Source organism: Myotis daubentonii, chromosome 4 (assembly GCF_963259705.1).
Source record: "Myotis daubentonii chromosome 4, mMyoDau2.1, whole genome shotgun sequence".
Classification (NCBI taxonomy): Eukaryota; Metazoa; Chordata; class Mammalia; order Chiroptera; family Vespertilionidae; genus Myotis; species Myotis daubentonii.
Window position 1 is genome coordinate 109,098,322 of NC_081843.1, and position 72,089 is coordinate 109,170,410.

General features: G+C 42.1%; 2 protein-coding genes across 11 annotated transcripts in view; both read left to right on the forward strand.

Annotated features, from left to right (window-relative positions):
- The first annotated feature begins 8,145 nt into the window (after positions 1-8,145).
- Positions 8,146-57,203, forward strand: DAB2 (DAB adaptor protein 2). Of its 10 annotated transcripts, none has more exons than XM_059694887.1 (16): positions 8,146-8,378; positions 31,496-31,592; positions 34,954-35,146; positions 36,097-36,236; positions 36,893-36,991; positions 37,528-37,659; positions 38,726-38,806; positions 39,259-39,285; positions 39,511-39,564; positions 40,173-40,235; positions 45,280-45,933; positions 46,918-47,080; positions 51,117-51,746; positions 52,280-52,389; positions 55,165-55,200; positions 57,102-57,203. In XM_059694887.1, the coding sequence occupies exons 3-16, from the start codon at positions 35,056-35,058 to the stop codon at positions 57,171-57,173; spliced, it is 2,352 nt and encodes a 783-aa protein (XP_059550870.1). In that variant the 5' UTR covers positions 8,146-8,378; positions 31,496-31,592; positions 34,954-35,055; the 3' UTR covers positions 57,174-57,203. The 10 variants fall into 10 exon arrangements, 9 of the variants coding, with proteins under 9 accessions (XP_059550870.1, XP_059550869.1, XP_059550866.1 ...); XM_059694883.1 differs by lacking the exons at positions 8,146-8,378; positions 31,496-31,592; positions 57,102-57,203 and adding exons at positions 11,194-11,316; positions 52,971-53,041; positions 56,036-56,889; XM_059694886.1 differs by lacking the exon at positions 31,496-31,592 and having other exon boundaries at positions 8,147-8,378.
- Positions 57,204-65,582: 8,379 nt separating this feature from the next.
- C9 (complement C9) overlaps positions 65,583-72,089 on the forward strand; it is a 34,860-nt gene continuing 28,353 nt past the window's right edge. The window contains 1 exon segment of the mRNA XM_059694890.1: positions 65,583-65,732. Coding sequence (XP_059550873.1) covers positions 65,650-65,732 — 83 coding nt within the window. The 5' untranslated portion in view covers positions 65,583-65,649.

Consider the following 72,089-nt stretch of genomic DNA (forward strand, 5'->3'; position numbering starts at 1 on the left):
CACAATTGCTTTGTCTGCTCTCTGTTAACGGCCACGTGCCTTGCTTCTACTCTCTGCTATTCTAAGCATTCTCGGGCATATTTCTTGGCAGATGAGTCTGTTCTATATGCTATTTTAGAAGTGAAGCTTTTGGGGTTTAGGGTACATGTATTTTCAAATTTACTTTTAAAATGATTATTTTAAGATAGACAAATTCATATTATCACCAGCACTCTACTATGTGCTGAGGACTACTGCAAGTCCTTTAGACAGGTTAGCGGGTGAGCTCAGAACAGCACTATGAAGGAAGTTCTATTACTTCTCTCACTTTATAGAGGAGAAGTTCAGCAATTTTCCTCAGATTACACGACTGGTAAGCAATGGAGCTGGGATTTACACCTAGACACACTGGTTCCAGAGTGATGCTAAATAAAAAAAGAGAATATAATAAAAAGCTGAGATATTCTGACCAAAAAGTATCAGAAGGCACTTAAAAAGTTTTCACTGGATGTGGGACTTCATATAATCCAGTGTGACCTTACCCTAACTGATTACCCCTACATGGACCTTATTTCCAAATATGGCCCATTCTTAAGTTCCAGGCAGACGTGGATCTTGGGGAGACACTGTTCAACCAGGTAGAGGACCCCCTCTTACCATCTTTGGCCAGACAAGTGTCTAATCTTTTTTTTTGGAACTTGATTTTTAAACTGTTTATTTTTAAATAATTTTAAAGAAAAGATATACAAGTAGCACACTAATTCACATATACCTTTCACTCAGCGTCCCCTAATGTTAACAGTTTTAGAACCAAAGTTCAGTGATCAAAACTAGGTCATAACATTAAGACAAAACTATTAATTAAACTACAGACCTTATTCAAATTTGACCAGTTTCTCCTCTAACGTCCTTTGCCCATTCCAGGATTCAATTCAGAATCCCACATGGCATTTCATCTTTGATTTCCTGGGTTTTCTATCTGTGACCATCCTTCAGTCTTTTATGACTTCTGAAGAGCACTCTCAGGCCTGATGTGGGATGTCGATTAATTTGGATTTCTCTAATGTTTTCTCATGACTGGGTTGAGGTTATGCAATTTTTGGCCCAAATACTACAGACACGATGGCATGCCCTTCTCAGTGTATCCTGCCAGAGGGTACGTGACGCTGGTGTGGCATTTGCTGGGGGGGAGGAGTCTAATCTACCTTCCAAAGGACAAGCTTTCAGATATTTGGGAAGCTCCCCACTGTCCATGGATCTCCCCTCCCTAACCAACCTCACATACCCAAAGGTGTCTCTGGCCCAGGCTACACCTGTCCAAGTCAGGCAGGCCCCACAGGCAGAGCCCCCAGTAGTTCTCAGTCCCCAGGAAATTCCCCTCACTGCCCCAGTGGCCCTGCTCTGGACACCCTTCCATTTGTCAGTGTCTTTCCCATGAAGGGGTCTCCACAACAGATGTGCTTTTCCAGTTGTGGAAAGGCCACTACAGGATACAGGGAACCCTAAAAGTTGTCACTAACTGCTTTAGTTATGGCTGGGCCACGACTGCCTGAGTCATGGGTTCTAAGTCATCCCAGGAGAGAGGAGTAATAGCTCTTGCTCTGTCCTTATCTCTGTAAACAAAAGTAAACCAAGATTTCTGCCTTTATATTTCTTAACCTTTAGAAAAAGGACTGCTTGCCCTAATCTGCTTGATAACAATGTTGTGAGGACAAATATCAGATTGGAACAGAAGACTCAGATAAAATCTTCAGATAAACACTGATAAGAGCCTGGCTGGTGTAGCTCAGTGGTTGAGCACCAACCTACGAACCAAAAGGTCATGGTTTGATTCCTGGTTGGGCATACTAGTACACCCAGGTTGCAGGCTCGATCCTCAGTGTGGGGTATGCAGGAGGTAGGCAATCAATGATTCTCTCATCATTGATGTTTCCACCTCTCTCTCCCTTTCTCTCTGAAATAAATAAAAAAATATATATTTAAAAAAAAACTGATACGGGAGTATTGACCTATGTACCAGGAGGTCAAGGTTCGATTCCTGGTTAGGGTACATGCCTGGGTTGCGGCTTGATCCCCCATGTGGGACATGCAGTAGGCAGCCAATCAATGATTCTCTCTCACCATTGATGTTTCTACCTCTCTCTCCCTCTCCCTTCTTCTTCAAAATCAATAAAAATATGTTTAAAAAGAATACCCTGGAGGGGAGAACCAAAAAAAAACAACAAAAAACAAAACCCTGATACGAACAATTTAGTTATACACACATATTGCAGTAGAATTTAACCTTGTTTAATGCCATGAGGTCCTTTGAAAATCCAATGAAATCTATGGTGCAACTTCTCAGAAAATGGATATGAGCATGAGTTTCAAAATAGTTAGGAAGTTAAGTTACCCTGGACTCCAGACATGGTTTGTCACCATTCTCTGATTAAGAAACAATTTTGAACCTGAGCATTAATTGAATTCAGCGTATAGTATCCCTTCTTCATTCACAAGTGGCCGTTCCAGTTTAGAACTGAGCCTATTAAGCCAGCCCATGAACCCCAGCACAGCACATGGCCATAGTTAGAGGAGAGTGGAATTTTGGGGGGGGTTGAATTTAGTGTCTATGGGTAGTGAGGCACCTTTCTCAGAAATAGCAACAGATTTTCAAAGTAAAAGACATTGGTCTTCAGTGCCCATTTTTCTCATTTTCTGCCTACCCACTTCCCACTCTTTAATCCCTACATTTCAACAGAAATTCATTGATGTGTCTTTGGTGGATGAAATTGATCAATTAAAGTAATCCTCACTAATATGGGGGTGGGGAGGGTTGGTGCTATCCCAGGTAAGGGGTCAGACTTCAGGCAGTTCACTATAACCAAAGCACCATAGTTATCTTGACAAATAAATTACTAGTGAGGGAGTTTCTGATATTGGTGGTGGAAATAATTTGGGACAAGAACACCTTTCTAATAATAATGGGGTTTTTGCATAATTTTTACATAATTTATGGTAGTTATATAGTCTCAAACTTTCTGAAGTCCTCTCAGAAATATGATTTTGTTTGCTTCCCACCAGAAGCCAAAATGGGAAGGGAGCACCAGGAATGCCCATTTTATAGATAAGGAGATGGAGTCATTGAGCAATTATGTGACTTACCCTCAGTCTTGCAGTTAGTAAGAGATGGAGCCAGGACTTTCACCTGGATCTGATCCTAAATCCCACTTTTCTTTGCTGTATCACAGAGGCAATCATGTGCATAATGTACAGTTTCAATTTTCCAATGGTCCCTTTGAGACCAAGATGCAGTGTGACTTCAGGGATGGTACAGGGTCACCCCAGGAGTTGCGAGTCCTATAATCTTCTCTGTTTCTGGGTAACCTTAAGTTGGGTATAGGTTGGGGTTGACAATTGCCTCCGTTTGCTCAAAAATATGGGAAAAAAACGTCTGATATTGCTCTTACCTGCTCTTACCGGTGCCACCACCAGAGCCAGGACCCTGAGGCTGTGGAGCCAAAGGGAGAGGGAAAGGCCAGTGTCTAAGGCCGATGGCACCTGCCTCCTCCCTCTAACCTTGTGGTTCTCCCTGCCTCACAGTTCTCATTGCTGCTCAGAGAACAACATGAGTATCCTCTGGACTGTAGGGGAAATGCACTGTCTCTCAGAGCGTGGGCCCCAAGACTTTAGCAACTGACTCCGCCGGAAGTGTTAGTGAGAAGCACTGATTCCAGGGCACTTCAACCCCCGCCCTCCCCACCACCACCACCCACCACCACCACCCACCCACCTTCACACCTTCCAGTCCAGGTTTCTGGCGCTGGGCCCAGGAATTTGCCCTTGTAGCAAGTTCCCAGGAAGTCTATTGTGGACATTAAAGTTTAAGGACTATTGCTCTAGAGACCAAGGTAGAACTTGGGAACACTGATGAATACCTACTTGCGAAAGACCTTGCGGGAAGCATGTCCATGACAGCTGTTTTATGGGATTTCTTTGACACTCTTTCTTTATCTTAAGATCCTTTGGTGCATTTAAAAAACTGCGAACCTGTGCATATGTCATTCCACTTAGATGTATAAATGCGATCTACATATGCAACCAGGCTATTTTAATTTCTTTTCCCTTTTTGCACAGTGCTCGCCCCCTTTCTCTCCCCTGTCTGCTCTGATCTTCCTGGGGCCCCAGTAATCTGTATTGCAGCCCAGTCTCCTTATAGTCATACATACACACACACAAACACAAGTACTCAAACCTACATGGAGAGGCGTTGCTTTCCGTATCACTAAAATGGAGTTTACATTTTTTCTGTATCTTGCCTTTCTCACTCAACAATATCTAATAAAAAGCCTTCCACATTACAAGGTTGAACTCCAACTTATTCTTTTAAAGGATTGCATATCATTTCACAGTACCGGCGAATCGTAACTTATCCAATCATCCTGCTATTGGCAAACATCATTGCTTCCCAGGTCTCTGAGGCTCATCACAGTGCAACAATCTTGGTATTTTATGTGTATGTTTACTTCTAGGGGATAGATTTTTATACTTAAGATAGAGAACTACATGTGTTTGCTAGAATAATAATATTTTTCAGATTACAGTATATGTATTTTTATTTTGAAAAAAGTGTTCAACTTGCTTTCCAAATAAGATAATACTTTAATCAGTAATTCATCTGAGTATTCTTTTTTTAACTTTCGACTTCTCGTTATTGAAAGGTATGTTGGTAACCAAAAAAAAAAAGTATTGGGTTATATAAATGTAGCAGATCGAATTTTTCAATATTCTTCACTTTGCAACATTCCAATTCTTTGAATACCATTTGAGTTTTACTGATATTTCATAGCACAGGCAAATAGCAAGTATTGAGTTCTGAGCGCAGTACAGGTGTAACCACAACAAACAAAAGCAGCCTACCAAACAAAGCAGGCTGCCTTCAAGGAGGCTGCCCTCCAAATATTTGTTTAGATTTTAGAAAGAGAGATAGACAGATGGAGAGATAGGTGGGGGAAAGCCTCCATACTTGCCCTGCCTTGCCAACGGCCCAATCTGGTAGGGCCAGTTTCTCTGCAGCTATAAATATGCAGGACCGTCAAGGTCAAAGCACATTTTCTGAGAACAATGGTTATTCTCTTCATTTTCTTATGACACTGAGAAGAGGTGGGGGAGGTGACCTTGCTAGAGCCACAGGCTCCAACCGGTCCCTGTTTGATGTGAGCATCTGAACGTGCCCAGCGAGGCAACGAGGTGCACACGTGTCCTGTGGCCAAGTCCAAAGTGCCATTTAGCCCAGGGAAAATGCCAGGATTGAAAAGGGGGTGTTAAAGGGAGACAGGAGCAGGAGGAAAGGGGGCAGAAGGCGGTCTGGAGAAGGGGGAGAGAAAGCATTAGGTCTGGGAGCCTCAGGGGAGAGAACTGGCTTCATTATGGAAGAAAAGACACACACATAGGATAGCTCACACAGGCAGAGTTGCTGTGGAAGCACATTCCAGGAAAATCTTAAGAGATTACTTTAATAATAAACCATGCATTCTTCAGCAAGCCATCACGGGATTAACTACCCCTTTCCTGCTGGGAATGCAGTCATCAGTTTTATTTTTTTTCCTTCTCCCTCACAGGCAGGTTTTGTGCACGGGGGAGCCATGCAAGAACCAGGGTTTTAAACATCGCATTGAATTTTCCTCCCCTTGATTTCCTACACATTCACTTCAGGGCGCTAAGAAAAGACGACGGTGCAGGCAGGGTTAACGCCTGGGTGGGCTTGGCTGTGAGTCTCCAGCTGCAAGGATGTTCATTTGAGACTAACAGAAAGGCAAGGATGGATGGAACAGAAAACTGTGTTCCTCCCACCAGGAATAAGAAGGGTTAAATTGATTTTTTTTCTCCCCCCCCCCCATATGAGCAGGACACTTAAGTACTGCCAGAAGCAATATCAGCGCCTTAGAGAATAAAAATACACTTCACATAGAGCTCTCCACTGTCAACTCTTCAGGTTTCTGCGTGAAATGACAGAGCTGTCCGTTTGGAAGCTGTATGTGTGAGCCCGCTGCTCAAAATTGAGCTGTTGCCATCCAAGTCTTTCCTTCAAACTACAGCTCCTTGCAGATGAAATCATTTTCTGCCGCTGGCTTCTCAGACAAATCCTTTCCACTCGGTGGGGTAGAGCAAACATAAGTTAATATTTCTCGGTAAGAGTTTTATGATTCAAAAAAAATAGGTTGGGGTGGTCACTTCAGAGCTGAGAAAGCAGGACAGATTGAGGGTTCAGAGAGACCTGGCTTTGTTTTTTGTTTTTAATGGTCAAAGCCTTGATTTGCCTGAAATCGGCTGTCATTTCTTCAACTCCTCAGCCTAAGAAGTGAAGGCATCCCTCTGGAAACTGAAGTGCTATGTCCTAGGACAGCGGTTCTCAACCTGTGGGTCGTGACCCCTTTGGGGGGTCAAACAACCCATTCACAGGGGTCGCCTAAGACCATTGGAAAACACATATATAATTACATATTGTTTTTGTGATTCATCACTATGCTTTAATTATGTTCAATTTGTAACAATGAAAATACATCCTGCATATCAGATATTTACATTATGATTCATAACAGTAGCAAAATTACAGTTATGAAGTAGCAACGAAAATAATTGTATGGTTGGGTCACAACAAGAGGAACTGTACTAAAGGGTGGCGGCATTAGGAAGGTTGAGAACCACTCTCCTAGGAAGTCCTAGGATCGAAGTTCTCCGCATCCATGTTACAAATACCAGCCCAAGACTAAAGTGTGTATACTCTTGCCATTCACACAGACTGTGTGTTTTTGTTGTTGTTGTTGTTTTTGTTTTTTGGGGTTTTTTTTAATAACAGCAAATTACCTCAGAGGAATGTTGAGAACTGTCAGTGAAAGCCTCCTCCGTCCAGCGCCCTAGGTGTGAGGGGGCCAGACAGGTGGCAGACATAGCAGAATCCAGGAGGGGCTGCGCTATGCCCCGGGGAACCCTGGCTGTTCGGAGTCTGACCTACTTGAGCGCAGGGGCTGCCACTCACAGCGCGCTGCCCCCAAATTACACAGCGGCTTCGCAGCCGGGGCCAGGCTTGGACCACAAAATACATCCTTGGTGTCCCAGGAGCCCGATTTGAACCCCCAGTTTCCAGAGGCAAAATGCAAATGCACTGGTCATTTCTTACTCCGTCACATCAATAACCCCTTCCCATCCAGCTCACAGTGTGGCCTTTGCACATTATTTAGTACACGCTCTCTCTAGCCTTAAACGTGGGGGGGAGGGACAGAGACCCGGTTTTCACGAGGATAATTTCACAATTCTGAAAAAGCACCAGAGCTTCCGGGGGAGGTTTTGCAAGTGTCATGCTTTTCACGGGTGGGGAAGTGAATTCCCAGCTGGCCCAGGCTCGCCGAGGTAAGCCGTGAGTACCTTCTCCTGCTCGGCACCTCAATGGTTTCTAAGGTTTTATTTCTCCTGTCTCCCATTTTTCATAGAGGTGTGGGAAACGTTATGGAAATGAGTACAGATAAAGGCGTGTCATACGTCCACCCATGGATGTGCACGCATATAATCAGTTTATATCAGATATATAGCTTGTTTAGACAGGCTATATAGACAGGAACACTTCTGTTTATATCGATTTCATCAAGGAGGGCTGTTTTTATATCTGTGTATACAGGGTTCTATTCCATGCACAAATGCAGTGCGGTTTACATATACACACACACGCATTTCCCACCACGTCAGCGCACCCCCATCTGCCGTGGCAAAGACCCCGATTCCCTTAAAGGAGGCAAGCGCAGGTCCAGCCAGAGAAGCAGCAGGTCTGAGCGGGGAACTGCCTCTGGCCAGGGCAGTCAGGCGTCCAGGCAGCCCTTTGTCCACAGAGACCCGCCGGGTTCCAGGACTCGGGTGCCACCTCACTCCCCGCTCCCAGCCGCGATCCGGGGAGGAATCGGTGGGATGGAGGTCGGGTCCCACCCCTTCCCTGCGGACTTGCCCTTCACTGTCCTCATTTGCACCCTCCCGGGTCGCCGGCCCACCCCAGCCGGCCCAGCCCTCGCTCCCCCCGCCCCGCCCCGCGAGTGGCGGCTGGAACTGCGCTCGGATCCCCGCGATCGCCCCCCGCTGGCGGGCCCGGGCCCAGCGCCGCCGCCGACTCGTCGGCGCGGCTGCCACTCGAGTTAATAAACAGTTAAGTTTGGAAGACTCAGCAGACACGTTGAGGGGGAGTTACCGAGCCCGGGCAGCAAAAACATCCCGGCGCATTCCTGGGGCGCCCGGGCTGCCAGCATCTGATTACAACCATCTCGCCGGGAGCGGCGGCTCCGCGGCTATTTAAGCGCGGCCGCCGGTGCGCGGCGCGGCTGCCGGGAGGGAGGCTCGCGGGCCGGTCATGCTCGCTCCGCAGACGCGCTAGCCAGCCTGTGAGTAGCTCTCCCCCTCCTTCCCCGGGGCTCCATGTTTGCGACCTCCTTCCCTCCTGGGCTTTCCGCTTTGGGGTGCAGACGTGGGGCGGCGGGGCGCCTCGGGACCGAGCCGGGGACGGGGAAGCGGCTGCGCGGCCTGACATCCCAGGAATGCTCCCCGGAATGCGCGCACCTTCGGGCCGGGTGACATTTCCCCCGCGCCTGCCTTTTGTGTGTCTGTGCTGGTGGGCGGCTCTGCGGGAGCCCCGCGGGCACTCTGGGGTGGCTGCCCACCACCTCGGTGGCTCCTGCGAGGCGGTTTAGTTTTGCCCTGTGACAAAGGCTGGGGACGGGTCTGTGCCCGGGGCAGCTTCTACCTGGTGACTGACAACCGGTGGCGTTAAAACGTGAACTTTGTCTTCCACCCGCACGAAGCAAGTATGTGCCCGAGAAACTGAACAGGCTTGTTTTAAACCCACGAAGCCCAGAGCGGGGAAAGGGTGTTTGCCCGCTTGCCATATGCCGGCTGGAAAGATGAAGTAAGAATTCTAGAAAGGGGGGGGGGGGGGAGCGGAGGGGGGGGGATGAATGGGTTAAAGTCTTGGAGCCCGAGTCAGCATAGCGGTTTCCTAGCATAGAGCTGACTCTGTTATTTGTTTCTGCTATCCTTTCTTCTTGACTTAATTCTGAGCCTGGAATTCAGGTCCCCGGTCGGTGTCAGCAGGGAGCTGTTGGAGTCAAAGGGAAATTTAACTGGATTAAAAACACTTAAAGAATCTCGATGTTATCCCCACCCCAGCCACCCCCCCCCCACCCCCCACCTTTTCCTCTTTCTCTGTAGTTTGTGTTTGGAAGGAAGAGAGGCACTCTGTAAAATGAGCGGGGCAGAAATCAGCTTCCAGACACATGGAAAGACTTAAAAATTATGGAGGGGCGACTTCATGAATAGTAAATGTTGTTATTGCGCTATAAAGTGACTTAATGAAAAAATTTCTGGCCCTAATCAGGCCAGGCAGGGGAGTGGGGGAGAAGAAGACAGAAGTAAGGCAAACAGAAGGAGTGGCCGAGGAAAGAAAGTTACACAAATGCCTTCAAGACATCTGATAAGGCTCTGGGAATGGCTTTGATGGGATTTATAACCGACCTCCCTTACGGGCTAGAACTTGGCTCCCCACTCAGGAGCATCAACTCCCTTTCTGGGAGGGAGGATCTAGCTGGGATGGGAGAGCCTCGCAGCCACCAAATGGCTTGTCTCCGTGCTCTGTGACAGCTCCATGCGTGGTCTCCTACACCAGCGGCCAGACCTGGGTTAGGTGCTCTTCTCCCGGCCTGGTGCCCACCCACCCCAGGTTCTATCTCTCCCTCCCTGAAGGCAGATAAGCCTCAACGGCACTGTAGGAAAGTTTATTGTCTTGAGAATTCAGGAGTATTCGGCATTGAGGTCTCCTTAATCTTTGGGGAAGGACCTTTTGGGTGAAATGCTGGGTACATGGCAGTAAACAATCCTCACAACACAACACAGTGTGCACTGTGGACGGTCTAGAAAGCACAGAGGAGACCGAGTGGTGTTTCCCAATGTGTGGTTGTGGGACAGATGTCTTCTTCTAAATTCTTAATCCATTTTCTCCTAAAGCAGACTGGGTTATTTTTCTGTTGTAGTTGAATATCTTAACTTCTCCCTCTCCTTCCCTCTGCCATCTCTATCCCTTCTTAGATGACTGCCCCCAGAAACCAGTTCTTCTTGAGCTAGGCGAGGCCCTCCCACATTTCAATGAATGACCAGGACAAGCAGATGGCAGAGAACGTCTTCCAACTTTGAGCCGTGACACAACCGTAGCTGCCGTTCTCGTGAGCTTAGACGCAGTTGATCTTCACCTGAGGCCAGAAGGAGAGCAGGCAGCGCAGCACTGGCTAAAAGCCTTGCCTACTTAGCTGAGGACAATCCAGAGTCTGCATTTCCACTCCAGACTTTTTATAGTTTTAGATTCAACTCAAAGTCCAAATTCTTATGCATTAAGCTCATCCGTTGCCTTGCTCGAAAGGTTTAATGGATTTCAGTCACTTCATTTGGGTTGAAGGGAATTGCTTTTCAAGACACTTGTTGGACTGAAGATGGGACAGGGGCCTCTGGAAGCTGCTGGTCAGCTGGTTGGTGGTGAGATGTGTTGGCCTGCTTGGCCGGGCCTCAGTTACCTGGAGATTAGGAGAGCAGGATAGCAAATGGCTTGCTGAGGGGCTCCCGGCCAGCAGGAGGCTTTGTGGAGACATGGGCTCTTGGGGGCCCAGCAAGTGTGGTACAGCTGCTCATTTCTAATTCTACCCTCATGTGCCTGTAAGCCTAAGCCCGCTACCACCAATATTTTTCATCTGGAACTGTTTTGAAGGCTTCTTGAGTTTCTCTTCCTCAGTGTCTCCTGACTTGAGGATTTAATTAATGCTCTTGCTCTACCTGGTTTGGCTCAGTGGATAGAGTCCCAGGTTCGATTCTGGTTAAGGGCACATGCCTGGGTAGTGGGCTCAGTCCCAAGTAGGGGCCAGGCAGGAGGCAGTCAATCAATGATTCTCATCGTTGATGTTTCTATCTCTCTCTCCTTCTCCCCTCCTCTCTGAAATCAATAAGAATATATTTTAAAAAATAATTAACACTTTTCTTAAAGACAAAACTTAGATGCTGAACTACTTGAGAAGGCTGCTGCAGACTTAGCTCTAGGGGGTGCTAGTTGCCCTTATGGCCCCCAGAACATTCCTCCCCCAGGAAAAAGGCCTGAAAGCGGACTGGTTGGGGAGGTTTCAGTAACTGACCTAACACATCAGGTTTCTACCCTCCAAACAGACCCAGAATGAGAACTAGACTGGCGACATGAAACACCGGAGGGGCAGGATGTGGTCATTTAAAATTCTCCCTGGTGCCGCTGTGCCGTTCTGACGTTGAAGCATGCCACTGACTTGGTCAGAGGTAGGCCCAAGTCACATTCAGATGAAATGGCCTCAGGGAAACGTAACTCATGGGAACAATTCCTGACTTGATTGATTGTGTGAATCAGAAGGGAGACAGGTCATCCAGTCCCCTCCTCTTCAAAAAAACATGCTAATTCTGACGAGGGAAACAAACAATGCTGAGTGTGGACACAAAAGGCTAGCCCAGGCCAGTTTCTGCCTCCCGCCCAGCATGACTGGGGAGCCGTTGGGAGTGTGGGTTCTGGAATCCCATTGCCTCCCGAGGTCCTGGTTCAAATCCCAGCCACACCACTGCTGCTCACCTGGCCTTGGGTAAATTGCATCAGCTCTCTGTACTTCCGCTTTCTTATCTGGAGGAAATAATCGTACCTACCCCTAGGTTTGTTGGGCAGACTTCATCTAACCTGCTTAAAATATTTTATTCTATCTCCCTTAGAAATGTATGTTTTCTTCTGTTTTTGCCCCTTGAACAACTGACTTGTGTTATCTTTGCGAGAACTGAAGACAGAATGGAGAATCTTTGTCATAATTGGACACCGCTTGTCTACCTGCAAGATGTTAATCATTCAAGCACTTACTGTGAACAAAGCCAGCATGTTTGCTGTGCTTACGCTAGAACAGACAGGGAGTTACTCGCTGTTCTCTGCGTGGAACCCTGCAGTGGGGTTTGGTCAAGCTGACCTCCTCTGGTCTCCCCCCACTCAGACTCCCTGTGAGAGGGGGCAGCCCTTCCCCCTGAAGTCAGCATTACAGCCAAAGGAAGTGTGAAGGGAGGGACCATCCGTGCTAAACAGAGTGACTAGGCTAGAAATAAAATATCTTCTGAGGCAGGAGGCCCTATACTATCATTGCCCACATAGCTGGGCAGGTTGCCATGGTTATTCCTTTTCCCAAATCCTTCTCATACCTTGGAAGAAAGCCTGACACTCTAGGGTAAGGAAAATCAGAACAAATCGCTTCCTGGTCTAAAAATGGAAGTTATTATTATTTTTTTATTAAGTGAGGTAGAATCTTCTCTCTGCCCACCCCATCCCTTTCCTCTTCTTTTTAAACTTGTTTGAACTCTACTACTTAATTGACTAACTCTTAACTGTTTGTTACATCATCAAGATAGCAAAGCATTAAGACTTATGAAACTTAAGGAACATAAAAGCTATTGCCTCAATATAGACGTATCCTGGCAATTTTTCTCTGCTCCCATGACGTATAACTCAGTAGCCTTTAACTGCCATACACCGGTAAGAATTCTGAGTGAATGGGGAAGGCCATTGTGTTCAGCTGCAGGGAAGTTGCCAGGAGGCAGAATGCCTGAGGGTTGTCCCGTAGATGTTTTTAAGTAACCACAGAGTAAAGGGAGCAGGAAGCCTAGGTAGGAGTCCCGGAAAATCTAGGTTTGAAACCCCGTACAACTGGGAAGAAGTTTGGGTGAGGTTTTCTCTGGCTAAAAAGCTATCCTATTTCTCCCTAGCAAAGGGCTGTAAAGTATTACAATGAAATAGACTTAGATCGTTATGTGACAGATGAACTGCTGCCGTCAGTTCTCATTTTACAATCAGATTAATTCAGGCCTCCAGTTTGGACACGCGGCAGGCGCGGCGTGTATTTCACAGCTCGCGAGAACTCACGGAAGGCAGTGGCTCTCAGAGTGTGGTCCCCAGACCAGCTCCGTCAGCATCACTTGGGAACTTGTTAAAAATGCAAATTCTTGGTTCCCATCCCAGAACCACTGAACCAAACTCTAGCACTAGGGTCCATCCAGCTGTATTTCAACAAGAGCAACACATGATGATAGAGTAACTTTCAAAATTCAGTTGCTTTATAATTCAGTTGTTTTAATGGAAAACATAATGAAGTATCTGAATTCCTACAGTCATGGACATAATAAAGCAAAGCATTTCAATAGAGCTCAGTTTCACTGAATCTTGGGAGCAGAAAGATGCAAAAGCACAGACCTTGAGATTTTTTCCTGCTATCTCAACTGTTGCTTTCTTGATCCTAGGAAAATCGATGTACTCCTTAGTTTTATATTATCACCTCCTTTCCAAATCTTTTCCCCATTCCTGGGGTTTTAAAAGAGCATAATTAATCTCCATTTATTAGGAGACTGTCCCAGTTACTTCTTTAAAAAAAGATTCCAGTAAACTAGACCATTACCCTTGAACCAGATGGTTCTCTCTAACCTATAACATTTTTTATTTTGTTTTTCATGCCATACCCAGAGTGCAGATGAAGCCCTCTCTATAATGGTAAATGCATATACTGTACTTGGTTTTTATAGAGTTTTATGGTTTATGAAGTAATGTTCCATTCTTCCATTTGACTTTCATTTTAAATAACTTAAGATAGAAAAGATATCTCCATTTTTTAACTGTAGTAAGATCAGTAGATATCAGCTTGCCCAAGGTAGTATCACTAAGTGGTAGAGCTGGAATTGAAGCATGAATGTGTATGATGTGAGTCTTGGTGTTTACCTGGATATTTACTAAGTCCCTATTATGTGAAGTGTGTACTAGGTTGGCAATGGAGGAACCTCCAGTGAGTAGAGATTGAGAAGAAAGTCTGCATCCTGTGAAGCAAAGAATGTAAAACACAGGCCTGCCACTCCTTGGACAAGCTTCTCAAGGTCTCTGACCCTTAGTTGCCTCACTCACCTTGCAAAACAGTCCTAGGAATGCCTGATGATAATCAGAGACTGATGGTTAGCAGCGATCATACCCTTAGACTGAAAAGTACAAGGACACGATCTAGAAGTAGAGAACTGGAAGTCTGGCTTTGAGAAGGCTTCATAGGTTAGGGGTTAAAAGCTTGGGTTCTGAACTATAAATTATTGTGTTCACAACCCAGCTTAGCCATTTAAGACAAGAGATATAACATTTGAGTTTCGTTTTATCCATTCGTATAATGTGCTGCTGCTTCAGAAATGTACCTGCTCTAGACTACAATTCTGGGTGTAATAGCTAAGCTGATGTCAACAAATGGTCTTATTCTTGCTGTTTGTGAGCTTTCGGCAGGGTAAAATCTAGACATGACCACATTCAAGCTGAGATTAGAAGCTCTCCTACATATCTTGAAACTATTAAATGTAAGGGTCCAGCAGGACAATGAGGCCATGGTTTATAAATCAGGACAGGCACCCAAGTGTCAGCTGTAAAGGTACCACTTGAATCTCATGTGGGCAGGACAATTGAGTCCTGAGGTCTAAAGTTAATCCACACCCAAATAACTGGAAAGTGAAGAGTAACTTCACTAAATGTGTCCATATTGGATGTAGCTACCCCCATTGTCCTAAGCATTTCACCCACGTGGCCTCATTTATTTTTCATATTTATATTTTAAGTGTCCTATTAGGTGACCAAGACCTGTTATAATCCTCTGTACTGTGTAGTGCAAATGCTAAAATGCTTTTTGCTACCATTTAGGGCAGCAGAAATAAGCTACATGTCTTTGAATCTATTTCCGATGGCTGGCATACTCATACGAAGAATGCTGAGCCAGCTTGGCTTTGAGACACAATGTTAGTTGAGACAGGAAACGTATAATTGGCCTCTAGATTAGAGGACCAGAAGTCAGAATGGTACACATAGTAGGTGCTCAAATATCTGTTCTTTAAAAGAAAGTCTCAGCTCTGTATTGGGAGGGGGTGGGGGGTATTATTATTATTGTTTTAACCTTTGCCTCTAAAGTTAACATCTTAAATGCAACCCCATTTCTGAAGTAGAAAACAAATTTGTAACTGATAGAACAGGCTCTTCCATCCTTAGCTAGTTAATTATAAGATTTAATATTGATTTCTGCCTGAACCAAGGGGCAACTATAGCTGAATCTTTTCAGAAACATACATGTACTTGAATTGAAATGGTATTTTATTCAATGTACAAGCTGTCTTCTGAAGGACATCTTGATGCATAGATGCTCGCTTAACTGCCTGATAACTCATTCTTTGGGATTTCTGATTTATGCAGCTGGCCTAAGGTTCTCAATGACTAAAAGTGGTTGTTATTGACAGTTGGATGGAAACATTTACCTAACACCTGCTGGTGGACACGTGGAGGTCAACAATTACTGACTATGAGAAAATGTTTTCACATTTTTTGAGAAAATGACAACTACTCAACTAGCATATGGCTGTATTATAATTAAGTGATACAGAATAGGGTCCAGGGGAAAAAAATGAGTATCAGTGTGATAATGGACTTGGCCTTTAGAGGAATGGTGGAGGTCATGCATTCTAAGGAGAAGCACATAAGCAAATGTGTGTCTGAATTATTGGAAGTCTGGCTTTGAGGAGATGACATAGGTTAGAGGTTAGAAGCTTGGGCTCTGAACAAAAATGACTGTGTTCACAGCCATTTTGGCCAAGAGTGGCAGAGAGATAAGGGGTGGTATCGTTTAGGAAGGAGACATGGATTGCACTGAGCCTTGGATGTTGGGCCAGAACTTAGATTTTTATTTGCTAAGCAGTAGCTTTCCTTGTTAAACCAGGAAGACAGAATGCTGACTCAGATCAATTCACCTGGCTGTATTGGCAGGATGAGTTTGAGTGGAGATTTCTTAGCAGTTGAAGCAAAACCTGTATTTCATGAGAAGTTAGCAATCCAAGTAGAGAAAAGTTTTGTCTAACTGAATATTAAGGGTTAAATGGAAAATACGTTTTTACCCCTATAGTTATAAGTGCACTGCTCTTGACCAGACTGTGTGGGGGGCTTGGAAAAGTAGGACAAATGATTCCCTGACCTCAAAACTTCACTGAGTGGGGAAAAGACTTGGACATGAATCAGAGAGCAACACTAGGTCATGGCAACTATAGGAAAATGGTAGAGCTGGTGAGAGTCAGAGAAGACTTCCCTAAGACGGCAGACCTTGAGTGGACTTTGAATGACAGGTAGAAATTCAAATAGGTAAGGCAGTAAGTATTACAGGTATTACAGGGTAGGAAGGCAACACGAGGGAGCATGGTGTGTGTGTGTGTGTGTGTGTGTGTGTGTGTGTGTGTCCCATGCGGAAGAAATTAGCTTCCCCAGAGAACCAGTGGATACATATACTGTTATACTGTGCAATCTAATTATGAAGGGCTTTGAATCTCTGGTTGACAGTGAGTCTTGGAATTGAACATGGTGCCTGCTTAATGAGCGTCAGGACGGCCAGGACGTCTGATAGGACATCACTGCAATAATTCAGCCATCAATGTAGGTCAGGTACAGCTAGCTTCTCTTACCACTTGATTCTCATTGAACCTTTTGAGAAGAAGGAAGACTTTATCCCACAAAGATTCCCCCCCCCCAAATATTTTCTTTACCTCAAGTATATTCTAAATATATTCAAACATACTTATGCCATGTGTCTAGGATATTTCAAAATAACACTGTCATATGAGTTGGTTAATTGTGAGGGACAAGATATTATTGCTTGTTTGGAAGCAGGAACTTGGGGTGGCAATGAGGCAGGTCGGGGAGGAATGCTAAAATGGAGAAAAAATTGAGGAGGAGGAAGGAAAGGTATGAAAATAAAGGGTAATTATGGAAAACAGAGGGTGGAAGTTTTGCCAGTTTCAGTCAGTGTCAACAGTCTAAGATAGAACCTTAGCTTCCAGCTAGGCTACAGGCAGTACTGCTGTGGATCTGTTAGGTATATCCCTATGCAAAATGACTTCTGTAGTTCTGTTCTCAGGTGGTATATGGAGACAAAAGGTTCTGTTTTCTATACAGAAACTCTTTAATAGAAATGTTGGATGCAACCATATCCTGCTTTGGACTCTTTATACCTCCTGCAGCCAACACTGGTTGAGGGCTTACTGATGAGGGTGAAAATAAAGTCCTATCTCTCTCAAAAGGTCACATTAACCAAGAGTTACCTGACATTACCTTGCAAAATCTTTTGCAACTAGCTAGTGCTCCTTAGATAATCAAAGCCACGATAGGCCATGGGAGGGGGTAGCCAGCACACTTTCATAATATTGCTTCATTTCAATCTGGGATTCAGGAGTTTGGCCTGATTGGAAAGTGACATGATTGTACTCAGAAAATCTGGCAATTCAAAATGCCAAAGGAGCCCTGGCTGGGGCGCTCAGTTGGTTAGAGTGTCGTCCCTATACACAAGGTTCTGGGTTCAATTCCCAGTCAGGGCACAGGCATGAATCAACCAATGAATGCATAAATAAGTGTATCAACAAATCAAAATGCCAAAGAACACATTTGGTTCTAGAATATAAAGGTTTGCGTCATCTCTGAATTGCTTGCCCTTCTGCGTGTGAAAATTGAATGCGAAATGAACATGGTGTTTCTGATGTTTATGAAAACGTTGTCAATTCACAACTTCGGAATTTAAGGTAACTCTGCAGGGAGCATCACAGGTATCTTTCATGACCTGATTGATGTACCATAAGATTCTTCCCTCCCACTGGCTCTGGCACACAGACGCTCCCCCAGATTACATTATGGTTATAAAGACTCCCAAACAGTAAGTGTGCATATCCCCCTTGTAAGGAATGCTTCAAGTAAATGTCGTAATTTTAAAACTGTCTGTTGAGGAAGCTAATTTAGCCCTTAAGACAACATTTGTATCTTTCTATGGTTGATATTAAGAGAGTCATTTATATAAAATTCCTGCAGTATGAAGCACTAATTTTGCTCTTATGAATCATTATAAATGGCAGTGAAGTGTTCTACCATAATCAGAAATATTTTCTCTAAAGCACTTAGTTGTAACTATTATTTGCTTGTTCCCTCTCCCTTGCCTGTACTATAAGCCCCTGAGAGCAAAGACCATGTCCATTTTTGTCACTGTATATCGAGCATAATACAGTGTTTGGCACACAGTAGGTGTTCAATAAACAATAACCAGGTAGCCAGGTGAATGTATGACTCATCATGTGTAATGTTACTTGTACATTTTTATTATAGAGTAAGCAGAATGGGAAACTTGAGCTTGCCTTATCATCTGTTGTATAAGTAAAACAGTTATGAATCCTTTTAAAATACTTTAAGGTTATTTATAATGAGTAATATCCATATGTTCCTCTAGTTTATATCTGCTCAGGGCCTGAGAAAAACAGACAAGCTGTTACTGAAATTCTCCAGATGGTGTGGTCTTTTCAAGTCTTTGGTTTAACTTCTACCAGTGGAGTATCCATCACAGCGCATACATCCATCTGTCCCGATGGTATAATCAGTTGACTAATAATAATAGTGGTGACTAGTTTTCAACCTGATATTTCATCCAAGGACAACTCCTTATTCTCCTCTGTTTTTCCTATTTAAGAATATTCGCTAAACTGTTTACTAAAGAGCTAATAAAAATTGAGAAAATAGATGAAACCTTTGGCTCAACACTGGATAATTAAGGCTATCATTTTGACTTAACACAATCTCTGCCCAAGTGAAAGAAACGTGTTTTTTAAATTTTGCATGTGCAGCTGTATTGTAGATAAAGATGTGATGTCCATTAGGCTTTTTAAAACGCTTAAATTAGGTTGACAGCTCATTACTGTCTGCACAGACGCCAGTGGTTCCAAGAACACCAGTCTGGAAACCAGCAGTAGACCATGCCCTGATCAACTTTCAAAATCCTAGCATAAAAGACTTTTTCCAGCCCTGGCTGGGTGGCTCGGTTGATTGGGGAGTCGTCCCATACACCAACAGGTTGTGGGTTCGATTTCTGGTAAGGGCTCCTAGGTTGGGGATTTGATTGATGTTTTTCTCTCTCTCTCTCTCTCTCTCTCTCTCTCTCTCTCTCTCTCTCTCTCTCTCTCTCTCTCTCTCTCCCCCTCCCACCCCTCTCTCTTCCTCACTCTTTAATTAATAAAAACATCTCCTTGGGTGAGGATTAAAAAAAAAGAGAGAGAGATTTTCCAAATCCTAGTTATCACTTAATTCAAAATGTACTGTTCACTTTTTAATATATCAACAGCTTTTCTCAACAACTCTGGATAGTTAAGTACCAATTAATGATGTCTAAGAAGGTAGTGGAAAGTTTACTGTGGGCAGCATTCAGGATGCTCTCAGACATGTTCGCTGTGGAGATCCTCTTAGCCTTTGAATGTAATTTCATGTAACTGAACCTAGAGCATCTTCACGTGTTTATCTTTAGCCCAAGTTAGAATATAGATTTACCTACATTTAAATATTGCTAACAAGTTACATATCTCTGAGGAATTTGATTTTTAAAGTACATAAAGGCACGTGTCACTTTATTGTCACTATTCTAAATGTGTGAGAAGCAGACATCTGTCTCTCACCCTGCTTCCATCCTTCTTAGTCATCATTTCTTGGGTCTGATCTTTCTAGTCTTTCAATAGTTATGTAGGGAAACATCTGTAAAATGGGAAATGCTATATATTCTGTTTCAAGCAAGGAGCTATAATGCCATGATTATTTTCATCAATAACTGCCTTTTACAAAAGATGTTCCTTTAGGTGCTCGTATTTCAAAATATCATTTCACTTATATCAAGTTTTTATCAAACGGATCTAATGGAAATTCTGTTTTTAGGATGGAAATTCTGTTTTTAGGATGGAATGGGTCTTAGAATGGTGGTTATGAGACGTAGTGGCCTTTCACTATTTTTAGAGCCACCTCTAGGACACTGTTTATTTGAAGTTTGAAGGTCACTGAGCATCATAGCTTGGCATGATGAGATAACCTTGACTCTGACATTTGAGATTTTTAGACCTTCACCTTTCCATTAAAAGGCTTTGTTTCCAAAAGAGTAGCCAAGTTTTTAAATGAAAGAAACCAGCAGTGTTGAATCACTCAAAGTGGTAAATTGATGCAACCACCCTACTACAAAGCCATCTGACTCTTTGATGCCAGGGCTCTGTACTGGGATTTGTCACCACCCCGACCTCCACACCACTGCTCAAAACCTCAAAGTCTTTCCAGTACCATTTAGACAAAATATCGTTTTATAAACCACTCTAATCCCATTTGACCCACCCTTCAACCTTTCCCTGGTATTTACCCTAGCCAAGTTGACATAAATATCCTTTAGGCGTTGCTATCAATTACTCCTTCCCAGATGTATTTTCTGGGTAATGCACTTGTCTGAAGAGCTACCTTAATTCTTCCTTTGGCATGTGTTGTTGTAACACAGAGAAGTTAAGAGCTTAGACCTGTGTGGCTTTCACTGGCTGGTGAACTGTTCTTGAGCTTCTACTCCTGTCAAGTAGGGATGATAATACCTTCCCCATTGGGTCAATTGAGAAAGTCTTGGCAGCACACCTGGTCTGTAATGAATATTCAATGCATTTAACTTTTAGAAATGTAGTATTCCTTCAGTGTTCCTAAGAAATCTGTTTAAGCCATTCCCAACCCTGCCCTCCCAATCCACTTTGCTATCTTTTGAGCATGCATCACCTTCGGAACAATTATAACCCATGTATGTGATTCTCCTGCTAAAGTGTAAACCCTCTAAGGAAATAGATCTTTATTTTTTTCTGGATGAGTGCCTGGCACGTAGGTTTATTACATGAACTAACTTGCTGGCATGCTGATCACTGGCATTCAGGGGCAAATTTGTTTCCAATCTCTAAATTAATGGCTTTGAGTAGATCGATTACCAAACCCCAATGCTCTGAACAACAACAACAACAAAAAGGCTATCAATACTTGAAGGTGTTTTACATTTTCTAATAGCATGACTTCAGAGTGAAATGTAGGGTAGCCAATGACTTACTCTTTGTGTATTCACTTTTGCTAGGCAATGTGAGATAAATTACATACTCTTTAGAGTGAGAAGGGATGGCATTTGTTTTTCCTTTAAGGGAATTTCTTAGATGGAGGTGAACATGTAGAATGGCATTTAAGTAGGGAACCTCAATACTGGAGAGAGTGACCCTGAGAAAAATACTTGATTCACATCCCACTTCTGATAATTAGCTCTAAAAGTAGAACTTTGATTAGGTTAGAAGAATTAAGAAAACTTGTTAGTGGTGTTTCTTCCACTAGTTTCCTTGGTGTAACTAATTATCCACTTCTATAGTTTGCGAAGAAGTACATTGCTAGCTAATAAAACATTACAACTATAGACGCATTCTCAATTTCACATGTTGCTACACTTGAAGGTTTCTGTGAAGTGTAGGAGGCCTTGATCATTACTTTTTTGAGGATTTGTCTTAACCTCCTTGTCTGCCACATTGAGTCTTTTTAATAAAGTTTGGATTAGGAATTTAACAGTGGCTTTCAAAGAAGACTTGTCCTTGTACAGGGCTGTAGAGTTCAGCTAAGTAAACAAATGATTGAATTGCATTCTCTGATGCTAAAAATGCCCACATAAGACGACTAGAAAATAGCAGATGCCACAGTGGAGTGGATCTGCCTAAAGCTTCAAGGACCAACTCAAGTTACTTTTATTTAATGACCATAGTAGAGATCACAAGAGAGACTACAAATGGAGCCCTAGCTAATCACTTATATCCATCCCATGTTTTCCTTAAGTATTTATGTGTCAGTTACTTAGCAGGAACAGAATTTTGCCTCAGGTCATTAATGGTTCAGAGAACAGACAAGATTGCTCTGGAAGCTAGTATCTTGCTTAAATATTAAATTTTCTATGGCCCAAGGAAACTTCCTTTACCGTGAGTCATTGATGTTGACGTTCCGTGTAGTCTACCTGTTCATGTCATTCTAGAACAATAGACCCAGGTGACACCACCGTGATTTGTCATCTTAAAAAGGTAATGAGACCCTCTAGGGATGGTATGCACTCAACAGGCCTGGGAAAGGAAAACCCTCATTTACCTGTTTATTCTGGAAAGTGTCCCCATGGTAAAGCAGATCTTTGACCAACCTCTTGCCCTAAAGCAGTGGTCCTCAACCTTGGCTGCACATTAGAATCACCTGGGAATCGTTTTAAAATCCTGATTTCTGGGCCTCATCCTCTGGAAATTCTGTTTCTTTGTTACTAATGTTGTGGCCCCACCCCATCACAAAGAAACAGAATTTCCAGAGGATGAGGCCCAGAAATCAGGATTTTAAAAAGATTCCCAGTGGTTCTCTAAGGTTGAGAACGACTGCCCTAAAGCCAAACCTTGACCGTTAAGTAGAAATACCTGTGACTTTGAGTGCTGGGCAGGTTTATAAATAATAACTTAATGCGAAGGACACAAACTCAACACAATTTCTAGCCAAAGCTCTGAGAAATAAAAATTAAAAAAAAAAAACTTAAAAAACCCCAATATAATTCATAGGTTTTTAGCACAACTATTAGACAATACAATAAATGAGACTACCTTAAATCAAACTCATTTAACATGGGAGGAGTGGAGGGTCACCCAGTTTTGGATTCACTCTAAAACTGTCTGCAGCTGGAGATGATTTTGAATAACACATTTTAAAAGACATAGATATAGATCCAGTACACATCTTGATGGTCTAGAAAACCAGAAAAACTAGATAGTCCTAGTATGTAAATTTATCATTTCAAATAAGTTAAGCCCTTTGGGAAGCAGCAAATCCTTTGGCACCATATGAACCAATCACTTGTTTAATTAATTAATGCATTTACTGCCTTTTAAAATATCCAAACTGACTTGTCTATCAGGCTAGCAGCATGACATTCATAAGAAACAGCATATTGTGTGGAATATTACTTCATGTTAATATAAGTGTGAGACACTAATTATTTTTTCTATCTTGTAGAATAATATCTAGATTAAAAGTGAAAAAAAATATGTTGGGTTTGAGGAAAAAAATAACATTTTTCTAAGCTCCTCAAAGTCATTGGTTAATGCTATCTCTGTAGCTTATTTATTTATTTATTTATTTATTTATTTATTTTACACAAACGGTGGCAAGGAAATGAAATATTCAAAATATGAGCCTTCGAAAATGTCTAATGACATAACCAGGGCAATTTTCTTAGATATCCTATTTCTATGCAATAGGTACAAATTTTCTTTTCCCCTCCCACTGCCCTAGAAAGATTTTAAAGTTAGAAGAGATGACTTAAGAAAGCAGTTCAGCCCTAATCGGTTTGGCTCAGTGGATAGAGCGTTGGCCTGCGGACTGAAGGGTCCCAGGTTCCATTCCGGTCAAGGACATGTACCTTGGTTGCGGGCATATACCCAGTAGGGAGTGTGCAGGAGGTAGCTGATTGATGTTTCTCTCTCATCGATGTTTCTAACTCTCTATCCCTCTCCCTTCTTCTCTGTAAAAAAATCATTAAAATATATTTTAAAAAAAGAAAGTAGTTCAGTGGAATATATATGTTAGCAAATCTTTGAAGTGGCTCTTTAAATCCCAGAATAAACTTGATGACATCTGTACAGATTAAGGTGGTGCTTGAGGTCTTTCCTCCTGGTCTTTGATTATACAAACAAGAAAGACCAGTGACTGCACCTTCATTTCCTAAGAACTCTGACCTTAGTTCTCTGAAACACCATCATCCATTTTAACTTTATTTGTAGAAGTTCCCTTAAATGACGTGCTAAAGGGGGTATGGAAACTGACTTCCTGAAAGCTTCTGTAGATTAGTAGTGTTTTAATGTTGAGGATTATATAAGAGTGACATTTCCCTGGAAGCTCTACTAGATACAAGGATCCCCAAATTATTCTTCCAAACTTGCTGATCAGATTGCTTTATGGTCTCTAAGGTCGATGTCTAGACATGTGTGTAGACGGGAGGATCAATTAATCATGACTTACATGATTCCAACAGGTATAATTTTGATTGTATTAACTTGGGTTTATAGTTAAAATTTGTGGAACAAAACCTGTCTCACACTTTATAAGCAAAAGTGTGGTATTAAGCAGTAGGGTGTTTTTATTGTAACTGGAACTGCCTGTGCTCATTTATCTCTGCAGTGAATGAACTGTACACAGATATTTCGGTACATCAGAGCACTTTATTGTTCCAGGTAGTTGTTTCAATTGTGTGGCAATGAAAATCCCAAATCTGCTCCATTTAGCAGGGGTTGATGTGCAGCAGTTGAGAATTTTCCCATCCCTTGGTTTAAAAATGCATTTATTGATTCCCATGTACTTACTTGGCCCAGTACTATTTCCCAAAAGATGAGAGAATGATGAGCATTATGAAACTAGAGAATGCACATAGCTCAAGGATACGTGCATTTCTGCCACTTTGTCCACCCCATACTCACTCTGCAGCAACTGAAGAATATTTGTGCAACTGTGTTCACAATTTCAAAGCAGGTAGGCTAGATATTTCAGGATGTTTTTGGATCCTGTGATCTTAAATGTTTAAGACTCAGGTAGTATTAATGCATCACCTTAAGAAGCAAGAAAATAAGTTAGCAGATTTAGCTTTCTCCCTGTATACCAGAACCTGAAATTACGTAGGGATTTCTGATCTGTGAATCTGTCTAATTTTACTATATTTTCTGCAAGTATCAATCAAGAAGTAAGTAAATGCGCCTATATTCTTATTTCTTCTAGAAGAACTCCCCTGGCCTTTTAGATAGTATTCTGGAAACTTCCTAATGTTTGGCATGCTAGAACACTGTTATTAGGAGGGGAGAGGGTTGGTTTTCAGGTTGCTGGTTCTCTGTAAACCTGAAATTCAGCAAATAAGTAAAATATCCCTTTGTGTTTTTAAATAACTTCTTTTTCTTTTGCCTTGAGAGCAGTCCAGTCTTCTCTAAGGGAAACGAGGTAAATCTTGAAGAAACATTCTAAAAGTAAATATATATCAAGCACACAAGATACTAGTAAACAGCGATGCTTTAAAAAACCACTGTTCTTAATGGGGTTAGTGAGTAGGAGGGCCAACATTCTTCTTGGAGATGAAGCCTAAATGCCCTGTTGGCAGTGGATATCTTGCCCAACTAGAGCAGATCATGGCAGATGTGGAATTGTGAGCCAATGGCAAGTTTCTCATGGAAGGTTAATGCCAAGTCTAAGGATAGATTGAACACTAACACAAAGGGCATATTCTACTGCAAGGACTACCTAGAATCCAGAGACAACATTTTAGAATCAGATAACTTGAACCGATCTTGAGTAGAGTCTACACAACTTTTGTCATGGTTTTGGTCTATATACAGACATGTAACAAAAATAATTCCCCGTGTCTATAGCCAATTACTATATACACCTCCGTTTGACTACTCTGTGCTGATGGTACAAGGCAGCGGCATTTTCTTTCTTTAAACCCTTTGAAACACAGCATGCATCAGAAACGGAGTTACAAACAGGTACAGAAACACTCCAGCAATGGCTTGGAGAATTATATAAATGTAGGGCTCTCCCTGAAAGGGAGGCCACAGTGGGATTTGATATAATTCAGCCAGATCAATTAAAGAGCAAACCAAATATCAAGCCGTGCTTCTTTTTTTTTTCTTCTTTTTTTCTTTTGGTGCCCTTGACCGGAATCGAACCTGGGACCCTTCAGTCCACAGGCCGGTGCTCTATCCACTGAGCCAAACCGGTTAGGGCCAAGCCGTGCTTCTTGCGCTGGCTTTTGGAAGAGGACAAGTTTAAGATTCCCTGCCTGCTTTTAAAGTGGCCTGATGTGGTTATATCATAAAGTAATTCTATTGGTGTTTTTAAACTCAGAATTCTAACTTCCACGTGGATCTTCAAGATGACTATTGTAATGGCACTTGAGTCAAGGGAAACCTGTTTAACAGGTTTAGGTGTATAAGCATCATAGGTGACGTCACAGAGACACTCGGGTGGATGAATTGTTGTCTCCTAGTGTCCACATGCTAGTACGCTGCACATTCGTATCAGCTGCATCCGGGAGCGTTTCACTTGGGAGTGAGAAAGCACAACTGGATGTTGTGTGTTCTAAGAAACAAACTCCTTAGACCCATTTATATGAATTATTGAATACCTAGCTCAGAACCAGGTAGAGGATTTAATTTTGATAGAATTATCTACCCTAACTGAGAAAGGATAGACATGAAAACAGTGAGATATTTGCAGGTCAATTTGGGTAATAATACGTTGATAGGAGGATTATTAAAAAGAGTATGAATTGTGTCACTAAGAATCAAGGGTACACTGATGGTTATTTTCCCTCACCTTGACTTCTCAGCTTTTTTCCTATCTTTTCTGCGAGTATCAAGCATACTATCCATTGTACATTTAGATGCCGAATTCAAAAAGTCATGTGTTTACTGTGTTTTTATACCAGTTTCATAATGCTTCTCCTCAAATCACTGGCCCAAAGGCCTTGCAATAAAAAATTTCTAGAGGCTCCATGGTAGTAGTAGCATTTTTTTTAAAAAAAACAAAACATTTAAAACCCTAAAATTGTTTATGTAAATTTCTCATTCTTTAGAACTCTCTCTTCCCTTGGATTTAGGATGCAAGGGAAGCAGAATGAAATATAGTATCCCATGCCATCTAATTGTACAAAATAGAGCTCTTCTAAATTCAACCTTTAATTTCCAGGTGCTCAACCCAGTTATCTATGCACATTGTAGCTTTTTGAAATCTTCTTCCTTTTTCATACTCTTTTGGTATACTTCCTGGTTACTGTCATTTCATAACTAGACATACCGAACCGTGTGAGGTCCCCCTCTGTCCTTGTCACTGTAGCATGGGTATCCCCAGCCCATGGCAGCAACCCAGTGTAGACTGGGGTGCTACCATTAAAACATGATGATGTTGTCCACTAAAGCAAGTGCTCTGATGACTGAAACAGCCGCTGTGTCACTGGACCTGCAGTGGGGTCTGGGAGGGGAGAATGTTTAGCAGAGTCCTGCCATGGCTCTACAGGCCCTCTTGTTACACAGCTCTTTCAGTGTCTCATACATACCACCCACCAGCCACTTGAGGCCTGTCCAAGTGCCAAGGTATCTTCTGGGTGAGATGGGAACCCTAGCATCAGAGCCTAGGATTTTAGTCTAGACATTTTACCTTCTACCCTTTCTCTAACCATAAGGACTTTCCCCTCTCCTGCACCCCTAACCCTGTGTTGGACCACTTCAGTCCATTGTCCATTTCCCATAAATGGCTCAGCTGGCTATACAAACTTACCCACCAGATGCCAACTACCTTTGAGCCTAAAGTCCAAGGTATATGGGGAGGGGTAGCTTTTTTTAAATCCCTCTCACCCCCCAAAAGCCATATTATCCTTTCTCCCAAAGCAGTGGACTCCTAATAGCCTTTCCTCAGAATTAATGAGAATCACTCATGGCTGCTTCCATAGGTGACTCAATATCTATCTAATAAAAGAGGACTGGCTGATGAACATGTACTTATATTATGACCTTGAGCTCAAGGATGCAGTCATTACGTTGCCGATCTCTTTCCCACATGACACGTACAAAAGAGACAATAATAGATAAGAAAGCAAATATTTTATCATTAGGAGGATCAGGAACCAATAATATCCAGATGCAGACCTCTGGTGATTCTGGTGATACTATACACTAGACTAGAAATCCCCCATTCCCTTTTCCATGTCAAGTTATGCCCACTTTATTGTCCTGCCCAGCTCACTTGAGATACACAGAGCACATATACCAGAGCCTGGTGATCCATGTCCAGATGGTCCCTGGTGTCAGGGAAACCATGACAGAGCATAGCTCAAATGATCTAGTGCCAGCAATGTAAAGCAATGATGGAAACCTCCAAAACTTGAATGTCGCTTCCTTCCTTTTGTTGAAGTGACTTAAAAGATAAAGTTGAATTTCAGTTTTCCTTTTCTGTTTAGTCTAAGCTGGAAGAGGTCACACTGGAGAACTGGGATAGAATAACGGATTGACTGTAGTATTAAAGTTGAGATGGGTAGACTCCCTAATTTTAGTTAATCTAACCACAAGCCTCATGTGTCCATATTCACAAAATATTCCACATGGTCAAAGGACCTCAGGGATATTCCAACACTGCTCCCTTTTATAGGGTCTGAATAAGTGTAGGGAGGATTCTAGATTCAATCCCCTCTGCATGCCTTTGTTCATACAAGTATATTATCTGTGCCCCCACTTTTCCAAAATACTGGAGTAAACTCTCATTATGAATTTATACTTTCTACTACTTCTAACCCTAGAGTTAAGTGTTCAAAGTTATCATTGTACTGAAATAACTGAGTGATACCATTATAGAGTTGATCATAAACTTAATACGTCAGTTCAACTTGTGAACAATGTTTAGACATTTCTAGTGAATTGGTTGCTAAGCCCAGTCTAGAGAATGGACTTTCATTTGGATTGCATTAAGCTCATTTATAAAGCTTAAAGTCTCCCAAACACTCTTTATTATGATGACTATTCGTAGGCCTACTAGGAGCTATTCTTAATAAAAACTTACTTTAAAAACAAAATGGGTGGGGGTGAGTACAAAATTAGGAGAGGTCATAATGACTCAAGAATAAGAACTTATGCCAACATAAGAACTCAAACTTCCTATCATGCTTTAAAAAAACCAAACAAACAAACCCTAAAAGGCCAAGCACTGAATAGTAGAGAATGTACTGAAATAAACTTGAATTCTTTGATCTGCGAGTTGCGTCTCAAACCTAGCCAAATACTTTCTTCCCCGCAGCCAGCTCAACATTAATGAGCCATTTTGACCAAGTAGGACTCCAGCGATCTAGGCAAGAAAGAATTCAGCAACGATGTATAATTAGACCCATAAAATCCTTTTTCTGTCTTGGTTCAGAAAACATCTGTGAAATTCCATTTCAAACTATTCTGCTAAGCTAGTTTCTTGTTCTTTGCTTGGTATATCTACTAAATGGCAGTTCAATCTCTATATATAATGGGCTTTGTACAGCCTTCTTAAAATACAGTTTTTAAAAAACCGACACACATAATATCTAGGAATAAACAGTAGAGTCTCATGTTAAGACCTAGATTTCTCTTGGCACCAACTCTATCCACCATCAGCTATGTAACCATTAGACAAATTATACACTCTTTCTTGTCCTCAGTTTCCTAACCTTTATAATGAAAGGGTATGACCAAATATTCCCCAAGTTTCTTCCAGCTCAATAGTCTAACCCACTTGCTGTTTCTTTAATGGACAAAGGATTGTGGAAGTAAACCATTGGACCTCACACTTGTCAGTACATTGGAATCATCTGGGACTCTTTACAATATATTGATGCCTGAGTCCCTTCTCCAGAGATTCTGGTTTAATCGCTTTGGTGGTGGCATAGAACTTGACAGCTTGAGATCTCTCCAGTAAAATTTCCCCAAGTGATCTGAGTTAGACCTTCTAAACTGCCAGTAGTAACGATGTAGACTTAGAGTTGACTCGGGATCCATTAGAACAGACATCTCTGGATAACGTAGAGTAGATTTTTGTTCCCACAGTCCTGTTTCCATCAGAACCTGCCCTCTGTAGGCTCAGAAGCCAGAGTTGAACAGAAGGTGACTCCAATATTGGCAAACCCTCTCACTTTTTCACCTGGGCCTTACTAATTAAAGCACTTTATTCCTCCATGTTTCTATTTACTAGCTGTTCACTTATTGGTCCCAGTTGTTCTGCAACTGTTAAACACTTGCTGTGGAAAGCAATGTTGGATGCAATATAAGATTGCACAACACATAGTGTCTATGAAGCCTAACTCTGATTTAATCACAGCTGCCATTTGTTAAGCACTTTCCATATATATGCCAGGCACTGAGGTCTCTACATAAGTTCTTATTGATTTCTCATAACAATTCTGCAAACTATATTCCCATTCTACAGGTGAAGAAATAAATATTGTTAAGTTGTCTCAGCCACAGAGCTAAACGACGGTGAAGTTATCTAAGATTCCCAAGCCTGAACTCTTAGCTGCTATGCAATCTCACCTCTGCTCACAATGAACTGTAGAGGGAACTTGTAAATCTGGTCAGACTTGGTTCCAAATATAGGGAACAGCTTCTTGGTTCAGGGCTCTTAGTGTCTGCTCAGTCCCGTAGCATCCCTTCCAAGGGTTAAAAGCAACGATACGTGCTCTCTGTAAATGCCTAACTTGTGTATATCTCCTTGATTCAGGCATGTTTTGTTACTGAGGCCCCTACAGCTGTGTCAGCATTTGCAAGCACATCTGTTAAGGACTCCTTTTCGGTGTGCATTTACGTGGTCTCACCTCCCCAATTAAAGAGGCTGCACAAATCTTCCTGTCTGCTCAGCGTGGCTTTTGCAGGTAGAGTAAGCCTTCCTAAAAGCATGGGCATCTAAGCAGCTAAGGGAGAAAGGAGTTACATCAACTTTCAGAAACAGCCTAACTTCACTGCCCTCATTTCTGGCAACCTTCCTCATTCTCAAAAGGCTGCTTTGAAAATAGTGGTGAAGGCTCTGCGCTGCCCTCTTGGACCCTGAGATCTGCCTGGGAGGTTAATATTTCACATGCCCTAATGCAGTAGCTCAGCTGAGACAGGCATGACGTTCTAAAAGACAAGGAAACACATTCTGTGACCGGTACAAAGTACTGGACGCTCTTGCTAAAGATGTTTATGTTGCTTTGTTCTTGACTCTCCTTAACTCCCCTAACTGTGTCTATTTATGTGGCTCTTCCAAGAAAATTTACTGATATCTTAAAGTCAATGGGATTATGACTGTGAAAGCAGCTTACAAAATATGGGTTAAAATCATTGAGCTTTAAAAGAAATAAAGAGTAGCAGCATATATGGTAGAAACAGAGACATAGATCACGTTCAGTTTTAAGCTCAGAGCTTACTAGCAAATAATCTTGTGTTACCGAGTCCATTTCATTATTCATAAAGCAGAGACACATTCTATTTCATGGAGCTGCCAGAGTAAATGTTTTAAGTGCTTGATAGGTTAGGTGTTTGTCTCATTCCCCTTAACATTAAAAATAGATTCTCTACCATTTGTGGAATGGGCCTACCATTCAATAAGTCCTTAACTCAAGTGACTCTTTTACCAGCATTTTGAGGCTGACTAAGCAATTTCTTCTCTGCTCTGTATAATTAGGGCTAGAAGGTAGACTGGGCAGAAGGTGGTAAATTGGTGTCAGGATATTGCTTTAGAATCCTGGGATTATTAATTAGTATTATTGCAGATACCAATATATTCCTACTGATGGGAAAGAAAAGCAAAAATAAGAAGGTGCCAGCCAAGTTTGCCTCTACACAAATGTGTTCTTATGCCAAGCATTCCAGGGTTCTAAATACTGGATGTCTTGCATGCATAACTTTAAGGGCTAAACAAACTATAGCAGATTAGCAGATTTTTTTATTATTTTATTTTATTTTTTTAGTGCAAAGGACATAGTTGTCTTAAGATGACTCACGTAGTGTTCTGGTTTACATTTCTCAGAGCCTTCTCAGAAAAGATGTTGCAAGCTCCAAAATCTCTCCCAGTCATCTGATTCTTATGCCATGGAAAGGGGAAGTCTTCACATTCTTTCAGGGAAGTTTGTAAAGTCCAAAATCCAAGTTAGATATCTTTTCTCAAATGGAAGCAAATTTTATTGACTTAGCAAAGTTTCATTTACAAATTTATTCTACATTAGGCCTTAAGGAGTCAAGAATCCTATATAATAAAGAGGTAATATGCAAATTGACCATCATACCCTCACATAAGATGGCCACCCCTATGTGGTCACAAGATGGCCACTCCCATGTGGTCACAAGGTGGCCACCACAAGATGGCCGGCAGGGGAGGGCAGTTGTGGCCAATCAGGCCAGCAGGGGAGGGCAGTTAGGGGCGACTGGGCTGGCAGGGGAGGGCAATTGGGGGCAATCAGGCTGGCAGGGGAACAGTTAGGGGTTGATCAGGCTGGCAGGGGAGTGGTTAGGGGGTGATCAGGCTAGCAGGCAGAACTGGTTAGGGGCAATCAGGCAGACAGGCAGGCAAGCAGTTGGGAACCAACAGTCCCAGATTGTGAGAGGGAAGTCCCATAGGGATCGGGCCTAAACCAGCAGTCAGACATCCCCTGAGGGGTCCCAGATTGGAGAGGGTGCAGGCGGGGCTGAATTTCATGCATCGGACCTCTAGTATCCAATAACTTTAGATCCTCATTTGGTTCCAAATGTATTTTCTTATTTCTCTGCTCAAGCTTCTAATGAAGGAAGCAGCCTGTCCCTAAAAACTAGAACCAGTTAGGTTTAGATGGGGAGCTGTCCAGGTAATCCTTTGCATATGTGTTGAGCTTTAATTTGTGACCCCTACCTTAGGCTAACATTCATTGTGTATGTCTTCTGATTAATGTTGTGCTCGTGGTCAGAAGGGTCCCAGGGTACCTAATGAATGAGAAGACTATACATTCTAGTTGTCCTATACCCACTTGTTCCCCCTATATAAGATCTTTGACCTTACTAGTACTAGAACTTAAAACAAACCCAATAGATTAATGCAATCTAGACTTATATTTTAAGCTATGCCTTAGTTTGGAAAGATTTAGAACTGGACATATCTTTTGGCAGCCACACAGATATATAACAGCATCTCTGTAGCTATTATGAGATTTCTCAGATGAGATTCATCACCGTCACATCTAAGGAACCCTGGCTTGGGGCCAGACAGCCTGGGCTAGACCCAGGTTCTAGTATTTGCATCTGTGTAAGTTATAACCTCTGAGCCTTGGCTTTCCCTCAGGAAAAGTGAAATCACACTGTATCCTAATACTCAGGGTTATTGTAAATTTTGGAGTTAATACAGGTAAAAGGCTAATAGTGTTTGGCCCCCAAAGATGTCTTGAGTAAAAAGAGCTTTGGCCCGGCCAACATGGCTCAGTGGTTGAGCATAGACCTGTGAACCAGGAGGTCACCGTTCGATTCCCAGTCAGGGCACATACCCAGATTGGGGGCTCAATCCCCAGTGTGGGGCCTGCAGGAGGCAGCCAATTAGAGGTTCTCTCCCATCATTGATGTTTCTATCTCTCCCTCTCTCTCCCTTCCTCTCTGAAATCAATAAAAGCATATAAATTTTTTTAAAAAGAAAGAAAGAAAAGAGCTTTGAACTCTCTACTCTGTATGACATCCAAGTGCAGAGACTTCTCTATGGCTCCCTACTATCCAGGTGTCTGAGCAAAACTAACAACTAAATCTCCAAATGAAGTAACTCAGATAACATTACTATACATAGATTTATGTATTTTTTTATGTATTTGCTTTCAAAGACTATTAAGACTACAAGGACTATTTAAAAACTTATGGGAGCCCTAGCCAGTTTGGCTCAGTGGATAGAGCAGTGGCCTGTGGACCAAAGGGTTCCAGGTTCGATTCCGGTCAAGGGCACGTACCTCGGTTGCAGGCTCCTCCCTGTCCCAGGCCTCTCTCTTCTCTGTCTTTCTCTCTAAAAATCAATGGAAAAAATATCCTCGGGTGAGGATTTAAAAGATAAAGTAAAATAAAATAAAATAAAAATAATAAAATAAAATAAAATATAAAAACTTGGGGGGAGAGATTAAGTGCTGACCTTCAGGAGAACCTGTTGACATTCATGAAGCAAGTAAGTGGCAGTTGAAGCTCATTGAGCAAAAACTTAAAACTTACTTTTTATCCTTTAAGTATCTAACAAACAGTACATATTCCCATGTGATGGACTTGATCCTTGAATTTAAAAGCTCAAATAAATGGGTGCTGTAGGCATAGAATTAAGAGGGCTTCAGGGGGTACAACAGCCCATTGGTGGTCTTAACAGGATTACAGACTGTGAGGAGCTTTTCTTTGTCTTCGGTCTTCAGTCCAGGTAGAAAGTTAACCTGTCTCTAGCTCTCTTGGCAGCTGTGTAGAAACTTTTTTTTTCTCCTTTTCTTTCTTTTTTCTCTAAAATATTTTTATTGATTTCAGAGAGGAAGGGAGAGGGAGAGACAGAAACATCATTGATTGGCTGCCTCCTGCACGCCCCCCACTGGGGATCGAGCCTGAAACCCAGGCATCTGCCCTTGACCAGAATCGAACCCAGAACCCCCCAGTCCACAGGCCAACGCTCTATCCACTGAGCCAAACCAACCAGGGCTGTGTAGAAACTTTGACTCTTGGGGGGTGAAAGAACCTTTTGAAACATTAGTTCACTTTCATTAGTGCTTACAATGACTTGCATTTTTCTGTTTTACCTACTATGATACATGGGGGAGCTTTATGAGAGCATATACCACAACCATGTTGAGGAGAGTAACACTAAATAATAGCATAAAAGTATTCACACACAATGAATTAATTATACAACAGACACCCCATAAATTAATCCTCTCCCTGATATGTGTAAGGATTAATGTCAAAGTGGGTGTATTTTAAAGTATAGTTCTTGTTAAAACCTAACATTTTAAAAAATATTAATATGAATAAGATAAAATATATAGCTCTACTCTTGACACTGCCTTTACAGTTAAAGAATTTTTTGAGGACCAGAATTTATAATACCCAGTTTCACATGCCAGTTGCCATTTTCTCAAGCTTAGCATTCCATTTATTTCTATTTTGCTATGAAGCCTTATTTTTCTATGTGTCACACATTTTGATCCCTATCTTTCATACTAGATTTTGATGCCAAAGATCCAACACAAGCTACTTAGCTAGATAATCATTAAATGTTACCAGATACCAAATGACTAAAGAAAAATCTGGTAAACACCTTCTTTCCATTTTGGAAACCTCAAAGGAAACACTCCTACCCACTCCCCTGCTTTCAGAGTTCAGTCTAATAGAGGAGAAAGAACAAAATGAGTCTGAAGAAGTGCACTCGAGAATCGCTAGTGGTAGGCCTGTTATGGCATAAAGTCTGGGTCTGGTGTGTTATAATCTCATTACGCCTCTAAACTCTGCCTACAGGTGTCTGCAGTCGGTTATGTTCTTTTGAGACCTCGCCATCAGGGAGCACCTGGTGTCACTAAGTGTCTGCTGGTGCTGGAGTTTGCTGTCTGCCTTCTTGCCATGTCTAACGAAGTAGAAACCAGTACATCTAATGGTCAGCCTGACCAACAGGCCGCACCAAAAGCACCGTCGAAGAAGGAGAAGAAGAAAGGTATGGAGAAATCCTCTTGAGGCCAATAAGGGGAGCTCGCGGTGGTTACCTCTGAAGAAATGAGAAGTTCAGGGTAAAGTAAGAGCTGGCCCTGGCCTGGCTTCAGCCTGAGCCTGGTCTCCAGGCCTGAGCAGGAGAGTTGGAGTTTGGTTCACTCCATATACAAGACGTGTCTCTGAATCCTGTGATTGCCTGGGTCTTGCCAGGCAGCTCTCATGCCATCTTGTTCAATTGATAAATCAACTATCAATTATTACATGGTTATCTTTCAGTAACCTGTTTACCATGTTGCTGTTTTTACAAACAAAAGATCTTTGTTTTATAGAGCCTTGTTCTTCACCTGAAGTGCCACTACAAAGTGCCAGAGTCTTAACCATTCATAGCTTGAAAATATTTCGTGACTGGCTTGCTTTTCACTTCTACACTTTAGCAATGGAAATGAGACCACACAGGCCTTTTAAGAGAAGCAAAAGAAGTTATAAAGATGGGATAATTATCTTAAGTGATTTTCAAAGAAATTTACTCATAATTCCCTTTTGCCTTTTTGACAGTTCAAAATGCTGGTAAATTGTGTGGTGCCTTATTTTTTTATTATTATTAAAAAACAAGCATTATTCTCCTGATATTCTTTTTTAGAAGTATTTTTAAATTATAATGACTATCCCCAGGTCCCACCTCACAAAATTCCATAAGTTTCCCATAATTCAGTCCATTTTGCACCTTTAAGAGTTTATTTTCTCTCCATCCCAACATCTTATATAGTATTAAAGAGCATGGTTTTACTCAAAGGAAGTGAGGATAAGGATAGAATATTGCACACTTAGTCAATCATAGTATAAGCAAGATTTATACTACTCTGATTTGTAGATTCCAGAACATATTTGATGATACATGGGGCTGATATTTAAATACATTTATAAACTTTATCCTATATTTCTTTCTTTTCTCAGGCTCGGAAAAGACGGATGAGTATCTTTTGGCCAGATTCAAAGGTGATGGTGTAAAATACAAGGCCAAGCTAATTGGCATTGATGATGTGCCAGATGCGAGAGGAGATAAAATGAGCCAAGATTCTATGATGAAACTAAAGGTAAAAGGCAGAAAGCATGCTTTGTCTCTGTCTTCGGCAAAGGGCCAACAGAAGGAATTAGATGAGAAGTTTGTATTTACCTGTATCTCAATTATTCAAGAGGAAAACTTTCCAATCACATAATCGATCCAGTGGCACCTCATTTGATGAGTAGCCATGAGATTGTTTGCATATTCTGAGTGTTGTTCTAGTGTAGCAGGACTCGACATGCCTTTTGCTTTGTTTCAACCGTGGAAGTCTTCAGGTAAAAGTCAGGACTGTACCTGGAAACTTGTGTTCCTTAGTGTTAGCCCTTTGATTTTCTGAATTTTTGAATTCCAGCACTGTCACTATGTGAAACTGATTAGATAATACTTGTTAAGTAAGACAAGGCCTAGAAGTAACACCTTTGAAAAACTTCTAGTACATTCTCTTGTCTTTACCAGTGACTGTTCTGAGATCAAAAGAATTAAAATGACTTGTCCAAGTTCACGGAACTAACTAGTGATGTCCTGGCTCAACGCCTTCTATTCCTTCTTGCTCTCTCTCATGCAGGGTGCTTAGGCCTTTCACAGATGGTAAATTAAGCTGAAAACAAAGCTGCCTTTAAAGTTTCAGTATCAGAAGCATCATAGGGTAGTTTTAACTAAGTTTTCTTGTTTTCCCAACCTCATCAGGGCATGGCGGCGGCTGGTCGGTCTCAGGGACAACACAAACAAAGGATCTGGGTCAACATTTCCCTTTCTGGGATCAAAATAATTGATGAGAAAACTGGGGTAAGAATCCACTTTCACTGACACTTTTCTGACCACCTGAATTTGACAAACAATTTGCAACTAAGTTTTAGCTCCCCCTTTTCCTTTTCAAAATTCTGTAGGAAAAAAAATAGTATATATATCACTTCTTCAGATGTAAAGGCGGAAAACAGGGTAGCAGTGAGGAGTTAAGTCATTTTATCTTGAAATTTATTTCCTCTAATAGATGTGTCAAGTCTATAAACAGGGGTATGCTATAATGTCACAGGTATTCTTTTCAATCCCAAGTACAAGAACTAGATTAATTCTAACCTTTGGTTTGTGATGCTATTGTAGGTCTATGTATGGGTCTCATTTTAATATATAGGGGTAGAGAAAAGTAAGTTTTCAGTTGTATTGTATTAATAATAAATAACTAATAAAAAATAATACAAGAATAGCCTGGCCAGTATGGCTCAGTCGTTGATTCAGCCTCTGCATATATCTGATGCTTAGCTGTGCTAGCCTACAGATAGATGCTATTTTTCCCAGTAAATCATGTTTTTGTCCTTTTTCAGGTGATAGAGCACGAACATCCAGTAAATAAGATCTCTTTCATCGCCCGTGATGTGACTGACAACCGGGCATTTGGTTATGTGTGTGGAGCAGAAGGCCAGCATCAGTTTTTTGCCATAAAAACAGGGCAGCAGGTAAGTGCTAAGCCCTGAGGTATACCTGGAGGGGACTTGTCCTCAGTGGAATGTAGGAGTGTCTATCACTCAACTGGCGAGCTTTCTAGAAACAACTGGAGATAGGGGGAGGAATAAACAATGATTCAAAGGATAACTATGTTTATTGGTCTAAGGCAGCGGTTCTCAACCTGTGGGTCGTGACCCCTTTGGGAGTCGAAGGACCCTTTCACAGGGGTCGCCTAAGACCATCGGAAAACACATATATAATTACATATTGTTTTTGTGATTAACCACTATGCTTTAATTATGTTCAATTTGTAACAATGAAAATACATCCTGCAGCCAAAACCGGTTTGGCTCAGTGGGTAGAGCGTCAGCCTACGGACTGAAAGGTCCCAGGTTCGATTCCGGTCAGGGGCATGTACCTGGGTGGCGGGCACATCCCCAGTGGGAGATGTGCAGGAGGCAGGTGATCGGTGTTTCTCTCATCGATGTTTCTAACTCTCTATCTCTCTCCCTTCCTCTCTGTAAAAAAATCAATAAAATATATAGGAAAAAAAAAATACATCCTGCATATCAGATATTTACATTATGATTCATAACAGTAGCAACATTACAGTTATGAAGTAGCAATGAAAATAATTTTATGGCTGGAGGTCACCACAACATGAGGAACTGTATTAAAGGATCGTGGCATTAGGAAGGTTGAGAACCACTGGTCTAAGGAATCATTTTTGAAATGTCATTGATTCCCATGGAGCATGTGGTACAAGGATTGTTGGAATGAGTATTCTTATAAGGTGAATGTTGAGTATAGAATAATAGCAAATTATTCCTGGAAATGCAGAAGGACTTGGAAAATTATCATGGTGTTTCTTGTTTGGTCTAAGTACTTACTAACCCTGCTGTCTTTTATGATTCTGGGGGTGGGGATGGGAGTAGGGGTAATTCCCCATAAAACAGGGGAGCGTAGTAAGGAGCTTTAAGAGAAAGTGGGGGGAGTACTAATTCAGAACTGATGGGAGACAAAGGGAAGAAAATAGTAAGATTAAAATACTGATAAAGATGTTTTCTCTTGCTTCAGGCTGAGCCATTAGTCATTGATCTTAAAGACCTTTTTCAAGTTATCTATAACGTGAAGAAAAAGGAAGAAGAAAAGAAAAAGGCAAGTGCTACCCAATACAGGTTCTATTAAACTTAAGACAGTATTAGGACCATATGTGAACGTTATGTAAACATATGGCCTGTCTGGAGAATTGGCTTCTGTGTAGATCTCCAAAGAATGGGAAGGAGAGAAATGTATTGTCTTTTCTTCCCAAATAGCTGGGCAATGGATGGGAGTGATCATCAAGCACTTATTTCTAGTCCCTGACTCTGGTCTTTTCTCCCTACAAGCTTCACATCGATTCTAAAGACTAAAAAGGATTACCAAGTTTAAGTCCAGTCACTCTGTTCAAATCCAGTATTATTGTGAAAAGGGGAGGGGACTGTAGAGCAGAGATAATATGCAAGAGTCTCTTTTGCTTATGCCTGTGAACTGATAGGTGTATTTGTTCTTTTATTTAAGCCATTTTAACTATAATTACTAGATTGCTGAATTTATGTCTTTCTTTTTAGATGGAAGAAGCCAACAACGCAGTCGAGGTAAAACTGCATCTTCTCTCCTTGTGAATTGTGATGTATGACGTGATTAAGCCCTTGTTTGCTCCCTGCCCAGCATGCTCCCCTCTGGCTTATTGCTCTGTGTTCATGACCCTTGGAGACGTATGGTTGAATGATCAGGACCAAAATTATAACCGCTGAGCAAGCCAACACACTAGGAAATTAAAACTTACCAACTAAGCCCTTAAATATTTGCCATCTTTTCAGAATGGAAGCGAGGCCCTAATGACTCTTGATGACCAAGCTAACAAACTGAAATTGGTATGTATGTGACTTTTTATGATTCTTGCTTACCAGAATGTGGGTTTTACTTCCTGTAGATGTTTCAAAGACAGAATCTGTATGAAAATCCAATTGCAGCAACTATTTCCCTAACATTGATGTTAATATAAAAAGCAATCTTTTTAGTAAAGACATCTAAATCTAATCCAAATACTTTTTTTTATTGATTTCAGAGAGGAAGGGAGAGGGGGAGAGATAGAAACATCAATGATGAGAGAGAATCATTGATTGGCTGCCCTCTGCATGCCCCTCCGCCTCCACTGGGGATCAAGCCTGAAACCCAGGCATGTGCCCTTGACTGGAATCAAACCTGGAACCCTTCAGTATGCAGGCCAACGCTCTATCCACTGAGCCAAACCAGCTGGGGCTCGAATACTTTTTAAAGAGTTCGGACCAGATGGATTTGTTTGGGTACCTGTCTACACTTCCTGACCAAAATCGCCCAATATCAAATCTGTATTAGTTAAATGAAAATTCAATTCTGACGGCTATTTTCCTAAACGTCTGTTTAGGAAACAATTACAACAATATTCAAAATAATCTTTTTGAGTAGACACATCTGAATCTAATCCAAATACTTTTTTAAGGCTGTTGACCGGATGGATTTGTTTGGGGACATGTCTACACCTCCTGACCTAAATAGTCCAACAGTAAGTGTCTGTTTTTAAATTTGCAATGTAATGGAAATGACATCTATGACTCAAATTGGCAATTAACCATAAATCTTGAGCATCTTTATTGAAACTTGGAACATGGCAGCTGATTTTTTTCTGCATAAAGTGTAAATGGCTGCTAGAACAAATTTGCATCTTAAGTCACCATGGGAACCTATCAGGACTAATTCAGATACTTAATATTGCTTGGAGGTTAAATCTGAGCCATAGGTCAGGCAATGTAATCCTTCTTGGTATTACTTAGGATCAGAAGGAGGAGTTGAATAATAATTCTTGGCATAACCCTACTTGAAGGAAGTATGTTTGTTAAATGATTAATTGTAAAACCTCCTGGCTGCTCCATTTATTTTTTATTCTTTCTTTGTGAGTTAGCATAAGCTTGGTGTGAAGCAAGATTTAAAACAGATGCTCCGCTATGTTTAACCAAGACTTGTCCTTGTTTCAAAAAAAAAGTTTCTCATTTTTTACAGGATATTAGAGTGTATCACATCTTCTTAATATCAAGACTAGAATGACATTTTCCTTTACAGATAAGAAAATGGTAATTCTGAAAAGAAAAAAAATTACCAAAGAAAGAGGTTCAAATTCAGCACCAAAACCCAAGTCTCAGACCTTCCAAAACAGGCCTCCAGTGAAATTACCCATATAATTTTGAATGGCTTTTTACAACTTCTGTTATTTATTTAATAGTTTCTTGAATACCTGCTACTTGCCGGGCACAGCAATGAGATGCACAATGTCAATGACATCGTTAAAGCCGATTAAAAAGGAGGAGACCAACATTAAAACCAATTAAAAAGCTTATTAGTGGATGTTAATTATAAGGTATTTACCTGGCTTTAGAGGGTCAGGTAATCGTGCTGAGTGAATTTCCAGGCTTGAACATAAACAACGAGAAGGCAACAACCAGACAAAAGAGCATCATTGTCTGTCTAGGGGTCTCTGACATCAGGGAATTTTTAAGCAAGCCTGTCTGGCCAAGAAGGTCACTGGAAATAAAACCACAGCAGACCAGAGACTGGGTGAGTCTCACTGGCCCAGAGTATTGCAGAGAATGCCAGGTCCATGAAACTTCACATAAAATGCTGAAGCTCTAGAGGTGAGAAGGAGCAGGGGCTGGGTACCCACTTCAAGCCCCCAAGCCTATGAGAGTCACACTGTGTAACTGCATTATAGAAGCCTCAAAGCCGCCATAGAGAAGCCTGTTCATGGTTCTGTAGAGTAGTGTGTCCTAACGCACTTGCCTGTAGGACCTGTCGTTCTTCACAGTGTCTGTTACCGTTCTGAGGAGAAACTTTTTGACGTACAGGGTTAGACAGCCCTGGAAGGTCCATCCCAGCTCTGAAATCGATGTCTGAAAAGCATGCTTTCCAAGTATAACTGACAGTCAAACAGGTTTATTGAAAGAGATCAGAACACTCAAGCTCTGAAGCAGTTTCCATGGGGCAGGCAAGGAAGCACTGACGGCTTCGTCTGCTTCTGTAGCCTTCTGGAAAGTTAGGAAAAAGGAAATAGAAAGCAGCTTGAGTAAGCCTGAGTCTCATTGATATTAGACTTCATACATTTTATGAATTTTTGGTGTGTCAATAACTAATAGTACATTAAAGAAATAAATACCATCAACGTAGATGGTATCTAATAAGTAAGAGAATTCCAACAGCATTAATTATGAGCTGGTCAGACTTTGCCAGCGCATTCTTGCAGATTGACTTTATAGTTATAGATCACAAAATAAACTTATCTTTACTTTTGATAAAACCAGCATGTTTTAAAAGATTCAAATCTTACAGTAGTTGTGCTTTGGAAGAGATGAAGAGAGGAGAAATCTCAATTATCTAAACTTTGTTAGGCCCTGTCCCTTCTCCAACATTTATACAGGATAGTTTTATGCGTTACAAATAAAGCTCATGTTGCAAACTAAGTAACATACCTTAGAATGTAATTTTTATTAGAAAACCACTTAAACAATATTCATCCGTACTGATCTAAAAAAAGAAAAAGAAAAAAGTAAAAGAAAAAAAAGACATGCTCTAATGAAAATGTTGATCATTCAGAGTTATTATGAGAAGAACATAAGGTATGGTCCTCCTTCAAGGAGGTTAAAATTGGTGCAGGGCTGGGCCAGGGCACAGGGTTGTGGAAGTAAGATGCGGAAAGGGCACAGGTGAAGCTGAAATAGAGGATCCATGGGAAGAGGCTTTATAAATTATCTGAACTTGAACTGGGTCTTTTAAATGTGTAGGAAAATAGAGTAGTTAGGCTAAATGTAAACTGGATTCCCCCCCCTGCTTGTGGGTCACTTTGAAGGTCTGGCTAATGAAGCTTATTTTAATACAGAAAGACACAGAAAGCTTCGGGTAGGGAGGTCCAGGATTTGGCAGCGAGATGTTGAGGTGGCATAGCTGCCTAGAGGAGAGCTAGGCTACAGAGTTCAGTAGTTCAGACTTCGTCTCTGGACAGACACCACTTGGTTGCCTGTTGCCCCTCTTGCTGGAGCTCCCTCAGAGCAGGGACTGCATTTCACTCTCCTATCACTAGCGCTTGTCTCTCGGGTCCTCCAACAATGGCAGTGTGGATGCAGTATTGACATCCAAGGAGAAATGCATGAAGCTCTGACCGAGGAGGTGGATGAGGAGTCTTGCATCTCTTAATTACAGTCTAAGAACTAGACTCAATCTTTTTTTAAAAAATTTATCTTTATTGTTGAAAGTATTGCCTATGTCCCCTTTATTTCCCAATGACCCCCTCCACCCTGCTCCCTCCCCACCCCAGGCCTTCACCAAACTATTGTCTATGTCCATGATTATGCATATATGCCTATAAAGTCTTGGGCTAATCTCTCCCCAACCACCACCCCAACCCCACCATCCCTCTGAGCTTCAACAGTCTGCTCCATGCTTCTACGTCTTTGGATCCATTTTCTTCGTCAGTTTATTTTGTTCGTTAGATTCCACATATGAGTGAGATCATGTGATAGACTCTTGGTCTGGAATTAGCAACAGACCTGAGCTGAGGAAGCCTTATACATTTCACTTATAGGCCGACTATTCCGAAGTCTAACACTGGGGCTCCTGTTTGGTGTCCTAAGAACTTCTTCTGAAGTATTTGCAAAGGACAACTCTGCCAGCTGTGAATACCCAACTGTTCTAACCAGAGGTGGCTCCTAATAAATGAATAAATACTGAAATCACAAGCTTCTGTAGTACCTTTTTCTACCTTTTGATTGTTAAAGATCCCTACATTAAGAAATCTTCCATTCTGTTTCTTTGATTAAAAGAAAATTTGAATGACAAGCTCTTTCTTCTGACAAATTCTTCTGGTTATAAAAAGAAAAGCTGGTTTTTAAGCATTGTGGTTTATACCTAACAGTAAAGGAAGCCAAAAGATAGAATACTAATTAGGTCTGATCTGGGGTCTAAACTTTCTAGAAATGTATTCTTTTCCCGCAAAATAAAAGAGGGCTGCCTCCTCAGGCCTCCTTTTTCTTTTTGAGAATTTCATATTCCCTGATGGTTGTTTTTGTCTCAAGGATCATAATGTTTAGTGATCTATTCAGGGCAATGCTAGAATTCCAACTTCCATTTCAAAGGTGTTTATGGATTATATTCCTCTGTGGTCAGCATAGTGAAGTATTAATGGACCAAAGTCAGTTAGGAGGAAGGTCTGTCAGTGTGACAGCTCAGTCCCAGGGTGGCTCCTAACTAGTGATAAAGACATGGCAGATTGATCCAATTGGCTGCTCTTATGCTAAGAAGGATGTCTTACCTAACAACTGAGAACTCAGATAATTAACATGCCAGAAACTGATAAGGAATAAAATTTGTAGAGTTACGAATTTGGTATGTCTTTCAAATTAACTCTTAAACCCACATCTCCACCTTATACATAAATCAGACTAGATTATATATAAATTAAAGACAAAGATTAGTCGAATTTATCCTCTAGATAGATGAGATTACTGTTATAACACAGGCAACTCTTAAGCTATATTTTTTTAAAATATATTTTTATTTATTCCAGAGAGGAAGAGATAGATAGAAACATCAATAATGAGAGGGAATTATTGATTGGCTGCATCACGCATGTTGGACCGAGCCTGCAACCCAGGCATGTGCCCTTGACTGGAATCAAATCTGAGACCCTTTGGTCCGCAGGCCAACAACGCTCTATCCACTGAGCCCAACCAGCTAAGGCTTAAGCTATATTATTTTTTAAAAATGCACAAATACAAGAGGTTAATGTGATATTGTTAGATTATATCCCTATCTTAGGTTATCACTTTCTTAGAAAGACATGGACAAAAGGGTGTGTCCAGAGGAGAGGCTAAGGGGATCAGGATGAGAGATCTAACTTGGCTAGCACTTTCAAAAAGATTCTGAAATATTTTAAAAAGCATACCTGACATCTCCCTATAATTGGCCCAAGGAAAGACCAATTATAGGGAGATATATTTGACATCAAACTTCATCACATCCAGAACTGCAAAATATAAATGTATTAGCCAGTAAATGCGCTTATTTGGAGAGGTGATGTTACATGACTGGGGTACAGTGATAGGAAAGCAAAGATATCAGGCAGGAAGCTGGGCAGGGCTTCTGAAGTCTAGTCTTACCTTCAAGCTCTATATACTTAATCACTTGGAGTGACTCACAGTGAATTCCTTTGAGACTTTCAAAGACATGAATTGAAACAACCATGATCATGAACTCAGCCAGTCTGTAAGGGTGATGGGTGACGTGAATGATATAAACAACGGTAATATTTCATTTAATTAAGGGGTCAATGAAGTTGAGACATAAACAAACAGGCACAGGCGGGGAAGCGGGAGGGAGGACCTATTCAACTGGAAAATGCACTCACCGAGGGGATGGGAGGAGATCATGGTCAACCTGTTTGTCAAAAACCAAAATCTCACGGGAATTGTGATAACCCTGGTCATTTTATGTAGCTTTTTCATTTGAAGTCACAACATGGACTAACACTTTCTTTCTCTTTTTTTTTCTCTTTCCAAATGTGATAGGAAAGCAAAGATATCCTGTTAGTGGATCTAAACTCTGAAATCAACACCAATCAGAATTCTTTAAGAGAAAATTCATTCTTAACAAACGGCATCACCTCCTCCTCTCTTCCTCGACCAAAGCCTCAGGCGTCTTTCTTGCCCGAAAATGCCTTTCCTGCCAATCTCCATTTCTTCCCCACCCCCAATCCTGACCCTTTCCGTGATGATCCTTTTGCACAGCAGGACCAATCGCCACCCTCTTCATTTGATTCTCTCAAATCTCCAGATCAGAAGACAGAGAATTTGAGTGGCTTGTCCACGCCGCTGAGCAATGGGCCCCTGAATGGGGACACTGATTACTTTGGTCAGCAGTTTGACCAGATCTCTAACCGGACTGGCAAGCAGGAAGTTCAGGCAGACCCGTGGCCCCTCTCCAGCCCGCAAACCCAGCCAGCAGTGAGAACTCAGAATGGGGTCTCTGAAAGAGAACAGAACGGCTTCCATGTCAAATCCTCCCCGAACCCTTTTGTGGGAAGCCCTCCCAAAGGACTGCCCGTGCCAAATGGCCTAAAGCAGGACTTGGAAAGCTCTGTCCAGTCCTCCACACATGACTCCATAGCCATTATCCCACCTCCACAGAGTACCAAACCAGGAAGAGGCAGAAGGACTGCCAAGGTGAATTGTTTTCTCCGCATGTCCGTGGGCAGAATGCATGTTCGCTGTCCCAGGGTGGTCTGAGGCCAGCTGTCTTTCCTGCTGCTATTGTAGTTTCCTGTGTGGCTGTACTCTATATAGAAGGTGGGGTGAGCTTGTCATCCCCCAGGAATACCTTCCTCTAATCACCACCCTGTCAAAGCTTCCCGCTCAGCGGCGTTGTCGCGGCCTGCTTTCCCTTTGCATGTCTTGTCTCTTATCATTAACTAAACACACGTTTTTTTTCCCGTTTTTAATGCTGCTATGCTTCTGTTCCTCTGGTAAGTTTGATGGTCACGTTCTGGGAGCGGAGGGCAAGGGTTCCTGTGATTCCCCTTATCCATACCTTCCCCACACTACCGCATGCCCCGCCCACCCCCCTCAGGTTGTGCTAATGACCAAGGTGGGGGCATCAAATTCTTGAGTTTGCCTCCTCTATTAAAAGTTGACTGAATAATCCATTGTCTTAAAAGAAACCTGTATTTACTGTTACCACCTCATTCAAAAGCAATTTAAAATGTGGTTTCTGTTAAGTATTATTTTTTAATCTCTTTGGAATATGTAGGCTGGCCTAATGATTAGACTAATGTATCAAGGCCATGCAGACTGATTCAGATCCACTAGAATGATCAAAAATATTTAAGCTACTTATTTATAACTGCCCCTTTCCCAGCTACAAGCTTTTAGCTGGCAAGGAGACCAGGCAGACAGAAATGTGTAAATAAGTAAATTAGATTTCATTTTGAGAGTCCAAGACCTCGTCTCCTGCCCATTGCAGGGGTCCTTGTCCTTTTGCTTTGGTTGGTTGGTTGGTTGGTTGGTTGGTTGGTATTTTGTGGTAGTCCATCAGTATAGGAAGTGGTTTTTCTGTGTGGTTCCAGATTTGAGGTACAGAGTAGGAGACAGAATGACACTGCATTTCTCTGTTGCCGAGTAACTCCTTTATGTCCCCCTCTACCCTGTCAGTCTCCAGCAAATGACTTGCTGACATCAGACATCTTTGCTCCTCCGGACTCAGAACCTCCAGGCCAGGCATCACCTACGGGACAGTCTACAACCCCACAGACCAACCCTCTGGATCTCTTCAAGACCAGTGTTTCTCCCCCTGTGGGACCCCTAGCAGGTCTAGGTAAGGGCCCGAGATCGAGTCAGGTTTGACTCTGTTATTTTCACTCCCAGGACGATAGTGCCTAGAAGGAAGGCACTTCATATCCTTAGAGGTTTCAGGGGCATAAAACTGGAGCATCTTAGAGAGCCTTTCTCCCACTCTTCCTTCTGTACAACCTCACCCCCATTTGGTACCCTTGGATGTAAATGAAATTTGGCTTCTTGAATTGGAATGTGAGAAGAAATCCATTTTCAATATTGTACTTATTTGAACCAACTGCTCACTAAAGAAAATTATGAGGGGTTCTGAAACACAGCCCAGCTTCATTGGAGCTAAGATGACAGAGCCTTGTTTATCGTCTCTATTAGAAAAGTAAGAACGTGCATGTCTTCCATGTAAATTGCCATTTCTAGCTTGAAGCCCTCTTCCCTATTAAACAGCTGCCCCTCTTGAAAAGGACATATACCCTGTAAGGGATATAAGTAAAGTCTGAAGCAAGTGTAAGTCATAGAATGAAAGTCCTAGTTTCTGAGCCCAGCTCCACCCCTGGTATCTGGAGGGTGTGGACAGGCATAGATCCTATCTGCCTCCGCATACTTAAGCCTTAGCAGCTCCTTGCCAATATTCTGGCGAGCTGAGTGTCTTAATAGAGTAAGAAGTAAATGCTGAAAATGTGATGTTGAAAAGAGCATAGAGATAAGGGAAGAGGTGGGACTTTTTCAGATAACTAGGATGTGCTGGTGCTGCCATTCGTATATGTGTCACTAGCTCCTGTGAGCCACTGAGCCACTCTGTGGCAGGACACTGGGGAAAGCCACGTGCCTAAGGGCTGGCCCTGCTACCCTTTGTCCACAGCCTCAGTCATACAGTCTTCAGAAACCCTGACAACAGTCCTTGCTGTCTGGCTGGGGATTCTCTGTGTTTCTGCTTCTTGGCACCACAATGAGCTCCAAAGAGACTTTGTCCCAGAGGGAGCAGCGAGGGGCTCCCTTCCTCATTCTCTACAAGTTGATCAGGGATCTCTCTCTGCCTCCTGCAGAGTCAGTCATCAGGACCCTGCTTTGTTTTTTTCTCTGCTGTTTTCCTGCAAAGGAACATACTGTAGTTCTGTCATATTAACTGTTTCATCATATCGGGAGGATGGTAGCAAAAGGGAAGTCGTTACCCAGAGGCCAAATGGCTGAAATGCAGGTGGGGTGAGAAGCCAGCTTGTCCCAGCACCCTGCTTGCTTTGGTACCATCAAGAGACCCTCCCCAAGCTCTCCATGTCTTTTGGGAGCTTTCCCCTTTCTCGTTGCTCTTTTCCCCGCACCCCCAAGTGGAGCTGGTTGATGTTTTTCCTTGCAGAAGGGTAGGGAGCTTGCAGGCAGTGTCTGTGGCCAGATCACATCACAGAGCTTTGTAGTCTGATATCATGCCCCGAAGAATTTTCACAGCCAATATTGAACAAGTCAGCCTGAAAATACAGCTGGACCCTATAACTGTTCATTTATTCAGATGAAGTGAAGCTTTTTGGCTAGGAGCCCCTGTTGAGGCCTTTGGGTATACAACTGCAGAATACTGATGATTCTTCCAAGTTTGGACATGGGACTCAAACTGAGCTCCACAGTATAGCCCCTGTCCACTAGCAGGGATCCTCCGCCAAACCCTGGAAGGTGGTAGGTCTGGCTTCCGCTGGCCCCAGCTGGGGGACTCTCTCCTCTGGAGAATGGGGGGTGGGGAGAAGGGGTTGTAAAAGGCTGAGCCTTCAGTTTTGACTTGCTACCCTGTGTTTTCATCTAGAATCAGAATGTAATAAAATGAACTTTTTTACTGAAACTTTTTTTTTTTTTTTTTTTTACCTCTTGCCTCTACTTTTTCCAGCGGGGCCTTAAATATCTTGGAAACACAACACATGGAATCTTGTAGATGGGAATGAAGGCTGGCATAAGTATATACTGGGAAAGTCTTTATTTCCTGGCAAATTTAATATTTTTCTCTTTTACCACCGCTCCCACTAATACCACCTATGTCTAAAGCCACACACTTTCCTAAGGGTAGGCAAGCCGTTCAACATGAAAGATGATAAAATTCTACCCAATTTGCACATCCATCTGGTGTAAATTATTACTGAGTGACTCTGGGTTTCAGTAATAGAGTTTAAATAAATTTGTTTGAAAATGCTAGAGATAACTTTGTTCAAACTCAGCTCCCTTTTAGAAGCCTACAATCTAAGATAACTTTCCCTTCGATTCATTGTGAAGGGAATATGTATATACTTTTAGTGTAAATGAAGTCTAAAGCTGTATCTGTACAATAAATATTTGCATTAACATTCAATTAAAAAAAATAGTCCTGTTTCTTGATGCCAAAGAGGCAGAACAGGAGGATAGGTTGCTGGGTTTGGAGCCAGTATGCCTGAGTTTTCGTCTCTACTGTCGCAAACTGTGACTTTCCCAACTTTAATCATTAATATTCTTGTACCCAGTTCCCTCCACTCAGAAATAAGGGTGTTAACTTAGTAAGATGGCCTTTCCCGAAACCCACTGCTCTCCATGAGCACACTGTATGCTCGTGGCCAGATGGCTGATGTTCATGGTGGTAGAGTTGAGTCAAGGAACACCAACCTCCAACACTAGAAAAGCTCAAGACATAATACCCTGCTCCATCAGCCCCCGAATACCATTTTCAAAATATTCCTCACTTTGGAAACAGAAACATCCCTAACCCAAGTTCGAGGGCCTTCGTTGGGTTAGAGCACTTTCATGATGAAAGAATGCCCTGCCCCAAAGCTCAGAGCAGGTAGGTTTTGAGAGTCGAGCATCATTCGTGAATAGGGCTGCTAGTGGTGACAGTTTCACTGGGTCATTAATACACTTGGGAAGAAGCAGGAGAGACAATGCCCTCCGTCTCTGAACAAGATGTAGGGAAAGAGCTTCTCAGGAAGAGGAGCAAACGTTGGAGAGACTTGGACTTTAGTGGTTTCACTTACTCCTAATCAACATGACAGGGATGCAGGCCGGGGCGTTCCCCACAGAGATCAGACCCCCGGGCACAGGCCATTGGTTACCTCGGAAGGTGTTTTTGCTCCACGGGGTCTTCTCCCTCCCCTCCTCTTTTGCATACCATGTTCTAACTTCTGGCCAAGTTTAGTGAGTGACACATGGCAGGAAGCACTTTTATTTGAAACAGCTCTCCCGGGATAACCGGCCTTTCCTCCATGTTCGTATAGAAAAACCTGAAAGTATCTTGGCCCCAACCAAATTTTATCATCCTTTTGTATAGCTGTATCAACCTTGGCAGCATTTAAAAGCAAGGCAACTCTGAAATGGTTTCTTTAGGGAGTAAGCATGTTGAGGCCTAAGGCACATGCGTGATAGACGCTTTCCATAAGACTCAGACAGTAGCCAGCTGCCAAATGGAAAGATGGAATCAGTGACTCAGAGTGCCCCATGGTTCATCTTAATTAGCTACTTCATAATCAGCATGGTTAGTATACATCAGGGGTCCTCAAACTTTTTAAACAGAGGGCCAGTTCACTGTCCCTCAGACCGTTGGAGGGCCGGACTATAGTTTAAAAAAAAACTATAAACAAATTCCTATGCACACTGCATATATCTTATTTTGAAGTAAAAAAACAAAATGGGAACAAATACAATATTTGTATTTGCATGTGGCCCGCGGGCCGTAGTTTGAGGACCCATGGTATACATAAATGTATTCATAGTGTTGACAGGCTCGGTTCTAGCTGTTTAAAATACACCAGTGAATGTACGAGGAGGGCCCATTTTTTCATGACTCGGTACTTACGGTCTGTGTTACCCTTCCAATGAAGCAAAAAGATGTGGTAGAAAGAAAGGGCATCAAAATGCCACCTGCATTTGGATACCAGCTATACTGTATTGGCTCGTTAATCTCCTGGTGACCTGAGCCTTCATTTCCATGTCAGCCTCAAGGCTGAATGAAGGCGTTGGCCATGTAGATGCTTTATAAATGCTTCCAGGAAAGTTGTTTTCTGTAACTCAGAAATCCTCTTTGAGCCTGTCTCCTGATAAGTTCTTTCTCTCACTTCCTTCAGGTGGTGTAGCAATCACACCCCCTCACACAGGACCATGGAGCCCGCCATCTCTCGTGTTCAATCAGTCCCCTTCCATGGTCCCAGGGGCCATGATGGGCGCTCAGCCTGCCGGATTCAGTCAACCAATGGTTTTTACCACAAGCCCGACGGTTGCAGGTTGGAACCAGCCTTCATCCTTTGCAGCCTCAACTCCCCCTCCAGCCCCTGTTGTTTGGGGCCCATCAGCATCTGTGTCACCCAATACTTGGTCATCAGCAAGCCCTCTGGGGAATCCTTTTCAGAGCAATATTTTTCCAGTGCCTGCTGTGTCTGCCCAGTCCCCTCCTATGCTCTCCTCTCTCCTGGTCACTCCTCCTCAACCACCCCCCAGAACTGGCCCTCCAAAGGACATCTCCACCAATGCCTTCATTGCTTTGGACCCCCTCGGGGATCAAGAAGTCAAGGAAGTGAAAGAAATGTTTAAGGACTTACAACTGCGGCAGCCTCCGGTCCCCGCGAGGAAGGGAGACCAGCCTTCCTCGGGGACTTCAAGTGCCTTCTCGAGTTATTTCAACAGCAAGGTGGGCATCCCTCAGGAGAATGCAGACCACGATGACTTCGATGCTAACCAACTATTGAAAAAGATCAATGGTAAGGTACCCACTTCTCCGTCTACTATGCCAACAAGTACTAGTATTTCCCCTTCATATGGGCCCACAGAATCCACCAGAAGAAAACTCTCCCACACACCAATAGCCTAATCGGTGGTTAGGGAGACAACTTAACCATTTACCTTATGAAGCTAACTATTCACCTCCCTAGAAAAGGTCTGGCCCTGTGCTGCCCTCTTGTGACAAATTTTGAGGGCTGCCAAGAGCTATTGATAGGCAATGGGTGCTGGTAGCTGGAGGGCTGTATAGGAAAGCCTCCACCAAGATCCATGGCCTCCAGTGGGGAATCTGAAGCTCTTTCACTTCAAGTCAATCAATATGCATGGTGTCCTCTTCTGAGAGGGATGGGTTTGCCTGTAATAATTGGGAGCCCTCATATGTGGTGGTGATGTTTGCTCCATTGATGAACATTTCAAAACCATGGAACTTACTTTCTAAGATAAGCCTGACCAGGGCCTGCTGCCTGTATTTGGGGAAAGCTTGTCTACTGATGACTTGGTTTTCACCTTCTAGAACCACCAAAGCCAGCTCCCAGACAAGGTGCCCCGCCAGTTACCAACTCTTCTGACAATGCCTTTGAGAACCCTTTCTCTAAAAATGCTTTCAGCTCGTCACAAGCCTCTGTAAGTATCAGCTGCTGCAAGCTGTCAATCATAGTGTTGCCACATAGAGCTACTGCCTCCACGGTTAACCTTGCTTGTAGGTATAACAATCCTGTGATGATCAAGGACGGTTGAATAAGATTTATCATTGAGAACCACCACCATGTAATCAACTCAAATTGGGGGAAGGTGATTTTTGCAGGGATGCCTATTCTAAACTTGAGAAATGAATATCACATAGAAAAAGTCTTTTGTATCTCATTGAACTTGGCTCATAAAAACATTTGAAGAGAAAATCAAACCAAAGTACTATATTTAAAAAATCTTTCATAGATTTAAGTTCCTGATTTCTCACCCATGATTCTTTAGCTCAAAAAAAGAAAAAAAATACTTGTCATTCTGGGGAAGCAAACATAATCTACCTGAACCTTGATTTTGATGTAAATAATAAATATACACCACTAGTTACAAGCTGGCAAATATAAATCATTGTAGACCCTTCTGTGACCTATGTGAATTTTAAAGAAATTAGAGAAATCTAAGTATTTTTTTTTCTTATAACTATAAGTATACTTACTGATTGGTTGGTTGTATCTCCATAGATGACTTCTCCTCAACCCGCATCTCCCGATGTATATAGGGATCCTTTCGGAAGTCCTTTTGCATAACTTCTGTAAGTAGGGTGGCGTAGGGGGTGAGGATGAAGTTTCAGTTTTAGAATTGGGAAGAGGTTCAGTCTCTATCATTTAGAAGTAATAGACATGAAAATCTATACTTAGCCACTTTTATAATGACTAGGCTGGTGTTCATATATATATGTATATATGTATATGTATATGTATATATGTATATGTATATATGTATATTGCACATATATACACACATACATACATACTAGAGGCCCAGTGCATGAAATTCATGCAGTCGGGGAGGGGAGGCGGGGGGTCCCTCAGCCCGACCTGCACCCTCTCACAGACCAGGAGCCCTCAGGGGATGTCCGACTGCTGGCTTAGGCCCGCTCCCAGGGAGAGGGCCTAAGCCAGCAGTTGGACATCCTTAACACTGCTGCGGAGGCGGGAGAGGCTCCCGGCACTGCAGCTGCACTCACCAGCCGTGAGCCCGGCTTCTGGCTGAGCGGTGCTGACCACCAGGGGGCATCTCCTGCATTGAGCATCTGCCCCCTGGTGGTCAGTGTGCCTCACAGTGATCGGTCATTCCACCGTTTGGTCTATTTGCATATTAGCCCTTTATTATATAGGATATATCAAAAGTAGTAATAGACCCCTGGGCATGTGGATTTCTATCATATCCTTTGTTTTTGATATTTCAGGTATCTATGGAAGTAAAACATAACAACACCTACAGCTTTCTAGTTTTGTTTTGTTTTACCTTCATATTTAAGTGATTACAAAGCATCCTGGTAATTACTTGATTCCAATAGAACAGCGGTTTTCAATCTTTTTCATCTCATGGCACACCTAAAGTAATTACTAAAATACTGTGACACACAAAAAAATACTATATTTTTTGCCAGTCTGACAAAAAAATAGGTATAATTTTGATTCATTTGTACTGGATGGCTATTGTAGTGTTGGCTGTTGTCATTTTTTTTCATTTGAAAATCTAAGGGAAAAGAGGTCAGTGCCCCTGACTAAATAGTCAGATATTGCATATTTTAAGAATTCTGGCATACTGGTTGAAAATCACTGCTATAGAAGGTTCAAAATCTGTAAACCTTCCGAAGCCACAAAACAGGTCAGCTAAACAGGTAATGATCACAATACTCTGCCTCCCAAATCAGTACTTATTTCTTTGTGAGGTTCTTCAAAGCTAGTCTTAAATAGTCTGATGGCATTAAATCCCAAAGTGGGACAGTTGCCAATACCTCTTTCAAAAACAGTGTCAGTGCCAATGAGTTTGAAAGTTGATCCTTCCCACTAGTGGATTTCATCCTAAGTAAGTTATTGATATAACCACCCTTTCTTTCTCAACAGTGAGTGGAAGCAACTTTGATTGACATTAAAAGATGGAAGTTAGTGGAGGGAAGGAGGTATATCTGCATTTAGGAGATGGGCATAGCTGGCTCAGGAGACCCATAGAAAGAGTGAAAAGAACCATCTTCTATCTGACAACAATAAGACTGAGTTTATTTGCAATTTGGATCATCTCCCGCTCAATGCGTTTCTACAGTTACAGTGTTTCTTACGGGCTTTTTCATAAAATCTGCTTCAGAGAACTGGGTGAGATTTTTGGAAAGGCAAATTCCAGAGCCCACCCCTGCCCTAAAGTATCCCTGTGTGGTGCTGAAGAGAAAAGCTTGGTTTTAACAAGCATCCAGGTGGTTTGTAATGCTAATAAGACAGTGTAATACATAGAAGACTAGAAGTCCTAGCAGAGACTCATTCTCACCCTCCTCTCCAGGAGAAGCATTGAACAAATAGAAAAATATAAACTACACTGGGAGCGTGGGAGAACTGTTTGCACTAAATTGAATTGACTAGAGTTCTCCTTGGAGGCTCCTTTTTCTTTAGGTCTTGAAGGAAGAATAATCTTGGCCAACCTGCTAAACTAACAGATTGGGAGGGGACGCATCATGGGAGAAAATAGCTAACATTATTGATCACTTGTGTTAGGCACTTTATTACAGGTTCTACATTTATTATCTTATTTGACCCTCTTGCATCAGCCCTAGGAGTTACTATTACTGACATTTTAAATAATGGCTTGATATTTAATGCATTGATATCCAATCCAAAAATTCTAACCACGGGTTTTCTCTTCTCCGTACTTCTCTAGGAACTTGGCTTGCTGACTTTCCAGAGGAACAGAAAGGTTGGCCTTAGCAGTCAAGGACAAAGCTGATTGCCACACTAGTCCTGACCGCTGCCCTTGTTCCAGCTTTGCATATTATCTGCTGCCTTATTTCTTGCTGCCTCTTCCACCTGTAAAGTGTCTCTCACTTTCTGTTTAGGTTAACGCTAAACTGAATCTTATAGCTTTAAATAAATTAAGAATCTAAACACTCTAGCTTAAATATAAATGAAGTAGTTTCCCTACCTGAGCCCTTGCCTATTGTGTCCCTAAAACCTTCTAGAACATTCTACCATGTACCCTCTGGTTGTGCGATGCAGCCACCCCTCAGATCAGACTGCTTTGAATAAATTTTAAAATCCTTACTGTTCAAGGTTGTTTGGGGGTTCCGTTTTAGAGCATAAAGCCTAAAAATTGTAGTCGAGCAGGGCACCTTCTTAAATTTTGCTTCACACCATCACTTCCAGAGAATTTTTAAAGTAAAATTGAAGCAACTCCAACTTCTCTGTAGGCACTTTGGAATCCGACACACCCAAGAACCTCTTTAAAGATATAACTTCTCCTCTTTCTGAAGATCGTATTTTTCTCAAGGGCGAGAGTATCCTTTCTCCAGTCTGCTAGCTCTTGCCAATGAGGGAAATGCATTTTTCGTGTCTCCTCTCCTTTTCCCTTTGATTCTCTTTTCAATCAGTTTTGCTCCTGGGTTCACATCACTTCCTTTTCACAAGAAAGGGAGTTTTGTGGGGCAAAATATCTAATGATTCACAGATCTGAACTCTTGTCACCTTCTCAGTAATTGCTAATCCCAGTAACTAGACTTGCAAATGGGACAACCTTTATCCTTTCTGTGGAATAGGGGGCCATCCTCTTGAGCTGAAGTTCCAGGAGAGCAGTTAATGTTGAAGAAAACCCGAACTCGACTCAGCAATGAAGGACAACACATCACAAAGTGAAATGTGATTGTGCCAAATATGTTAGGTGCTTATTTGGGGTATGCTAGACCTTGATCAAGTAACTGGAAAGCTTTCTGGAAGCCACAACCTCATGGTTAGTTGGAAGATCAATAGGGGAAAAAAACATACACAAAAACCTGCAGAACAATTGTTTCCTCCTATCATTGCAAACCTAATGTCTGAAATATTTTTCTCCTTTAACCTTGGAAACTGCCCAGTTCACTTTCAGTCCTATTGCTAGCACAGTTCCGGAGGGTTGGTTCTTGCCAAAATGAGTTTTGTTTGTTTTTGTTGGGTTTTTAATGTTGTCTCTTGACCCCTAATGCTCAGGTTCTTGTGGGTGTTAAACAACCACATACAATGTAACTTTTAGGTAGAAGAAGAGGATGACTGCTTACTATCTAAATAAGATGCTGGCCTCATGAATCTCTATTGATTAGCCCCAACTAGTCCAAGCTAAAGTCCTATGGTTTTATGTTTAATGGTAATAGCTCCTCATATTTGGCATAATTTTCCATCTGGCTTCCTACTCAGTCATTATAAACACAGACTTGAAATAATATTTTATATGTCCAAATACCTACATGTGCTAAACTGGAGGCAATTATTTCTAGATAGTTGAATTTTTGAAAGTAGAAAAATTTTTAAAGTGATGATCAGCCACATAAATATTTTATACATACTTGTTTTCTTGTGCACTTTCTATATGCAAATAAAGCTATAAATTTACTCATTTCAATAAACTGGAATGGCAGAATCTCATGTGTTACCATCAGTTTATTCTAATATATAACCCCTATTCTGTGTTGATGTGCTAGGGTCAAGATATAAAATATACCTAAGGAAGAAATGTTAGTTATTATACATTGTGAATTGTCATAAAGATGAAGAGGAAGTGGGGATGCATTAAATAGGACCGTAAGTAAATTATCATCTGATATCTTTCAGTTCCTTATTCTCCTCTCTCAGACCTACATCCCTCCTTCCTGGGAGATTAATGGGACAGTGGATAAGCCCTTGTACCAGCACAACCTCAACTGACGTCAGGAATAAACATCACTTAATAGTGAACTCTTGGCTCACACCTTTTACTCTTTGCTTGTTCTTGTTCTTGTTTGGCCTCACCAAGACACAACTTGGACTGGCTCAGGCTAGCACAGGCCATTCAGGGGCGCTTCTGTATGAGGTGGGCTGGCCAATGATCAGTTATTTTTAACCCTAGGATACCCTTAAACACTCTCCCCTGTATAAAAGTTCGAGGCTCCCATTCTTTTCAAGAAGACCTAGATGTTTGAGGAAATTGACCCCAAGGCAGGCCTTGCTTGGGTACAGAAGTGTTGGTGCTAAACTTGATTCCTCTACGAATAAGACAAATTTGGTATGTGTGTATGGTGGGGGCGGGGGGTGTCATTGATTTGTGTTGACTGTTATGGGACGTTCAATATTACTGTTTACCTTTCCCCTTACCTGAACATTTGCCCTCCTTCTGACAACAATGAGTAGAATATAGAGAAACATACTCCACACAAAAGCAGCTTCCAGAAAGCCAAGGGTGAAGATGGTTGCTGATTAGAACATGTTGCACAAATTACCTGATGTATCCAGATGTCTGCAGTGTGTCTAACCCACTGAGCCCATGTACCATTTCCAGGTGGCTTCTGTGAGATCTTGCCAGAGATTAATTCTTGCTCATGTGTGCTAGAGGAGGACACTGATTTCAGCATAATGGGAACTACTGTTGACCAAGCAGAGGAAGGTGCTTACTGAAGTGTCCCAGCAAAGTGGGAACAGACCTCTTCTTTATAATCTCTCTAGTCACGGGTGCTACTTGGACCTGGGTGCCAGAAGTCCATCTTTTATGGTAACCTTCTTCTACATGGAAGAGGCTTTCAGTTAGGCATCAGAGAGATCTAAGCTAAAGGCTGAACTTGAACAGTCAGCGTGCTCCCAAATGTCTCACACAAAGGCAATACAAAAAGAAAAGGGATTGATTTTCTCAAGATGATCTTGCATTTGTGAGGTGCTTTACCATTTATACAGAATGTCATTCTGTAGATATCGTTACCCTGTGAGGTGGGCTCTGTTTTTGCCCCATCGTGTCTGAGAATGGCTGTGATCTGCTCCACCTCTTCAGAGAGTGGTTTCCATGGTATTTCATTGTAAAACTGAGTGTTGTGGTAGGGAGATCTTTTCAGTAAGTGATTTCAACTCTTCCATCAAAATGTTATCTGTGGTGTCCAGAGAGAGCACAGGTCTGTGTCTTTCCTGTGCTAAAAGCAGGGAGGGGGAAGCACAGAGGACGAAGCTAACTCAGGAGTTTGTTGACTCTGCAATAAACTGATGAGTGAGGACTCTGACCCAAATTCCCGAAAAGGTTCAATACAAAGTCTTCTAGTGAGAGATGGGAGCTCCCCAAAAGCCCCTGGCAAATAGTCAAGCTATTACCGCTGGAGGAGATTTCTAAATACTAAAACACCTGACTCCTGCTGGGAAAGGTTTTAACTAATTCCCTTCCATTCAAAATAACTAAGACCCATGTTCTAAGATGATGGGCCAAACATGGACATATACAAGGCTGTGAACTGGCCACAGCCTGTTAACATGTCCTAATTACAGCAATGCTGATAAACAAGGACCAGCCATGTGTCAACTCACCCAATGAAGGACCCTGTTTGCCCTTACTTCTCTGGAACAGTGTACTTAATTACTAACCCTCTCTGGTGTGCTGAATCATATGAGTGCCCATCTCTGGGAAGATGAGAGTATGGGCTACTCAGTGACTAAAATTAGTAGGGGCTATTCTTCCCACATAAAAAAATCTAGATTAATGGCTGCTGGTTTTAGCTCAACAAGGCCCTCAAAGACACAGACTTTTCCCAAGCTTTTCACTCCAAATTTTATAGCCTTTTGGCTCCTAATAGTCACAAAATGGCTGCAGAGCTCCAAAGAAGGAGAGCAGAAAGGGAAAAGGCAGCACAATTCAATGCCTCCTCTTAGTTCTGGGCATTTCAGTTCCCAAGGATTCCGGGTGGACTTCAGCTATGCCTCATGGCCACTGCTAGGTGCAAGGGAGACTGGGAAATCAAGCTTAAAGTTTTATCAACTTCTATAGTGAAGATAGTTAGGGAAAAGACATGGCTCGCTAGATAATTTGTGAGGCCTAGGGCAAAATAAAATTCCTTTGTTCAAAAAACAGGAAAAGAGTGCCCTTTGGGACATTAAAGTATCAACTTCCTTTCTTCTTTCTGCAATTTCTCCCATATTGTGGTGTATTTTATCTGCTATTTAATGTTCTAAGCAAAGAAAAATTAAAATTTTAGATATTCACATGAGTTTTACCACTGATCTTTAACTCATAAGTGGAATCACTGAAATTATACAATTTGCATTTCATAACTCCTATATGCACTGTACTACCTTCCTTCTGGAACAATGGAAACACTGTACATACTAACTCAACTGTTTTTAATTCACTTCCTGACACACATACATTCTACAGTAGACTCTAGTTTACTACTCAGTAAAGAAAGATGGGGGGAGAAAAAACTCTGGGTTGCCCTATCTTTTTCTTTCTATGTCATTATCTTCAGCGTAAGTAGGTGGCTAATGCAGGGACAGAACACTAATAAGAAAGGCCTGACAGTGTTTCTTGGTCATTTGTGTTTCTTTTGTGTTGGAAGCAAGTTCTAGTTCAAAGGAACAGTGCGACTTCTCAGAGCTGTCACTTAGTCATGGACATAATCCACTTACCTTACATTCAATTTTGCTTTGAGTGACTGAACTCCCACACCTCATGAGCTCACCTGAATTTCATGTTCAGAGGGCAACATAAACACTGTACAAATGGGGTGACATTTTCCATGTGTATTTCCTCTGTTCATGGGCATGCTTCATTTTCCCATCAGACTTTGCTTTCAAAACAAAAGTTCAAACATGAAATTAAGAATTTCAAGATGGCAACAATAGAGCACTCAAGCAAGGATGGGGCCCTTCTGAGTGCTGAGCCCTGAGCACTGGGCAGGTAGCATGCCTATGAAGCCAGACTTGGCAGGAAGACCTTGGAAATGGGTGGTAGATTAGCCAATGCGACTCCCACATGCCCAGATGATAGTTTAACCCAATGTTGGCCCACCACCAAATGCAGATCACAGCAGTCTTTGACTTCGTAGCACCCTCTGGGCAGAAGACAAGCACATGGGAGGCATAATCAGCAAAGCCAGGGCAAGGTACCTTGACTAGAAAGTGGAACCAAAGACTGCAGAGGACCGACTAGTTTCCATGTGTGAGTAGCGTGAGAATTACCAGAGACGATAAAAATTGGAAGGAGGTAGGGAATTAAAAGCCACTGCACGGTAGGTTTCATTGTTGACATAACCTAATTTGAACTCAAGGGCTGTGCCATTTCAGTTGGATCCGTTGGAAAGATATAGAGGGGAGGACTGTAAAACTCCTGAGCTCTTACTTCCTGATTGGGACAGAGGGAGGTGGAAGAGGGTATAGAGGGGATAAATGGTGATGGGAAAAAATAAAATAATAATAAAATAAAATGCTTTGTAGCTCTCCATTTTACTTCATTGCAAGCATGACACTGCCAGATTTGGCAAACAAGAGTGGATTCAGGGATAGGTCACAGAAGTCAATGAATAATAACAACCTACCCAGAATTTACCACCTACAGACACTATTCTTCAATGTATTACAAATCAATAATTTAATTTTCATATCACTTCTGAGTTGGGCTGTCAGTACCACCACCACCATTTTATAGAAGAGGGCACTAAGGTGCAAAGTCGAAGAGCTAGTAAATGGCTAAAGTGAAGTCTCCAATGTCCTTGTACTTCACCTCAAATTGACCACTTAACCACTCCATTGCCTCCAAAACTGGCACCACCCCCTTTCCTATGGCATATCTTACATTCGCCAAGATTTTATTCATAGTACTTTTCCTGTAACCAATATGCTTGTCACAAAAATGCATGAAAAAATATGTTTTCATTCATTTTTAATTCGGCAAGTTAATCACCATTTGACCTTTCTAGAGCTCACTTTCAGCATGGATTAGTTAACACTTCAAAGTTTGAATTTTCTAGTTCTAATGCAACACAGCAATTTAACCTCACATTTAGTCCATTCTAACTCAGGGTTGACACGCGAGCCTGTTTGTTTTTAATGCGAGCTTCAGACCACTCACAATGAGCGATGGGTTGTGAGCGATGCTCTCCCAATTTCTTCTCCATGATAAATAGCAACCCATCCTGCATCCGCTTACAGTCAGGTTAGATGCATGTCGTGTGGTCAATGAGGAAGACTGATCACACATTCCATTTTCTAACAGGAATGCTGCTGTGTAGTTTCATCAAAACCTCCCATCCCGTGGCAGCATGCTCTTAACGAACTGGTCAAACCTACATATTCATGACATGCAGCTTACTTAAATTCTCTCATCTTAAGTCTTCAGTATTTAAAAAGCCCATCAGTGGTGATGACTTTCTTAATCTTTTAATTTGACAAACACAAACCCTTGAGCTGTAAATGTTAAAAACTGAGCGTGTAAACACAGAGCAGAGAGACACCTAGGAGCCCATCAACAGCACCCACAGACACCCCCGTGGCAGTGAAAAGCACAAGTCAGCAAAGAGAGAAAAGTAAATAAAGGAGATGATGCTGGACCAGAAACGGGATCAGGTTCCCGACTTAACTCATCTGTCGTTACCAGCCAGCCCTGTCCCCAGAGAAGAAAGCTTAGCAGAACATGTCTGGAGAAGACACATGTGTTTCCTAACAAGGTCTCAAACATTTCTTGCACAGCACTTGTGTGCAAAGAAAAATGTAACTTTCTTCCTTGCTTTTTTAGTTCCTGCTTTATTTCTCTCTTTCTTGCTCCAGTCTGATCTTCCTCCCGTGCCTCCACTTTGCTGGGTGAAGGTGCCAATGTGTAACCTCAATCCTGTCATTATTACTCCCTCCATAAGTAACTATCTCTTTTAAATATGTGCTCAGGCCCTGACCGGTTTGGCTCAGTGGATAGAGCGTCGGCCTGCGGACTCAAGGGTCCCGGGTTCGATTCCAGTCAAGGGCATGTACCTTGGTTGTGGGCACATCCCCAGTGGGGAGTGTGCAGGAGGCAGCTGATCGATGTTTCTCTCTCATCGATGTTTCTAACTCCCTATCCCTCTCCCTTCCTCTCTGTAAAAAAAATCAATAAAATATATATATATAAAAATATGTGCTCAGTAATTCAAATGCCTTTCCTTCTTCCTGCTCTTCTCCATGATAGTGTTTAGTATTATGGGGGTGTGGGGTGGAGGGGGTGCTGAGAAAGGGCTAGATCCTCAGACAGGTCCTTATGCTGTCCTCTGGTTCTTCCAGTTCTGCAGCGTCACCTCACCTACCTTGTTGTTACCTGCAGCTAAAGCTTTTGACTGAAGATTGTGGACTCTATTCCTCTCCATACAGTTGGGGGCCCTGCAGCGCCTGGTGGTTCTCCCTGCTGCCTGGGCCCCCACCTTGGCCCTCGTAACACTGGGCTCCTGAGGTCTGATTGTAAGAGCTTCTCCATTTTTTTCCCTCAGTTCCAGGCCCAGGTTGCCCTTAAGGTAGCAAGCCTCCCAGCAAGCCTGCCAGCTACCTCTGATCTCCCTCCTCAGGTCAGAGGGGAGTTTTGACAGCCTCTGTGGCCCCTGATTGCCAAAGAAACCAGGGAGCCAAATTCAGTCCCTCCCGTCTTGCCAAGCACATGGCACAAACACTCTTATTCTGAGTTGGCTTCCCCACACTGGGAAAGTCTGGAAGCTGTTCTCCCAGTGTCTCAGACGGCAAGGACAGAAACACCTATCTTTGACCTCAACCTACGTATCCTGCTGGCTCCATTCTGGGTAGTTGGCCTGAAAAACTTTCTCAGAACAGACATCTCCCAGCCTGCTTCTCCCACCTTTGTCTTCCCCCCTCTCTTTCTCAGACCGGCAGTCTTTTCACCGTTTCTGCATAATAACCTGGGTTGTCCCCACTGCTTTGAGATGCACATGTGATCAATTGCTTTTTGATTCTACCGTCTCTTTCCTGGGAACAAGCCTCAGGGTTCAGCCTGGGAGTTGTAAAGTGTCAAGAAAGCATAATTTTAAAAGAGGAAAAAATTAAAGAGAGTTTAAGATTTGCAAAGCCTCATCCCCTATTACATTTAATTGGGCTTACATGTTGTTCACTGACAAGTCTGAAATGGGTTTGGTCCTCAAACACTAGTTTCTTTTTGTCAAAGTCTGAAGTTCCAGAAGCCAAATACACCTCAACCAAGTGAAATGAACTGGCGAAAGGCCGATGAAAGGATAGGTAGTCAGAGATAGTGTCCACGAGATTTAGGAAAAGCAGTGGAAAATTTTATAGGTGGGATTGGTGCCAGATAGTTTATAGATGCCCGTGCAAGGAGTGGAAGCTGTATGAGGGAGTTGCATTTGGGAGAGGAGTTTATTCATGGACAGGGAATTCAGAAATAGTGTGATAGATAGGCCGGCGGGAAGATGCTAATCTGGAGAAAAATGAAGCAAAGAGCTGGATGTCTCAATAAAGCCAAAGAACAGGGAAACGGAGAGCGCGAGAGTGAGGTAATCCTGCATGGCCGACATGTAGACCTCGTACATTGTTTATAAACACCTAGCTCAGGACAGCCCGTGAAAGGAACCCCATTAGATACCTCAAGCTCTTTGCACAAAAAGGAGAAAGGGCAAGAAAGGGTGGCGACAGCAGATAACTTTTCTGTAGGTAGGACTGTTTCTGGAGAAGGAAGGCAGTCCTGGGAAAACTAGCTCTAAATCTGTTACCTCCACAACCTACCCCTGCTTTACTGGTCTTCATTTGTGCTAATGTTTGAAAATTCACTCCACAAACTTTAAAAAGTACTGATGCAAGAGCCCGTTCCAGCTTAATTATTACAATCAGGTGGACGTGGGCAGGCATCAATGTTTTTTTCAACAATATTTTTCCCCCAAGTCATTCTATTATGCAAGCAGTGTTTTTATAAATTTTTAAAAATACTGACCCAATGATATGTTTATTGATTTTTATTTTTTCCACACTTTTATTCTGTTTGGGATACCTGTTTATTGATTTTTAGAGAGAGGAAGGGAGAGAGAGAGAAACATCAATGTGAGAAAGAAATATCAATCGGTTGCCTCTCACACATGCCCCAACAGGGGACCAAACCTGCAATCCAGATATATGCCCAGACCAGGAATTGAACCCGTGACCTTCAGTGTACTGGACAACACTCCAAACAACTGAGCCACACAGGTCAGGGCGCAACCAGTGTTTTAAGAGCAGCTGTGATGTCCGCCTTTTCAGGTACTTCCAAAACACCGTACCCTTCCCACAAGTCCTGGAGGACATACAAAGGGAGTGGGATTGAGGGGCATCGTTTATGAGGGGTTGGAGCAAATTGTCCCATCTCAGAATCTTTCATGCTGACATAATTGATCATGTGTTTCTGGACCATATTCTCCTAGAGGGGATAATGTAAATGCCTCAGGGCCAGTGATGGCGAACCTTTTGAGCTCGGCTTGTCAGCATTTTGAAAAACCCTAACTTAACTCTGGTGCCGTGTCACATATAGAAATTTTTTGATATTTGCAACCATAGTAAAACAAAGATTTATATTTTTGATATTTATTTTATATATTTAAATGCCATTTAACAAAGAAAAATCAACCAAAAAAATGAGTTCGCGTGTCACCTCTGACACGCATGTCATAGGTTCACCATCACTGCTTAGGGTAGTGGTTCTCAATCTTGGCTGCACATTAGAATCGCCTGGGAATCTTTAAAATCCTGATTTCTGGGCCTCATCCTCCGGAAATTCTGTTTCTTTGTTACTAATGTTGTGGCCCCACCCCATACCAAAGAAACAGAATTTCCAGAGGATGATGCCCAGAAATCAGGATTTTAAAAATATTCCCAGGTGATTCTAATGTGCAGCCAAGGTTGAGAACCACTGCCTTAGGGAGTTCACTTGAATTCTTCAAAGTGACGCACTACACCTGTAAAGAAAGCCGGGTTATAAATGCATCCAACACTTTGCCTTTCCCATGTGGGCTCACACAGCTCGTTTTGACATTGGGACTTCTCTGTGTGGCCTCCCTTTCCAGCCAGCACAGTTCTCTTACTAATTCTGAGTTTATGCCTCTATGGAAATTATTAACAGACCTTTCTTTCCCTAATTACACACTCCCTTTTCCTCAGAGTCTCTGAAGATGAGCAACACTTGGTTGGTTTTGTTGTGGTTTTAACGCTGCTGTTAATCTCAGCCAATTGAGCATTTCCTGAATATACTTGTCAATACGAGAAAACAGCAGGCCAAGAATTATGAAATGTCTCTCCTTTGATTGGACTTTGCACCCAGGAAGGCAATTCAACAAAAACCTGATAAAAAAACAAACAAACAATTGTTCCCGGTACTCTCACCCTCTGCTAATAAGTGCCTCCGTGGACCCAGCTGGCCACTGCACTCGGAGCTGCCCAAGCAGAGCAGATGGCGGGGGGCCGGGGCTTCACCTCAGCCATATGGATATGTGTGCTCGAAATCAGTGTCCTGACCGCCGGGCCCACTCCCAGGTGAGTCGCTCTTCTATTTTCTCCGCATTTGCACTGTGGGCTTGGATACTTCAAGGTCTGCTTCATAGCAAAGCAGGTAAAAAATGTTAACCCACCTTGAGATATGTAGCGCCAGAATTTAAACGTTGGAAAAGGGTAAGAACAGGCATGGGTGTGTCTTTGAGAGTTTTCTGAGGAAACTTGCTGCTGTTTCTTGAGATTTCTTTGGGGGGAGAGGAGGGGAAGGCATTCAGTGCTAAGGCTGAGACAGTCTTTAAGTGCTTGGGATTCTAAAACAAAGCTGATTTTCCCTCGAGTAGATAAACCTGGGTTTATCAGTGTCTAACGTCTGAGAAGTTTAAAGCTAAGGAAATCAATCTTTCCCACGCTCCGCCTCAGTGTCTAACACTGAACCTATCGAAGCCATCGCCCACTGGCCCCCACATTAGGCACATGAGCCATTTGTGCTTCTCGTCCCTAACACCCCAAGCTGTGTGGCCGTGCTCTCAGCAAAGAAAGGTACTTTCCTTTTGCTCTGATCCTCACTGGCAACTCAAAGCCCATGCCAAGCCGGTCGGGGAACCAAACCAACCAGACAATACAGAACAGCTACACCATACCCAGCATTGCTGAAGGACAGGCCTGTGTGACCCCCGCCAGCAAGCTCTGATGACAGTGCTGAAATACTGTGAGCTGTGACAGGGTAGCCGGGGGAAATATCTTCCCAAACACTGTCCCTCTGCCCAGGCATGACTGATCTGCATTCAATGCTTCTTTGGTCATTTGACTGGTGGTTTAGCTGAATTCTGATTTGGACTCTGATGTCCACCTCAAGCATCTCTTTGCCTGCCTGGCGGCTGCAGTGGAGGCTGCCTTTCTGCCTGGACCCCCTTGGCACGTGGTTTGCCCCAGGAGAGGGCACACGGAGGTGCTACCCAGAGCTGCAAGGGCTTGAGTCCAGTGCTCCGCCAGGCTTTCCTTCATCCCACCTCCTCTTCCCGTGGTCTCTGAGAAGCATTGTCCCACTTCGATAATATGTTCATTTCCTGGGCATTAGGTACTAAGGGGAATTGGAGAGTCAGTTCCTGAGCGTTGCTTTAGCCCACTGGTACTTACCCTGACCCTTTCTTAAATTTTTTAAAATTAATAATAATAATTTAACAACCCACATTCCTGGATCATGACTCCTGCTGATTAAAAATGAGAGACTGTGGGGAAGGCTTCAACTGCTTTGAAGTTCATACCCCCTGGGTCCTGGCCACCCTCAGCTGTTTCAGGGAGGACAGGGAGCCCCCTTGGCTGGCCCCCAGCTCTAAGCAGCTGCACTGCTCAGTGGACTTGGCTGCGTGCGTTCCCACCGCCATGCCCTCGTGAGTTTGTTAGGGTCGCCCTGCTCTGCCCTTGGGAACAGGGTTGAGGTCAAAACAGAGTGTTCAGTTCAGTCCTGAAGTGAGACACATAGTTCAGCCAGAGAATAAAGAATTTTTAAAAGGATGAATTTGATTAGAATGGAGCCCTGGACTTCCCAAGCTCAGTTCAAGGGGCCATGACTTACAAAGTGACCCTGTAAGCTACTCAAACGCTCTGTACCTTCGTTCCCTATCGGTGACATGGTGGTTGTATTCATTTCTTAGTATCACAAACTGGGTGCTTTAAACCACAGAAATGTATTGCCTCGCCGTTCTGGAGGCGAGAAGTCTGAACTCGAGCTGTGGGCAGGGCCAGACTCCCTCAGAGACTCTGGGGAGGATCTTCCTCAGTGGTGGCCAGCAATCCTTGGTATCCCTTAGCTCGAAGCTACATCATTCCAATCTCTCTCTGTCATCACATGGCCACCTTATGTCATCTTCCCTCTGTGCAAGTCTGTCTGGTTCTGAATTTCCTCTTTTGATAAGGACACCAGTCATATTGGGTTAGGGTCTACCCTAATGATTTCATTTTAACTTGACTTTTCTCTGTAAAGACCCTCTTTCCAAGAAAGGTCACACTCTGAGGTACAGGAGTTAGAATTTCAAAATTTAGCTCTTAACCTAATAAGGTTTCTAGTGAAGGTTCAATATTATAAATGTAATGAAACTTACATCTAAGCCTGTCAGTGCTAAGAACTTGATACATGTGAAATGTCCTTTAAAATAATAACACTGCCATTACTTTCACTTTGTTATGCTTTCTGGGTTAGGAGAGGAAGGGATGGAGTTATAGCTAGCATGCAGGGGACATCATGTGACTGCAGACATTTCATCTTAAGCCACAGCTACTGCGAGCTATTGCTGTAGGAGATTTGCAATGATCTTATTTTTTGTTTTGCAAACATGAGTGTGTCCTTGAGAAAAGGTCATGAGGGGGATATCATCTTGTATGTTTCTCAAGGTAGAAGTGTTGAAAACCACTGTGCTAATACAATAACAGCTCGTAACATAGATCTTGGAGCTAGGTGGCCTGCGTTTGATTCCAGGGTCTACCGTTTACTAGCTATGTGACCCTAGGCAAATGTCTTAACTTCTCTAACTTTGTTCTTCACCTGAAAAGTGGGAACAAAAAAAACAAAAACAAAAAAAAGAAAAATGGGAACAAAAATATGACCTGCTGGGAGAAATCCCTGATAAACACCGCAGTGTGCTTAGCCCCTTGACAGGCAGGTGTGTGATGAGTGTAGCTATCATTATTCTTTACTTTTTAATTTGTAAGTAACAAAATATTTACACAAGTCAAAGATCAAAAACTATAATAAGTTATACATTAAGAAGTCTTGGTTTCCCTACTCATAACTTTTCATGCGATCTGTGTGACTATGTGAAAAGTACTTAGAACACTCCCGGCATCCACCGCACTCTTTCCCTGTAGGTTACCACCGTTATTAGTGTATAATCTTACTCGCAACCTTTCTTTGTTAAAGATATGCTATCTCGTACTTAGCTTTTTCCTTTGTACTTTATGATATGTTCTGGAGACCTTTCTGTATTGGTATAGAAGGAACTTCCTCATTCTCCTCACACCTGATTAATTTTCCATTGTGTGGCTATACCATTCAGATAACCCGTCTCTGATTGAATATTTGGGTTGCTTCCAATCTTCTGTGCTATAAACAGTGTTGCAATGAATAGCCGTATTCACATATCCTTTTGCAAGCAGATTATTGTACCTGAGGGCTAATTCCCAGAAGCAATATAACTGGGTCAAAAGGTAATCAATTGCTGAAATTGCCTTATGGCCTGGTGAGGTTTATATTATTTTGCACTTTCGCTAGTAGTGTATGATAACACAAATAAGTGGAAGGATATATACTATGCTCATGGATTAGAAGGATTGATGTTGTTGTTTTTCTTTTTTTTTTTTATTGATTAAGTTATTACATATGTGTCCTTATCCCCACGTTACCCCTTACCCCCCCACTCATGCCCTCACCTCCCTGTTGTCTGTGTCCAGGATTGATATTGTTAAAATGTCCTTACTACCTAAAGTAATATAAACATGTGATGCAACCTCTACTAAAATACCAACGGTATTCTTCTCAGAATTACAACAACTAATCTTAACATTTATGTGAAACCGCAAAAGACCCGAATAGCTAAAGTGGCCTGGAGAAAGAATAAAGTGTGAGTTATCACACTCCCTGATATGACACTATAATACAGAGCTGCAATAATGAAAGATGCTGGCATAAAGCCAACTATAGAGATGAATGCAATAGGATAGAGAGCCCAGAAATAAATCCTTGCTTAAATCCAGGCAAGAAGGAGGTTGTCTAGTTGATGTGCTTTCCCTGGATGCTACACTGAAAAAAAAATGTATCCTTATTCATGCAAATGTCCTCATTATCTATCACAAAATGTCTAAAACTGGATTTGAGTGAGTTGGGGGAAACAGCAGCATAGGGACAGGGCAAAATTGCAGTGAACTACGAGTGCTGAGGTGAAGATTCCAGATCTAGTTCTGCTACTAACTGCCCAACTTTGGATAAGTAGTACAGTTTTCTGGCTTTAGATTCCCATCTGAAAACAGAACTAATACCCTCAAGGGCATAAAGGTTTAATGAGAAAACGAGCTTTGAAAATTTTCCAATAAAACTAGAAAACTAGTATAGACAAATATAAGAAATTGTTTTATCAAAAAATATTTATTGAGTGTTATGGGCTGAATTGTGCCTCACCCCCTCCCCCCCCCCCCAAAAAAAAAATTGTGTTGAACTCCGAATCCATAGTACCTCAGAATGTGACTGTATTTGGAGATAGGGCCTTTCAAGTGGTTATTAAGTTAAAGTGAGGTCATTAGGATGGGCTCTAATCCAATGTGACAGGTGCCCCTATAAGAAGAGTGAATCTGAACACAGACACATACAGAGGAAAGACCAGGTGAAGACCTTGGGGAGATGTTAAAACAAAATCATAATATGATCATCTAAGTAAGTGATGAATACAAAAAAATAGACAGGTACAGATAATCCAGTTGAAGGTAGAAATACTAGTATTAGAAAAACTAGAAAATATTGAAAAAATCTATAGAGACATTAATAGGTAGAGCCTAGAGTAATTCCTGAAACCAATCATAGACCAGCTCAGTGACATTTTCAGGTCAACTATGGCTTCAAGCTTGGGTTCTTTCGATATAATGAACACCTCCATCCCCCTTGAATAACACCCTTTCAGATTTCATGGATATCCACCAGATGTTTCCAACTAGTGTTTCTCAACATTGCATGAACATGGGAATCACCTGGCATACCCTTTTGAAAACATTGATGCCTAAAGAAAGCCCATCCTCAGTAAGTCTGATTTAATTGATTTGGAGTAAGGATCACAAATTTACAATCCCTATGTTTAATATCTGAGGAATATAATGTGCAATTGATATTAAAAACCAATGTTATAGATCAGTGATGGCAAACCTTTTGAGCTCGGCGTGTCAGCATTTTGAAAAACCCTAACAACTCTGGTGCCGTGTCACATATAGAAATTTTTTAATATTTGCAACCATAGTAAAACAAAGATTTATATTTTTGATATTTATTTTATATATTTAAATGCCATTTAACAAAAAAAAAATCAACCAAAAAAATGAGTTCGCGTGTCACCTCTGACACGCGTGTCATAGGTTCGCCATCACTGCATAGATCATAAAGGGGAATCCGCCATTGTCCCTTGATGAGGCTTGTGAGTTCCAGCTGCCACCTGAGTTTTATGGAAAAGTTCTAGCAAAGAATTTCTCAGCCATGTGATTTCAGATAAACACAAATACTCAGACTTCTAGGAAAGCAAGTACTTCAAGGAGTTTTGACAGCCTGCGTCATACAATTTAATCTGCACTTTTGAAAGGTTGAAGTTCTTCAGGCCTCCTGGTTTTCTGGATGATGTAGGCAAGAGTCAGGCTTATAAAAATGTCTCCAGTCATGAAGCCAACATTAATGAGAAGGAATTCTCCCACAAATACAACATGGGTGACTCACCAGGAGATCATAACAAATATAGGCCGACTGTCCAAGACAAAATGATCAAGGACTTCCCGTTCTGCACTTATTTATTTATTTGTTAAAAAAATATTTACTTGGCACCTACTGTATTCTAGGCACTTGATATATACAAGCTGAACAAAATTTAAAATTTCCTTAACTCACTGATATTTTTATCTAGAACATAAACTCTGTTAGTTTGGGGATCATGGTTTTTGTTTTATTTTGTTTTTCTGTTTTACACACAATATATCTTTGATGTCTAGCAAATTACAGATGATTAATACTTGATGAATCAGTAAATGAATGGACAACTCAGTGAAAAAGTTAATTAAATAAGTGAAATATATCATTGCAAAGGTGCTTATGATATAGGGAAAAACCAGGTGCTATAAAAATATGTGCTCAGAAAATTAGATCACTCAGGAGATTTAAAAAGTTTCTTAGGGAAAAAAAATATGTTCAAGATGATGTCAGTATGGTGAGTGGGAAATAATAGGTTTAGAGTCCTGAAAGCATGGAAAAAAGGTAACTTATCTTGGAAATGTCAAGTTTGATATGGCTGGAACTTCAATGAAGAAAAAATGAAGTTGAAGAAGTAAGGAGATAGTCATGTACAGTTCCTAGACCATGTGTCTTAGTTTCCTATTGCAGCTGTAACAAATTACTACAAATTAGTGGCTTAAAAAAACATAAACGTATTATCTTACAGTTCTGCAGATCAGAAGTCTGAAGTGGGTCTCCCTGGGCTAAAATCAAGACACCAGCGGCGCGGTGTTTCCTTCTGGAGGCTCTAGGGGAGAATTCATTCTCTTGCTTCTTCCAGCTCCTAGAAACTGCCTCTATTTCTTGGCTCATGGCCCCTATCCATCCTCAGAGCCAGCAACAGCTGGTGAAGACCCTTTTCATGCTTTGAATTTCGCCTGCCTCTT

Coding starts and splice junctions, on each gene's coding strand:
- DAB2 (XM_059694881.1), top strand. CDS start 11,296: ATGCCACTGACTTGGTCAGAG. Junction 36,237..36,892: donor ATTCTATGATGAAACTAAAG/GTAAAAGGCAGA, acceptor CAACCTCATCAG/GGCATGGCGGCGGCTGGTCG. Junction 45,934..46,917: donor GAGGCAGAAGGACTGCCAAG/GTGAATTGTTTT, acceptor CTACCCTGTCAG/TCTCCAGCAAATGACTTGCT.